The sequence below is a fragment of the Spinacia oleracea genome, chromosome 2, assembly GCF_020520425.1.
Source record: "Spinacia oleracea cultivar Varoflay chromosome 2, BTI_SOV_V1, whole genome shotgun sequence".
Classification (NCBI taxonomy): Eukaryota; Viridiplantae; Streptophyta; class Magnoliopsida; order Caryophyllales; family Amaranthaceae; genus Spinacia; species Spinacia oleracea.
This window is the reverse complement of record NC_079488.1, coordinates 67,577,473-67,649,561: the sequence shown is the minus strand read 5'-3', so window position 1 is coordinate 67,649,561 and position 72,089 is coordinate 67,577,473. Positions and strand designations below refer to the sequence as shown.

General features: G+C 36.8%; 5 protein-coding genes and 1 long non-coding RNA gene across 6 annotated transcripts; 3 read left to right on the top strand and 3 right to left on the bottom strand.

Annotated features, from left to right (window-relative positions):
* Positions 1–17,397: 17,397 nt before the first annotated feature.
* Positions 17,398–19,374, bottom strand: LOC110774917 (class V chitinase). Its single transcript, XM_021979518.2, has 2 exons — positions 18,191–19,374; positions 17,398–17,682 (listed from the first exon to the last, which is right to left on the bottom strand). The coding sequence occupies exons 1-2, from the start codon at positions 19,281–19,283 to the stop codon at positions 17,660–17,662; spliced, it is 1,116 nt and encodes a 371-aa protein (XP_021835210.1). The 5' UTR covers positions 19,284–19,374; the 3' UTR covers positions 17,398–17,659.
* A 3,475-nt stretch (positions 19,375–22,849) lies between these two features.
* LOC110774918 (uncharacterized) lies at positions 22,850–27,985 on the top strand. The gene is made up of 4 exons (XM_021979520.2): positions 22,850–23,304; positions 23,604–25,812; positions 25,900–26,248; positions 26,341–27,985. Exons 2-4 carry the CDS (start codon positions 23,605–23,607, stop codon positions 26,988–26,990), a joined length of 3,207 nt encoding a protein of 1,068 aa, XP_021835212.2. The 5' UTR covers positions 22,850–23,304; position 23,604; the 3' UTR covers positions 26,991–27,985.
* Positions 27,986–28,680: 695 nt separating this feature from the next.
* Positions 28,681–30,815, bottom strand: LOC110774920 (class V chitinase). The gene is made up of 2 exons (XM_021979521.2): positions 29,689–30,815; positions 28,681–29,091 (listed from the first exon to the last, which is right to left on the bottom strand). Exons 1-2 carry the CDS (start codon positions 30,809–30,811, stop codon positions 29,069–29,071), a joined length of 1,146 nt encoding a protein of 381 aa, XP_021835213.2. The 5' UTR covers positions 30,812–30,815; the 3' UTR covers positions 28,681–29,068.
* A 1,124-nt stretch (positions 30,816–31,939) lies between these two features.
* LOC110774916 (derlin-1) lies at positions 31,940–39,483 on the bottom strand. The gene is made up of 7 exons (XM_021979517.2): positions 39,243–39,483; positions 37,052–37,187; positions 36,167–36,240; positions 35,087–35,180; positions 33,611–33,739; positions 33,344–33,504; positions 31,940–32,453 (listed from the first exon to the last, which is right to left on the bottom strand). The coding sequence occupies exons 1-7, from the start codon at positions 39,257–39,259 to the stop codon at positions 32,324–32,326; spliced, it is 741 nt and encodes a 246-aa protein (XP_021835209.1). The 5' UTR covers positions 39,260–39,483; the 3' UTR covers positions 31,940–32,323.
* A 14,842-nt stretch (positions 39,484–54,325) lies between these two features.
* On the top strand, positions 54,326–56,559 carry LOC130466977 (uncharacterized). The gene is made up of 3 exons (XR_008927134.1): positions 54,326–55,231; positions 55,655–55,721; positions 56,377–56,559. It is a non-coding gene; the product is annotated as an uncharacterized lncRNA (long non-coding RNA).
* A 479-nt stretch (positions 56,560–57,038) lies between these two features.
* Positions 57,039–59,585, top strand: LOC130467495 (uncharacterized). Its single transcript, XM_056836012.1, has one exon. The coding sequence runs from the start codon at positions 57,039–57,041 to the stop codon at positions 59,583–59,585; it is 2,547 nt and encodes an 848-aa protein (XP_056691990.1).
* The last annotated feature ends 12,504 nt before the right edge of the window (positions 59,586–72,089 follow it).

The following is a 72,089-nucleotide window of genomic DNA, read 5'->3' as shown; positions in this document are numbered from 1 at the left end:
AATTCCTTGCAAATTTGTAATATTTAACCATGTTTATGCAATTTAGATTATGAAAATAATAAGAGGCTCGTGATACCACTGATAGGTTATGATACATATGACAAAACATAAATCATGCGGAAAAACCATAAAGCCAGGAAAGCATATTATTTACACATAATCATTTAGCATAGTTTAGGTGCATACACTTTGTTGCGTGCCCTCCCTAGCTGCGCCCGAACCGAACAAGAACAAGTCTTTAGGACTCCAAGTGTCGTACCTCCGTGGATAGTCCACAGCACGTCCAGATCCGCCTTAAGCTTGACCAACTAGAATCGCCCTTAAGGTAGTATAGATTTTCGGCTGGTTAGGGGCAAGAGAGTGGCTGATTTTTCTTCAAAATCTTACCTTTATAATACTTCAATTGTGTCTCTAAATAATGACCTTAGGCACTTATTTATAGAGGTATGGAAAGGGAACTGGAATCCTACTAGGATACGAATTAATTAAACTAGAATCCTATTAGAACTCTAATTAATTAATTTATCCTTTTAGGATTAGGAATTTAATCATATATCAAATCTTAATAGTTTTAGGATTCGTGTATGAACACAAACACACACACGCACGGCAGCCCACGAGGGGCGCCTATGCACGCGCGGCCTGCGAGCTCGCAGCCCATGCCACGAGGCCCACACGCTGTTGTGGCCTTGGCGCGCGCTGGGCCTGCCTTGTGGTGGGCCTGGGCGCTGCCTTGGCTTGGGGCGTTTGTGGCGCGCTGGCTTGCTGGGCGATGGCCCGGCTTCGTGTTGGGCCTTCGTCCGGCAGGCCTCGTCCGATGCTTATTCGTACGAAGCGCTTCCGATTAAATTCTCGATTTCGGAATTTATTTCCGATACGAACAATATTTAATATTTCCGATTCCGGAATTAATTTCCGTTTCGAACAAATATTTAATATTTCCGTTTCCGGAATTATTTTCCGATTCCGATAATATTTCCGATTCTGACAATATTTCCGTTTCCGGCAATATTTTCGATTCCGGCAATATTTCCATTTCCATCAATATTTTCCGATACGTACCATGTTTCCGTTTCCGGCAACATCTACGATTTGGATAATATTTATATTTCCGATACGATCTCTATTTCCGTTTCCGGCAATATCATCGTTTCCGGAGTATTCATTTCTTGCTTGTGACGATCTCAGCTCCCACTGAAACCAAGATCCGTCAATTCCGAATATCCAAAGATGGAGTATTTAATGTCATTAAATACTTGATCCGTTTACGTACTATTTTGTGTGACCCTACGGATTCAGTCAAGAGTAAGCTGTGGATTAATATCATTAATTCCACTTGAACTGAAGCGGCCTCTAGCTAGGCATTCAGCTCACTTGATCTCACTGAATTATTAACTTGTTAATTAATACTGAACCGCATTTATTAGACTTAACATTGAATGCATACTTGGACCAAGGGCATTATTTCCTTCAGAACGGGGCGCTTGTGTGCGCACAGTAGGCATAAGCGGGACCGTCGACGAGAGTGTACCTGTTTTGAGGGACTTTGATGGGTCTTGGAAAGCTTAAAAGCATGCGACAACATAATATCTATAAAGGCTAGCAACAACACATGAATTAAGCAAATGCAACTTCTGATGAGAGGTATTGGTTCATACCCCTCATAGAGGTTTATTTTGAATTAGCTAAAACTTGCCAGTGAACACTGGAATTACAGTAACATAATAATTCTCCCTAAAGCCTAGAAATCTATTAGAAAGATCCTAGAAAGCAATACAAAGGAGAAATACAAGTAAAGGAAGGTTGGATTCTAACATCCTCCCCCACTTAAGTTGTCGACGACCTCGTCGACTTACAAGAATTACAATGGATAAAAGAAAAAGCTCATATTCTAAACTCTGTAGTCTTTGCTGCGCCGTTGGTTGATGGCGGTTGCTGGAGTTTTCCTTGATCTTCTTGTCTCTTGGTAGCTTGTTTTTTCTCTGTTGGAGTCTTGTTGTCTTGGGTTTAATGCTTCTTGTGAATCCAAGTCTTCCTTGATTCTTGTTTCTTTCTTAAAGCAGCTTGCCCCGAACTAGCATCTTGATTCTTCTATTTGCTGCGAGGTTGTGTCTGAGATGTCTCCTTTCTGTGTGGCTCCTTCACTCCCTTTGGTGGGTATCTGGTGCGAGTTTGCTTCTGGGATGTCGCCTTCTTCTGGGGCTTCATCACTCGCATTGCCGATAGGTGTCGGACTTCTTCTTCTTCTTCTTCTTCTTCTTCTTCTTCTTCTTCTTCTTCTTCTTCTTCTTCTTCTTCTTCTTCTTCTTCTTCTTCTTCTTCTTCTTCTTCTTCTTCTTCTTCTTCTTCTTCTTCTTCTTCTTCTTCTTCTTCTTCTTCTTCTTCTTCTTGAGGTATCATTCTCATGGCGCCCATTCTGTAGATGGAACCCATTATCAGAGGCTGCACATCTTCTTCTTCTTCGGGCTTGCCTGTTTCATTGACGGTCATGGCCGACAGTCTCTTTTGGAGGTTGTCAATCTCCCCTTTGTGTTTGCACTCCCACCATTTGTGTTGGCCTAGACATAGCAAGCAATTAATCCTACTGATGTTTCCCGAGGGCGTGCCGACTTTGGATTCTCTTGTTGATTGGGATGGCGACGACCATGATTTATGAGAGTCGTCTCCCCCACTTGTTGGCTTGAATCCCCCGACTGAGTTGGACGGCACCTTCGAGCCACTTGTTGCGCTCTTAGGTGAGTTTGGAGTCGGGCCCTCCAAACTTGTAGACGTCCCCCTTGGTCCTTCTTCTGAGCGATGGACCCTTCCAGCAGAGTAGTCCATTAATCGCTCTGCAGCAGTTATAGCGGCCGAAGGGTGTCAACCTTCGCCCTCAATACTTCACGCTGCCCCCATTCTTGTAGCCAGTGAACAAAGTGAAGGAAATAATGCCCTTGGTCCAAGTATGCATTCTATGTTAAGTCTAATAAATGCGGTTCAGTATTAATTAACAAGTTAATAATTCAGTGAGATCAAGTGAGCTGAATGCCTAGCTAGAGGCCGCTTCAGTTCAAGTGGAATTAATGATATTAATCCACAGCTTACTCTTGACTGAACCCGTAGGGTCACACAAATAGTACGTAAACGGATCAAGTATTTAATGGCATTAAATACTCCATCTATGAATATTCGGAACCGACGGATCTTGGTTTCAGTGGGAGCTGAGATCGTCACAGGCAAGAAATGAATACTCCGGAAACGATGATATTACCGGAAACGGAAATATGGATCGTATCGGAAATATAAATATTATCCAAGTCGTAGATGTTGCCGGAAACGGAAACATGGTACGTATTGGAAAATATTATCGGAAATGGAAATATTGCCAGAATCGGAAATATTGCCGGAAACGGAAATATTGTCAGAATCGGAAATATTACCGGAATCGGAAAATAATTCCGGAAACGGAAATATTAAATATTTGTTCGAAACGGAAATTAATTCCGGAATCGGAAATATTAAATATTGTTCGTATCGGAAATGAATTCCGGAATCGGAAAATTTAATCGGAAGCGCATCGTACGAATAAGCATCGGACGAGGCCTGCCGGACGAGGCCCAGCACGAAGCCAGGCCATCGCCCAGCAAGCCAAGCGCGCCGCACAAACAGCCTCGCCAGGCCCAGCGCAAGGCCAGGCCCAGCAGGCTGCGCAGCGCGCGCGGGCGCTGCGTGGGCTGCTGCTCGCGCGCACTCATGGGGGCCCATCGTGGCTGCCGTGCGTGTGTGTGCAAGTGTTTGTGTTCGTGCACGTTTCCTAAAACATGCAGAGTTCGGTTAATGATTAAATTCCTAATTCTATTTGATAAATTAATTAAATTAGAGTTCTTGTAGGATTCTAGGTTTAATTAATTTGTATCTGAGTAGGATTTCGATTCCCTTTCCATACCCCTATAAATATGAGGCTAGGGCTCACAATTTATAACGAGTTTCAAAGTATTCAAAGTGAGTTTTTGAGAGAAAAATTCAGCCACACATCTTGCTCAAAAGTGCCGAAAATTCTAGTACCTTAAGGGCGATTCTAGTTGGTCAATCTTAAGGCGGATCCGGACGTGCTGTGGACTATCTACGGAGGGACGACACTTGGAGTCCTAAAGACTTGTTCTTGTTCGGTTCGGGCGCAGCTAGGGAGGGCACGCAACAAAGAGTATGCATCTAAATTATGCTATATGATTATGTGTAAATAATATGTTGTCCTGGGTTAATGGTTGTTTCCGCATGATCTATGTAATGTCATATGTATCATAACCTAACAGTGGTATCACGAGCCCCTTATTATTTTCATAATCTAAATTGCATGAACATGGTTAAATATTACAAATTTGCAAGAATTAAAAGGGGTGATTAATTTTCGTAATTGTTAATTAATTGCAAATTGCGTTTATTTAATTATACATACGCAGTTTTTCGGCAGTTTCTTCGTTACTCATCCGAATTGAGTGATTTTTGTGTCAATTCCGCATGTAAAAGGCATTCTAAAATTTTGACAAAAATATTATTTTTCTGCCGAACCCAGAATTCTCAAATTCGAAGCCTAACTATGACTTTTCGAAGGTTTTAGTTTTTCGAATGCAAAATTTCGTAAATTTAAGATGTTAAATTAAATATTTGCGATTCTTGTTGATAAATCTTGAATTTTTGATTGACCTACTGCATATGTTTAACAAGTTTGAATGCCTAGTCTTGTTAATTATGCAATCTAATTTGTAATTATGATTAATTTGTTGAAAATTAGAATAATTTAGAATTAATTTGATTTTCATAATTAATTGTAATTTAATTAGAAACCTATGATTAAAAACCACCATAAAAATTGTAAATTTATGATAAATTTTAAATTTTTATGACCTAGACTTGAATCCATAAAATTCGGAAATCAATTGGATAATAAATTTTCGATTTTTTCGCCCTAAAATTATGAAATTAATATTATTTATTAATTTGTCATTAATTTTAAATATAAATTTTAAATTTTTATGCGATTCGTTCATAAAACTTGCACGCACGAAGCAATGGACGCTTCGTGTTACCCTTAAGGGGTGTTGTATAATGCGGGCATGCGACGACGAGCAAGGGAGCTCGTCGCCCGTGCGGCACGAATGCAATGAGCAAGGGCGTAGTGCACGAGCACAAGGCAGCAGCCCTGCCTTGTGTCGTGTGCCACGAGCAATGGACGAATGGGCATGGGCGAAGGGCGAGCCAAGGCAGTCGCGTGTGGGCAGCAAGCGAGCTGCGCCACAACGCGCGCTGCCTCGCACAAGAGCGCGCAGCCTCGCGCGCAGCGAGCGCAAGCTCGCGTGCCACGAGCGCTGCGCCCAGCATTGCTCGCGCGCCCAGCGAGCGATGGCTCGCGCGCCCAGCGAGCAATGTCGCGCGCCCAGCGAGCGATGGCTCGCGCGCCCAGCGAGCGATGTCGCGCGCCCAGCGAGCGATGTCGCGCGCGCACTGCGAGCGATAGCTCGCGTGCGATGAGCGCTGGCGCGCGCAGCGAGCACCAATGCGTGCGGAGGCTTGCGATGGGGATGCAGCAGCTATGCGACGAGCGCATGGGCTGCGCGCACATGGCCAGCAATGGCTGTGTGCGTGCGGCCCATGGGCGTGCAATGCGTAGGGTGTTTGCGTTACGATTAGATCGTTTTGAATGTTTAATTTGAAAATTTCAGTTCACGTAATTTTAATTAATTTTAAAATTAATAATTTAAATTATTTTCTTGGATTTTAATTTTGAATATTGTAATTATAATAAATTTTATTTATTCTAATTATTTTACTAAAATTAAAATCATGAATTAATTTAAATACGACTGAAATTAAATTAAACTTTTTGGATTCAATTATAAATTTATATGAGCTTTAAATTTTAATTAAATTTGTATGTTTCCGGTTAGACTAGAAATACATTTTTATGTTTAAAATTAGTAAAGCATATGAATTTATTGGTTTAAGTGGGAGCGTATTTTAGTCATAAACTCTTGATTAGGTCTACAAATCCTTAAGGTTAAAACAACTTGATTAGAATTAATAAGGACTGAATAATTGGTAGATTATTGGTGCCCTTGATTAATTGCTGCAAATATTTACGTGATGCATAATGTGTTTTACTAACCAGCTATGTGGGCCATTCATGATAATGAATGGGTGAATGGTATATATTGTATATGTACTGTTTTGCAGGTTATGAAGTGACTAGTATGGCCCAAATAGGATAGAAAATATGGTCTGCGTACCATTAATTTGAATGTAATTGGTCTAAAGTACCAAAGTTATTTTTTCAATTCAAATATGGTCTGCGTACCATCAAATAGTTGTAATTAGTTATAGCTTATCCTATTTGAAGAAAATGGTGCCTCCCACGGAGATTTTCAAGACGGACTTTGAAGTTAAAGCTTCAAGATGAAGTCGGGCCATACTAGATCACATTTATCTTATGCATGCTTTAAGTTATTTATTGCTTTAAATATGTCTTAATTATGCATAAAATTGTGGCTTGATTATGTTGCATGATTAAGGATTTTAGTTCACTTAAAATCTAACCAACATAGTAAGAGCCTTAAGTTCCAAACTTAAAAATTGAGTTAAAAGGTGCCATGCCAAAATATACACTTGCTTGGATATCTTTTACATCAATCTAGTAATAGTTTTCGCTCAGCGAGGTGTTACTTATTGGTCCTAAAGGGGCAAGGTACACAAATAATTGTGAGTACATGTTAGTTTTGGTGAAACTCAACGATATAAGTAAGGAGTCCTTTTATGTCGTGGAAAAATCGATAGGTTTACCTAATAAGTTCTTAGACGTACCTATCAACCAAGAGTAGTTTTTAGACTATTAGCAAAAGGCTTTTGCTTACCTAAAATGTTTTAGAATTGAGTCGACAAACTGTGCTTAATTCTTCAATGGTTTTAGGATCTTGGAATCATTTTATTCACACCTGCCGGAACAATAAAATCGAATAAAATGCTAATAACTTGTTTGAATTGCATGGTTGCTTTAATTTCAAGTTATTATTCATGATAAATGTTTAGACTTTGCATGCTTCAATGTATGTTTTAATTATTGTTTATAATTAAATATCTTGCACTGCAATAAATCCTTTTAGAAAGGTAACAGTAAATTTCCTCGATTGGTAGTGAATCCAAGAACGATTCACGAAAAAGAGAGAAAGTGAGCAATTTAAAATGTACGTTTCTTATATCGACTTTTATGGTTGTTTTCGAATATCAAATTCGAATGGCAAACCAATTGGTGCTTGTGAATTCAAAATACACTGTAGTTTTGAGATCATAAAGCATTGAGCTTAAACGCTCAGCTTTACCAATGGTTAACAACCTAATATCTTTGTCCATTTAATTCTCGAATGAGTCTAGTCCCTAGACATTCGAATAGATCGATGCTTAGAGAACTTTAGAAGCTTCTGGTAAGATCATCTAGTTGAAACTTAATATTCAACATAAATTAAATGTTAAGAACCTTGTTGGGGTGACATTGGACATGTCTAACAAGTATAAAAGTCAACACTAAAGAATTCAATTTTTAAGACTATAAGAAAGGGTACAAGAAATAGGAAACAAGGAACAAATGAAAGGAATTTACGATTCCGTTTCTACCTATAAGTTTATGTTTAAAGAGAAGTGACCTAGCAATCAAACTTCCTTGGTATCATATACCACTTGAGGTTCTTACTTCGGTAATAACTCAAATAATGGAAGCTAGGCTACACTAATGGCCTACAAGTGGGAAATGAAGCATGGCAATGCTACATTAGTTGTAGGGTCATCTAGTTTGTTTTAAGTCCCTTCAAGGCTGGAACTAAATGGCTATTTTGTTCCATAATCAGCATACCTAAATTTCTGCTTCAAACACAGAAAGACTCACATTCAAGAAAAACAAAAGCAATGTTTGTTTGTTTATTTGAATGAAATGGTCAATTACAGGTTGAGTCAATATGCTTGATTAAAACAAACAACGCTTTAAAGAACTTTACTAGGTTCAAATCAACTTCTTGATTTGAGTTCCACTAATCTTTGGCATTGTTGCTTAGACCATATCAACAAGTTAACATTCAAAAGCTCTATTTTGATGGACTTTTGAAAGTTGGTTGATTTCTAGATCAACTTAAGACAAGCTAGTCTTACTTGTTGAAAGTAACAAAGAATATGAACTATTGTTAGAACGCCTAGACGATAGAGTTCAAAGCTAAAGAAAGGTTTTATGACTTTATTATTTCACATGGATTTGAGTGAATATAGGTTTATTTACTCAAATGTAATATAAGTTGAATCTGTTTGGCTAGTTCAAAGATTCAGAAGTATAAAATCCACTTGGCAAGAAATCATAAAGATCTAGGTTAGATCATGTTGATGATTACTTGAGACCAAATATGATCATCAATGATTGTGTGTTGTAATTTCACAATCTAGGTCCATAAGATATGGCATATCTTAGTTGGAATAATCGAAGTCAATTAGTACTTGATTCGATCAATGATGGATCATAAAGACTTTTCCTATAATTTCTAAAACAAAATGCTCAACTACCACCAAACTAAACCAAATTCGTCAAAGCTATTGAAAAGTAATTTCAGAATATCTTTTCATAATATATCTAAAGAGTTCTTAAACTCAGTGGGAGCTTAGTGTTTGTTATTCAACAAACTAAGGTCCAAGTATAGATATATGTTTCATTGTGATTTATTCAAATGAGACACAAGGGTATTGTTTCTACCACGAATTTTTGAGAACATAATGTTTGTTTGCTCGAAATAATGTCCTTTTGGAGATTCGTTTCCAAAATGACAAGTGGGAGAAAATAGACCTCGAAAGTCTTCGAGGCGAACAACAAACATAAACGGACATTCCGGAGGCTTTTCGAAGTTCTTCAGAAAATCCGAACTTATTCTTTAAGGACTTTAGAAGTGGCTTTAAAGAATAGACATCTCTTAGAAGACTTTACAAGTGCTTCAAGGAGAACAGAATATTCAAAGGACTTTCAAGTGGCTATTGATATTCTATTGTTTGATGTTCTATACCCAAGTAGGCATAGAATTCAAGTCACTGAAACTATGAGATCCTTCTATTAGATAGTGAAGAAACATAGAGATCAGGTAAATGAAACTATGAGATTCTTCTATTAAATAGTGAAGAAACCTACAACTTGCAGTCAAACTGTTATCATGTAGATTAATGAGTTTGTGACTTGTAAGAAAGCTATGACGAAACCCAGATTCCCTAAAATGGTTAGAGGCCATATATAGACTAAATGTTTTAAATGGTTAGAGGCCATAAAACATACTCAATGTTTTGATGACAAAATTGAAATTTTGTTGATTTGCAAGAATAGTTTCACACCTATTGGTTGCAAGTTTGTTTTAAGGATAAAAACCATCAAACATGGAATTGTGTTCACACACAAAGCTAGATTAGTTGCTAAAGGTTACAAGCAAATTCATGGTATGGATTGTGTTGAAACCTCATGCAAAATCGTAATGCTTAAGTCTATAATTCAAGCAATGATTGCATATTGGTACATATGGCAATTGGATGACAAAACGTATTCCTCAATCAAATGTTGGAATATAATATGTACATGGTATGTCATAGAATTTGTGGATCCAAATAAATGCTTAAAAAGGAAAGCTAGCTTATAAAATCTAAGTACAGATATAAGCAAGCAATTGGGAATTGGAACTGTATTTTAAGTGAAGCTAATAAGCATTTTAGTTTCATAAAATATACATGATTCTTATAGATATATAAGAAGTTTAGTGGGAGTACATAAAAACTTAATTGGTCCTATGTGTATCACACACATATCTCTCTATTGTAAAATAACATTCAAATGCTAATGACTTAGATTTGAGATTATTCATCAATGATGGACCATGGCAAAACTTAGTACATACTGGGTATTAAGATCTATTTACAAAGATCTTATGATATTGTTTTGGATTAAGTAATGGCATTTACTAAATCAAACACGAAAGTCTCCATTGGAGATATTCAACCCATGTGAATAAATCTAAGTAAAGGATGTTTGAACTATGTATAAGCATTTACTAAGTTAAACATCAAAGAGTCTAAATGAGATTCTTAACCTATATTATATGTCAAAGAATTTAGCTGAATTTAGTATCTACTGAAACGAGATAAGCTAAAGTTACATGAATAGAATTCAATTGGGAATTATTCTGCAAAAGAATTTATCATGTATGATATAATATGAGGATCGCCAAAAACGTATCGTATGACTTTAGGCATGACGAACATATACCAATCTCTATTGATCTAAGTGAAGATCAACTAGATTGAGATCAAGAATACTTATGGTACTTGAAAAGGTACATAGGAATAGTTCTTGATTCAAGGAAATAAAGATATGCTAAATATTGATGCTACACGCATAAACACTGGCAAAGGATCAAGCAAGACCCTTTGGAGTTAACCATTGATAAGGACGAGCTATAGAGCATCGTGTTTTGAAATGGCAACATGGGTTGGAGACCATGAGTTGTTGCGTGGGAAATTAAAATATTAATTTCTATGTTCTAAGATACAGCTGGAAAGTCTTCCACATGTCTGTGAACTGCTTGGATAAGTAAATCCAAACAAAGCATCACTAGCAACCTAAACAGTTGAAGTAAAAGTACTTATTGCCTAAGAAGCAATAAAACAGAGTTGTTTATATTAATGAGTTCTTCATTGAACTTTGGTGATCACATGTCTGCTAACTTGATGGCTCTTCATTGCAAAATGCGTAGAACCACTATCGAAGTAAGAAAGACTAGATCACATAATAAACAAACTCAAAAGATCTTATCATCATATCTCAAAGAACATTCGATGAAAAGGATGTTAAGATTGACAAAGCATGATAACTAAACCTATGCAACAAGTGAGAAGCAACACTCACGTTGTAGCACTGGAAATCAAGCATAGCTTTGAATTTCATGAAATGTTTTAAAGATGGGTTAGAGGCCCATGGTTGTAAAACATTGGGGTTGAACATTTATCATATATGAAATGAATTTTCATATTCCATTTAATCTTGGTTTAGTATTAAATGATGAGTCCCTTCAATTTGACGATATATTCAAGATAGACTGTCAGGACCAGTCCTGTGACTAAGAAATGTCTATCAAGTGAACTTGAATGTCAAAGGTTGAAAATGGTCCCTAGTCGGAGTTTTCTATAAAATTGGACGCATAGAAAATGTTAGACGATTAGAATGCAAGATGACTAGTAGTTCTGTTTCTTGAACTATGTGGACATGGCAATGTCATAATCATTTGCATAGATACTTACTTTGGGAAGACTAGTATCGGACAAGACCTATGAAACTTTACTGTAAGAGATGAAAATCTGTCATAAGTAAATTTCATTAAATTATTAGACACTAAATCCTCAATACCTGAGTGATTTGAGATTACTTGTTTGAGAACTGGTTGCTTTGACGTTGACCAACCGTCGCACCGTAAAAGGAGGCTATAAAGGCAACGCTCAGGTAATCACCTATCAAACGAAGTCTAATCTCAAGAACGCAAGATTGGGATTGTCCTCCCATAAATCGGGATGAGATGCTTAAAAGTTGTACAAGGCCACTCGGAGAGCTAGAAACTGTGAAATGCATGGCCGTGCTCGGATGAATCATAGGCTATGATTATCTGTTTATTTGATCAGTTGAACTCTGAAACCGAGGAACACCTCTGGACGTAATAAGGATGACAACTCTTACCTTATGTTCAAAAGCAAGCATCGAGCGACAAAGGAATTAGGAAATGCACACTTGTCCCTAAGGACAAGTGGGAGACTGAAGGAAATAATGCCCTTGGTCCAAATATGCATTCTATGTTAAGTCTAATAAATGCAGTTCGGTATTAATTAACAAGTTAATCATTCAGTGAGATCAAGTGAGCTGAATGCCTAGCTAGAGGCCGCTTCAGTTCAAGTGGAATTAATGATATTAATCCACAGCTTACTCTTGACTGAACCCGTAGGGTCACATAAATAGTACGTAAACGGATCAAGTATTTAATGGCATTAAATACTCCATCTATGAATATTCGGAACCGACGGATCTTGGTTTCAGTGGGAGCTGAGATCGTCACAGGCAAGAAATGAATACTCCGGAAACGATGATATTACCGGAAACGGAAATATGGATCGTATCGGAAATATAAATATTATCCAAGTCGTAGATGTTGCCGGAAACGGAAACATGGTACGTATTGGAAAATATTATCGGAAATGGAAATATTGCCAGAATCGGAAATATTGCCGGAAACGGAAATATTGTCAGAATCGGAAATATTACCGGAATCGGAAAATAATTCCGGAAACGGAAATATTAAATATTTGTTCGAAACGGAAATTAATTCCGGAATCGGAAATATTAAATATTGTTCGTATCGGAAATGAATTCCGGAATCGGAAAATTTAATCGGAAGCGCATCGTACGAATAAGCATCGGACGAGGCCTGCCGGACGAGGCCCAGCACGAAGCCAGGCCATCGCCCAGCAAGCCAAGCGCGCCGCACAAACAGCCTCGCCAGGCCCAGCGCAAGGCCAGGCCCAGCAGGCTGCGCAGCGCGCACAGCGCGCACAGCACGCGCAGCGCGCAGCGCGCGCGGGCGCTGCGTGGGCTGCTGCTCGCGCGCACGCATGGGGGCCCATCGTGGCTGCCGTGCGTGTGTGTGCAAGTGTTTGTGTTCGTGCACGTTTCCTAAAACATGCAGAGTTCGGTTAATGATTAAATTCCTAATTCTATTTGATAAATTAATTAAATTAGAGTTCTTGTAGGATTCTAGGTTTAATTAATTTGTATCTGAGTAGGATTTCGATTCCCTTTCCATACCCCTATAAATATGAGGCTAGGGCTCACAATTTATAACGAGTTTCAAAGTATTCAAAGTGAGTTTTTGAGAGAAAAATTCAGCCACACATCTTGCTCAAAAGTGCCGAAAATTCTAGTACCTTAAGGGCGATTCTAGTTGGTCAATCTTAAGGCGGATCCGGACGTGCTGTGGACTATCTACGGAGGGACGACACTTGGAGTCCTAAAGACTTGTTCTTGTTCGGTTCGGGCGCAGCTAGGGAGGGCACGCAACAAAGAGTATGCATCTAAATTATGCTATATGATTATGTATAAATAATATGTTGTCCTGGGTTAATGGTTGTTTCCGCATGATCTATGTAATGTCATATGTATCATAACCTAACACAAAGTTGAACAACCGATCCTTTTCATTCATGTCACGGATGTCCAACATGCAAGCCGAGTATTCTTTCACATAGTCGTGTATGGAGCCCTTGTGGCGGATCTCCTGCAGCTTCATTCTTGAAAAAAACTCGGGGTAGAACTGATCTTTGAGTTCCTTCTTGAACTCTTCCCTAGTATCTATGTTGATCTTCCCACCTTCGATGTCGGCGTGCTTTGTGCGCCACCATAGCTTTGCATCATCCGACAAGTGCATGGTCGCACTATCAACTTTTAGATCGTTGCTCAGCTGACAAATCCTAAAGTACTGCTCCATGTCGAAGAGGAAGTTATCAACTTCCTTCGAGTCTCTAGCCCCACTGTAGTCTCGAAGCTTTGGAGGTTTGATCTTCATCGCACCACCTCCACTCGAGTCAGTTCTTGCAGCGCGCTGCGCGCATCAGTGTCGCGCATTTGTCTTGGGCATCTTCAGCTTGCTTCTGGACAAAGTTGAGTTGTTCCTGAAGCGCTTCTTTCTCTTGCATGAGCTCATCGACCGCACCGAGTCTTTCTATCTCTTTGGCCTGGCCAATCACAACTTCCTCGAGTCGAGTCCAGCTCTCTGACTTGCCTTCCAACCAGGTTAGTCTTTCTTCGATTGTTTCCATCTCAGTTTGCTTCTTGGTTCTCTCGATGCCTAGGTTTGAACCTTGGCTCTGATACCAACTGTCACGGTCTGAATGTTTTGACACCGATCCGTGCGGCGCCCTCTTGCCTATTGGCGGCAAGGAGGCAAGCCTTGTGCGGAATGAGTGTCTTGTGACTCGTAGGGGCACGATTAAGCGTCTGATTCTGAAAGGGAACTCTAGCCTATTGGCGACAAGAGCGAGGGTCGAGGGTCAAACGGAGCGTTTGTGTGCGCACAGCAGGCACAAGCGGGACCGTCGACGAGAGTGTATCTGTTTTGAGGGACTTTGATCGGTCTTGGAAAGCTTAAAAACATGCGACACCACAATATCTATAAAAGCTAGCAACAACACATGAATTAAGCAAAGGCAACTTCTGATGAGAGGTATTGGTTCATACCCCTCATAGAGGTTTATTTTGAATTAACTAAAACTTGCCAGTGAACACTGGAATTACAGTAACATAATAGTTCTCCCTAAAGCCTAGAAAACTATTAGAAAGATCCTAGAAAGCAATACAAAGGAGAAATACAAGTAAAGGAAGGTTGGATTCTAACACTAAGGCGAACAAAAAGAGACAATAGTACTACCTCTAATTGGTATCATAGTGTCCTTTTTTTACGGGTTATCAATCCGTAGGTATTTGAGAATAATTCATGCATATATTACACATTGAAGTACTATTTGGGTCGCTAATTAACCTACTTGAATAGGGTTGAACGTTTATAGACCGTCTATGATAAGGTAATATTATCTTCTCGTTTCTGAAAATGTTTTACACTTACTATTTGCATGGATTTCAATGCAATACTTGAGATCAATATATCCATTTATATTCCGCATGAGAAAAAAATCATAAAAAGTTGATATTTTGAATATGCATATTTAGACGGATCTAATAAGATCTCACAATACTGGTTTTATGTAAATAATAGCTTACATTTACGGTCAAGATTTTCATACTTTATACACGCAATCCAAAATATAAAGAACTTTCAAAGCGGAAGTAGTATGTTTCACTGACTTTTAATGAGTAACTAGATTTGATCTTGTGCATGCACGGATATTCTAAAATTATTCTACTAATTTTTTATTTGGCTGAAATATTAGAGTATGCAATTTATATCCTATGGGGTGTTATATATTTTATATGCTTGTTAATTGACCAAATATTCGATATACTAATAGGAGGATTTGACCAAAATATTGAGTAAATTATTTTCCTTTATTAATATAATAATTTGACTAAAATATTACCAAAAACTATTTTTAACAAATTATTACGGAGTTTGTGACATATATTATTTTTAAATCGCGCGTTAAATTAAACAATTTTTTTTCCATATACAAACCGTAAAAAAAAAAACTAGTAGAGATATTTTAGGAAAAAAATTTAGAGGGATAATTTGCACCAGGAGATGATATGTGCCATACCTGGTGTCTATTTTATTACTATAATGTAATAGATAGATAGATATATATATATTTATTGTTGATAGTTCAGTAGGAACACTTGACAAGAGGGGGGGTGAATTGTTTCTTGGGAACTTGAGTAAGTTTCTTGCGGAATTTAAATAATAAAGAGACTGAGAACAATGAGCGAAGAAAGATATAAAACGGAGGAACCTTCTTGACCCTAATCAAGAAGAACCTCACTACTCTTTTGTATTAATGCAATAACTCTATTACAAATACACTCTTTAACTCGAGTTCCTCTCGAACACGAGTTCCCCACAGCAATCCCCTTCGATTACTGTGCTACTCTTTCTCTCTCTGACTTAACTCTAAGTCGCTCCTTTTCTCTTTGACTTAACTCTAAGTCACTGTTTCTCTCTTTGACTAAACTCTTAGTCGCTCTTTCTCTCTTTGACTTAACTCTAAGTCACTCAAGGATCACTCAATCCTTAAACCCAAAATACAATATGATAGATAGATTCTAGTACGTAATGAAGCTTATAATAATAAGGAACTCAAGGAGAACTCTATTTTGCCAACTGATTCTTTTAAAACGTTTAAGCTCTTTAAGATAGATTTTGTAGAAATCAGTTGTGTTTTGAAAAGCCAAAACTCTTCTCCTTTTATAGGAGAGTTTTACCTAAGGTTGGGTACCCATGTTCTCCTCAACTACCCACTAACAGTTACTGCTCAGTAACATGGGCATAGTTGGAGAGAAACAGGGAGACCAAATCAAAACACTAAATGCACGTTTAAACAGAAATACGTGGGAGAGTTTTAAGGATCATGGAAAATCTTTTGCTTGAGAAACAAGGAGAATGAAAACAGAATCCTATGTTTACATTTATTAATTAAATTCATTTTATTTATTAACAAAGATTTTCCAACTTAAAACTCTTTTATAATTACAGTTAATATATTTCAATTTAAAACGTACCAAAATACTTAGGTTCCTTTCGTTCCAAATTACGTATAAACAATATTAAATACTTACATAAATCCTAAACATAAACTCATATGTTGTAGTCTTCATGTTGCACCTTTAGAAGCTTCACTCGAAGTCTTCCCAATTTGTTCCTTCTCTGGAACATCGAGGATCCACATAATATATGAGGATCTCGCCTTAGGAACTCGCCTAAGGATCTCGCCTTTGTAAACTTGCTTAATGATTATATCTTCAATGTAGTGTCTGACATGGATCAATTACTTGCTTATATTCCACGTTGCTTAGTTTATCCAACTCAGGATCTCCTTAACTTAGCATTATCCCTCTAAGGATCTCGGAACCTATTATGCAACATAACTTAACCAATTGTCAGGAGTTTGCTTTGTCATCATCAAAACTTTAGGGTCAACAATATTCCCCCTTTTTGGTGATGACAACAAAAGCAAACTTTCACTAAATGCAATAATAATCAATTAGCATAAATATAAAGCAATAAATTAAATAAAGTATTTTTATAAAAATTAATCTAAATTTCCTAAATGAAATTAAGGAAAATTGAAATTAATTTTAATAAACGAAAATAAAATTAAAAACGAGAAATAAAATTTTATAAACTTACATCGAGAAGAGAGTAGTGAGACGGACTTAAAGTGATCAATTTAAGTTAAGTTTGCATTTATTAAAATTAAAATAAACACGATATTGATTAGCTATTCACTAAAATTAGAACCTCAAATAGGTTCAAAGTTTACTACTTCCTTACATCATAAACTTTTAAAGATCAATCAAGAAGCAAATATTAACTTTTGATAATCGACTTAAAAAAGTGTGTATGAAAAGTCTAGACAAGTTCCTAGGAAAAAACCTCACTACATTTTATACGTACACTTTCAGTCTTCTGGTACGTACATAGTCAACACTTTCAACAATGACTCCGAATTTTCAATGTCACAATTTATATATCACTTGCGTGTCACACTTTTCTAATGATGATATTAATGTAAATTGAAATATGAAAAGAAAACGATTGACCAAATACAAATATCTATCAATAGAAAACCGTAAACACACAAGTAATACAAAAATTGAAGAACAGAATCGCAACTAACTTGTTATTACTTCAGCGACCGTACATAATTTACAACACATTACATTTATTTGTGTGTCCCATGTGACTATGTGAGTATATCTCACATCTTATTCGACAAATATATATGCCCCTAACTCTCGGTATCATACCAAGTAAGGTTAATTTCTGTTTTCTTAAACAACACGAACTGATTTATGTATAACACAAACTGATCGATGTGATGCGGCCTTTCGCGCGCGCTGGTTCTCCATCGATGCCTATGCTCCCCATGTTTGCGAAGCTGCAATGTCAAACAAACATTAATTATAAATTTTGCCAGTAACTAACTACTTTCTATCAATTACGACTACTCAAATACTAAACTGATAGAGTATAAAACTAATATTTGGACTTCAATCATAAGTTTAAGCTTTTAGTTGAGTTGGTCATTTGTCAAAAACATCAATTTCTACTTTTTCTCTTATGTTAATTTACATTTTGTAACATTTATATATCTAATTATACACCAGCAAATAATATAAAATTTTGATATTAATAAAGTACTTATTGAAACGAATCAAACAAAATCCACGTAAATATGTATTTTCTTATGTATTGAAAATAATGTAGAATATGTTCTTCAATTATAAATAGTGTCTAAATTCTAACTTAAAACATCATAGGGAGGAATGGTAATGGTTTCAACTAAAAAAAAAAGTAGTTTTGCAAAAATTGGTAAATTAAACATAACTGTTGTACTCCTATATTTAATGCGGAATTGGTTAAATAAGTTTGACCGTGAAACATACCTTGTCTAGAAAGAGCCCAATTCTGGTCTTGGCCGAGACTCCAAGCGAAATAGCCGAGCAACGAAGCGGTACTCTTAGCATAAGCAACCTTAGTAGCTATAGTCTGTGTATCATCATAAGCGATCCAAGTCGATCCAGAGTAACAATAGTTAGTAACATAATTATTATCATACCTAACCGTTGCACCTCTTTGACTAATGAAGTCCTTAATCTGCTTATAGCTAGGTGTTCCACCACCAACACTAGTGTCTCCGCCGGTAGACGGAGCTAAAATACCATTACTGTTCGGGTTCGAGAGCCGCCATGCGTACCCGTAAAACGGGAACCCAAGGACTAGCTTCTTAGCTGGCACGCCGGCGTTAATCCAAGCAGTGATCCCACCACTTCCGCTAGCGGCGGTGCTGGATGGGTTGCGGAGTGAGGCATGAGGTTGAGTGACAAACGGCTGAGGTGACCAAGCGGGGGCAACAAAGTCGTAAGCCATGACATTCACCCAATCTAGACTGTCGGCTATGGCTTGTGCAGGGAATGTAGCTGCTGCATTTGCTCGTGGTGAGTAATGAAGTGCTGCGGTTAAGATCAATTGTGGCCTGCCTGTGCTGGATGCCTTAGCCCTTACGGCGGCTCTCCATTCTCGAAGGAGGACTGCCAAGTTGTTCATCTCATCGACGGTGGATTGTTGTTCCCAGTCTAAGTCGAGACCGTCGTAACCATTAGCTAAAGCGACGTTTATTGAGGAGTCGATAAAGGTCTTTCGAGAAGTAGGGTTCCTAGCCATGTTGTTGTAATCGGAAGATTGTGCGTTACCTCCTCCTATGGATAAGAGGGCTTTCACCGCCGAGTTCTTTCCTCGGACGGTTCGAGGGAACGAGGCGCATTCTGAAGGAACAATAAGTTGGTTAGTTTGAAGGTTAAGGTTGGCAAAGGCGCAGAAGAGATGAGTGAAAAGAGTTGAGTCGATGTCTGAGGATGCTAGACCATTGTCTGGAAACCAATAGCCACCCTTAACCGCACTCGAAACTTGGAAGTTTTGAAGTGAAATGAAAAGAATTATGAAGGAAATGGTGCTTTTAAGAGAAGGATAGAAAGCCATTGAGATTAGCTTGGTTGAGTTTGGAGGATATGATGGAGTTGGAGTAGTATATATAATTAACTTGGTGGGTGAAGTATGCAACTGACGCAAGTGTCTAATAATAGCAAGCATGTGGGAAGAATATAGAGGGATAAATTATGAGATAAAGATGTTTGACATTTCCACAAACGTATATGAATGCATATAAGCAACCATGTTAGACTTGTTCAACGTCTTTCAATATATGCCGAATAAACAACTTAGGATATACTACGTACGTATGTAGTTGGGAAAATAAGTTTGGATATGTGGGATATCTTTTGTTAACGTCTATGTATTAGTGTATGCTGTGTAACCAACACGTTGCATGAATCATTAATAATGAGTCATCTCATATCGCACATGAAGTATATATTGTGTATGTATGTATGTATGAATAGAAGACCGAATGAAATTTAATTTATTACTCTGTACTAGTTATATAAACTACCAGCACATAGGCCTGCAGTTTTGCACTCTTAAAACAAAGTACTCAGTATAAATATGCGGGATATCTTTTGTACACGTATATGTATGACATGTAAGTAAACACGATACGAATCATCAATAGTGTGTCATCTCACGATCTCACATATATAGTGTATGTACCATTATCGGATCGAATGAATCAGTAATTTATTACTCCGTATTACGTACACTAACAGCACATGGCCTGCACCCTCTAAGCAAAGTATTACGTAGTAAATTGCAGCGGCCTGTTTCGATAAGGAACGAAAGAACTTGAAAATTGGGGTTTAAATAAGATGGCATTTGCTCCACGTATATGCATGAATCATCAATTGTGCGTCAGCTCACTTATTGTGTATCGTTCACTAATAAAGGTTTGTTTGATTTAGTGCATTTAATTTAATTAGAAATAGGAGTAAGCCATATTGCTAAAGTATTGGATAATTAAGAGAGAAGTATGATTGTGATGGAGGGTGATGCACAAGACTGTGATCCGAGCTGAGCTTTGCATGGAGCAATGTAGGTGAGATGACACCCAACTGATCGTAGAAGATGTATTATCTCTTAAAAACAGTACGTTTTCAGTCCTTGTCTTTAATTTCTTGTTTTGTTACTCCCGCTTTGCTAAATATGCGGTGACTAGTTATTGTACATTTGTACGTGATTAGAGAGTGATGGATAGCTTAGTTGGTTAGAGCTTCCATCCCGATTTCAGTCTTTCAGGTGATATATCCTATTATCGATTCTCATCCCCGCCGCCCTTGTGGCTCATTTGCAACAAAAAAAAAAAATTGTACCTGTTTACATTTGGCTAGGTGTATGAAGGCCAATAGGCCATTCTTGAATCTCTGATGCATGCAATCGTTTCGTATCTTCCGGCTATTATATTTAATAAATTAGCCTATCTTTTTCCTAAAAAAAAGAGTGAGAGAATGATAACTCATTTTGAGCTTGTGGAGATTGGTCAAAAGATACACCAGTAAGAGAAATGAGAATAGGCCAGGTTTATGGGAATATTTTGGACAATGATAGAGTGACTCTAAGAGTAGGTAACCCTTTTAATATTGAATTTTGATTGGTTACAAATGCATTGAAACTTTACATACAACACATTCTCTCTCCAATTAATTGTGCTTATATATAAATTTATGTTATATGTATCTTAGGGGTTACCAACCCTTAGGGTCAACCAAACATTTTCCGAATATTTTATTTATAAGGTGATGAAATATATGAATGACTTGGATAATCGGATGGAAGATTTTTTTTTTTTTTTTAAATACATTAACGTTTTGTAAGTAATTCACTTGATTTTGGATTTGTAGTTGAGTACCCGAGTGTACTACAAGAAATTCATGTACATAGACCTAGTGTGTGTGAATTTTGGACAATGACCATGAATTTCTTGTAGTACACTCGGGTAATTTGTCATATTCTTTGACTAATTTAAGCCTCCATAATTTGTCATGTTTTTTGGCTAATTTAAGCCCCCATAACACAGTACTCCGTAATAAGGACTAATTCATACTCCCTCCGTTCTTAAATAAGTGTCACTTTTTCATTTTCGGCGTCCCCTTATAAGTGTCACTTTTTCTATTTTTGAACATATACTTTTCTCACTTTTCCATACACTTTTCACACTTTTCCATACATTTTTCCCACTTTTCTATAAATTATTATTACTTTTATTTACACATTCTACACTTTTCCACTTTTCAATCACCACATCCACTTTTATTTGTACTTTATCAATAAATAATTATCTACTTTTTCCTTTCCCAAAACAAAAACATTCTCAATCATTAACTCTTACACACTTTACAATTTTCTTAAGCACCGTGCCGAGGCCCAAAGGTGACACTTATTTAGAAACGGAGGGAGTAACATGTATGAGGATTATAATAACCAGTCACGCCAGCTAAAGTCGTTCAAAGAGGTATGAATCAAACTTACATTGAGCTATTTCTAAATGACAGAGGGAGTAGTCAAGTTTTAAAAGCCTTACTAGCTTTATATTTTAATATGACCTTTATTTTGCTTGTACAAAATAGGTATATTTTTCAATATGCGCCAAAAACATAGTTCTAAGTTTCTAATTAACAAATGACTTAAGTGCCACACTAAACAAAATAAAAGAAAAAAAAAATCATATATGAGTCGAGATTAATTGTTCCACATGGAAAAAAAGGAAGAATGATGACTAACATTTACTACCTTCATTTTCAAATGGTCTTCACACTTTTCGTTTTTGACAGTTTCACAAAGTTCCTTTGCTTTATTTTTATTTATTGTGGACATGATAATTAGTTACTTTATTCTTCTTACCCCCACAATATTTACAAATTCTCATTTACTTTCTCTTACTTTATTCATTTTTTTCTTCCACCCACCAACCTTTTTACACATTTCTCTTACTTTATCCATACTTAATTATATTCATTCAACTTTTCATTTTTTGTATTAATATTTATGCAAATAGTAACCATAAAAATATTTATAATACGGAGGTAGTATGGAGTAAGATTGATAAGCTACTCCACCTATTATCAATAGTTTAAGAATATCAGGCTTGTACGTGGTTAGACTCTCCTCCGACATTGAGCTCGACTTCGTATTTTTTAAATCATCGACAATGTTATCTGTAATTTTCGAATCCATTGATCAACGTACGATGATTTAATATTACGTACTCGTATATAGACCTGGCAAAACTGATCCGATCCGAATGACCCGATCCGAATGATCTGATCCTTTACCCGAAATGATGACCCAAAATCAACCCGAAATCTAAATTTGCCCAAACCGAAACCGAAACCGATCTAAAATTGATTTAACCAGAAATGACCCGATACTCGAATCGCCAAGAACCGAATTAAGTCGAATTGATCTTCATCTGAAACCGAAGTAACCAGAACCGAAAATAATTGTATAATTTGAATCAACCCCAAACCGATCCGAACCGAAGATCCGAAACCAATCTGAACCGAAGAAAAACTCAAATTTAGCAATACTCCAAACTAAATAACGCAAGTTTTTAATCTTTTATTATTATTATTATTATTACGGTTTTTTCATGAAATGCCCCTGAGGTTTGCAATAATGCACCAAATACACCTGCGCGTTTCAAAATTCATAAAATACCCCTAAAGTTCCGTACTGTTCATTAAATGCTCCTGGATTTAACGGACGTTAGCTTGCCGTTAGTGACGTTTTACCAATTTGCCCTTAATTGTTGTTTGGCGCGATTTAGGTAACAATTGTGACTGAAATTCCAAAAAAAAAAAAACTTCTCAACTTCTCTTCTTTCTCTCTCCTTTCCCCTGTTCTTCAACCCTCATCAATTCTACTGTAACTGACAAAATTCTGGGTAGATCTTCAAGAATTTAGTGAAATTTGTTGCGTTCTCTTTTGGCGAGTTCGTGGGTGTTCGTTTGGTGAATTCGCGACAAAAAGGGGGCAACTTGGAGGCGATTTAGAGCTTCGGGTGCAGTGGACGAACAAGGGCCCTTTTCCTAGTTGGATTATCTACTTCAAGGTAATAATTCCTTCTTCGCTGATTTATTTTGCTTGTAAAGTACAATTTTTTTCGCGAAATTGATTAGGGTTAGGGTTTTGCGAAATTGTCAGTGATTTTTTGAAATTGTCAGTTGAGATTAATTGATTGGTTAGAAGTTAGTTATTCCTTGGATTTGTTGTGAATAATTGTTTGGTTAGTTGTAAGTTGTGATTGTGACCTATTGAATTTCATTGTGATCATGATTGTGGTTGTTTATTGATGAATTGTTGTTGGTTGAATCGAAATTCATGTTTTTTTTCCTTAAATTTTCCCTTTAGGATGACTGCAATGTGGTTGTTATTGCATCATGGATCACATAGCTTTGATGTGAGAGTTACAGACATGGAAAAGTATCGTCTTTTGAGGTTGTTTTTGGATATTTTTGAGGAATCTGTTAGGCAGGATGTGTTTTTACCTAGTACATTTGCCCTGTTTATTGAGTCTCCCTGTGGTAGAGTTGAGTTGGTAGATGATAAGACAATGAAGCTAATGTGGGGATGGAATTGGGGTAAGGACACTGCTGAAATATGGGTTGAGGGTACAGACAAACCAGGAGTGGTGTTTAGAAATGCTGTTGCCACAATTGAGCATCATAGGAAGGAGAGTGAGAGAAAGCTCAAAGAGAGACAAGATGAACTTCTTAGGGCTCAAAGAAAGGAGGAAGAGGAAATGAGGAAAAAACAGGAGAGAGAGGACATTTTAAGGGAACTTCAAGAACAAATGGAGTACACAATAGCTGTGGAGGTGCCTGTGGTTGATTGTGAGGACTTAAGCACTGAGTGTGTGAGGATTATAAGCAAGGATGGTGCTGATGAGGTGTTTCCAGGAGCCTCTCAACCACAACCCACACAAGAATCTTCACCCTCCAAAAAACCTACTTCTCCTAAACCAAAACAAAAGGCCAAAGTCAAGCCAACTACTCCAAAAGCTCCTAAGGTTCCTAAAGCCAAGAAACTGACCCCTAAGAGGAGACCCACCCCAACTCAAAAACAGGCCACACCAAAGGCAAAAAAACCCACCCCAACAACAAAAAAGCCCACCTCAACACCACAGCAACCCACCCCAACTCCAGAACAATCAATCCCACCAGCACAGCAACCCACCCCAACAACACAGCAGCCCATCCCACCACCACAACAACCCAACCCATCACCACAAACACACCCCACCCATTCCCCACCACCACAGAACACCCAAAATGATCAACCACCCCATTCCCCACCACCACAGAACACCCAAAATGATCAGCCACCCCATTCAACACCAACACAGAATCAGTCTGAAGCTGTTAAAAGGAAGGGGGCCAGAACTAGACCTACAGGGTTCAGGGTGAACAAAGTGACTGCCAAGAAAGCTGGAACTTGGGTATCCAAAGGGAAGGGCATAGGTAGGAAGGGTACAGGGAGGTCAAAGAGTGCAAGGGTGTTCACTGATATTGAGGATATAGGTTCAGAAGAGGAGAGTGAGGATTCAGATTGGGAGGAATCTGAACCAGACTCTGAACTAGAGGAGGATAAACTTGATGATTGGGTTGACTCTGATGTGGAGGCTGAGGTGATAACAGATGATGTGCCTGACTTATTGTTTGAGGAATGTTTGGATGGTTCTAGTAAGATGGATAAGGCCTACAAGAATGGAAAGATATGGACTCATCAACCATATGGGTCCATCAAATTAGAACCTTGGTTGATCTTTCCAGACAAGTCCACTTTCCTAGATGTTTTGAGGAGTTTTTGCATACAAGAGGGGTTTGGACTAAGTGTTGAGAGGGCTGACAGTAAGAGGTACACTGCAGTGTGTGCAATAGAAACTTGTGACTGGAGGATACATGCAAGTAAGATGTTTGACAGTGTCAGTTGGGCTATTAAGGGGATCAGTGGGTGCCACAAAACTTGTGGGAGATTGGAGGAGAACCCTGTGGTGACCTCTGAGTGGCTATGTAAGAACATGATGAGTCTAATTGAGGCCAACACTGAAATTCCTGTTGAGACATTGAGAAGGTATGCACAGGAGACATTTCAATTGAGGGTTAAAAAGAGATTGTTGTACAAAGTAAGGAGTATGGCAGTAGAGAAGATACATGGTGGTTGGGCTGAGGCTTATGAGTTGCTTCCTGGGTATGCTGAGATGATTAAACAGACAAACCCAGGAAGTTATGCACTGATTTCATGGGGTGCTACAAGTGGGGATGTGAACCCCAAGTTCAGAGCTTGTTTCTTCTCCTTTGCTGCTCAAGTCAAGGGTTTTTTGAGGGGGTGCAGGCCTATAATTGGAATAGATGGGGCTCATCTAAGTGGGTTTTACAAGGGAATCCTACTCACAGCTGTTGGCATTGATGGGAACAATGAAATATTTGTTCTGGCTTATAGGATAGTGGACACTGAGAGCTGTGATAGTTGGACACATTTCATGAGATGCTTGAGGCAGATGTTTGAGCAAGAGGGTTGCAACAAAGATGATTGGACCTTCATCAGTGACAGGATGAAGGTATATGTTTATTTTGCTCCTTTTTTGTTTCAATTTTATAATATTGCAACAGATATGATTGGCCTAAAATGAACATATCCTGTGTAGGGAGTTGACTTGGCAGTGAGAGATACTTTTCCTAGAGCTACTAGGAGAGTTTGCTGCCAACACTTGTACATGAATTGCAAAAACAATGGATTTAGTGGATCTGCTTTCTTCAAACTGTTTTGGATAGCTGCAAATGCACACAATGAGTATGTGTATGGTAAAGCATTAGAGAAGATCACTGCTCATGATCCAAATGCTGCTGCATACTTGGACACATGCCAGGAGCAGTGGTCCAGGCATATGTTTGACCCTGCTGTTTGTTGTGATCACAACACAACAAACTTTGTGGAGTCATTCAATGCATGCACAAAACCATACAGAGACATGCCTGTATTCTCATTGTTGGAAGGTATAGCTCACCACTTCATGTTCTGTTCCTTTATTTTGTGATGTTTGTGATGTTCTGTGTATAATGTTGTATGTTGTTGTGTTGTTGTACAGCAATCAGAAAGTGGTGTATGGAGAGGGTTGGGGCAAGATTTGACATGGCAATTGATATGGAGGATGGTCAGTTGACTGAGTATGCCAAGAAAGAGGTGGATGAAAGAACAGGAGAGTCTAGGTTCTGCTATGCTACAGCCTGTGGTGGGGGGGAATTTGAGGTCAGAGATGCACATGTGAACTTCCCCATCAGGTTATCAACTAGAAGCTGTGGGTGTGGGAAGTGGCAAATTTCTGGAATCCCCTGCAAGCATGCACTCAGGGTGATTTATGACCAAAGGCTGAACCCCATTGATTTTGTCTCCCCATTCTTCAAGTCTGCTGCATACAAGCTTACATATGCAGACCACATTCACCCCATGTCAGACCCAACACAGTGGCCTAACTTTTCTCTCCCTACCATTCAGCCTCCAGTCATCAAAAGACAAGCTGGCAGACCTGCTAAGAAGAGAAAGAGAGGACCAAATGAACCCAGGAAGGGGAAGAGAAACAGCAATGTGAAATGTGGAAAGTGCAGGGAGTTTGGTCATAACTCAAGGACATGTAAGAATGGAGGACCAAGCACTGGACCAAGCACTTCAGCAGCAGCAGGAGCAAGTACATCACAAGGGGGTTCAAGGGGGAGGAAAAGAGCAAACACAGCAACTTAACCATGCACAAAGTTAAAAGTTAGTCAGTTTTTGGTGAATTGTAGGTGCACAAAGTTAAAATAGCTTAGGCAATTTACAATTAGTATCACTTTTTGGAAAGAACACAATTGCTTAGACAAGATGTTTTTGTGCAGTTTCAGTGGCATTTGTCCACTTAGAAATCAGTTTTTGTAAAGCTCATATGCTTAAACAAGTGATGTTCTTGCTTGAAATTTGTTACAACTCTACTTCATTGCTATCCAAATTAGAAATGCAAACATTATTACACCAATTTTTATTGCAAACTTGAATTGTTGTTTCTGTTGTTTCAGTTTCTTCTTCAATAGCTTCAACTCTTCATGCATTCCCCTGCTTCCTTCTTGCATTCCCCTGTTTTCTTCTTGCATTCCCCTGTTTTCATCAGCTCTGTTTCCCTTGCTTTGAGCTTCATCAAATGTCTGCTCAACAAAACCTTTGCACCACTTGAAATTATCACAAGAATCACACTTGTAGTAAAGCTTTTGCGGATTTTTAGCCGTTTCCGAGCTCCTAATTGCAAATCTTCTCCCACAATTGCAGTTTTTATTTGGAACTCTTAGGTATGACAAACTTGGGATGGAAGAGGATCCGGTTTTTGAATTAGAACTCATGGCTATTTAGGAAATAGAGGGCTAAACATGGAGCAAGTCAAGTGAACAACAGCCTTACTTATAGGCAGCATGAACATAACGGCTATATTGAATTAAAACTAGTCGTTGGATTCAAATTATGAAGTTTGGGTATTTGGTGCAAAGAACTTTACAAATAGGTGTATACTATGCAAAACCTTTATATTTAGGTGCATTTTATGAATTTTAAACATGACTTAACGGAGGACTAACGGAAAGTCATAATAGGGGTATTTGGTGAACAGTTTTGAGTAAATAGGGGTATTTTATGAATTTTGAAACGCGCAGGTGTATTTGGTGCATTATTGCAAACCTCAGGGGCATTTCATGAAAAAACCGTTATTATTATTATTATTATTATTATTTATTATTATCATCATCATCATCATTATTATTATTATTATAATCATCATTAATAACCACATATTATCTATGAAATGATCCGGTAGTTTGTTCACAAATACTAGTTACTTTATTAAATCATGATAATCTTTTATTAATCACTAATATTGTTAAATTTGTCCGTATTTCATGTTTCGTCTTCTCGACCATACATTTGTAGAAGTAACACTAGATACACCTAAATTATCACTTGTAACAATGTGAAAATGTAACTCGTATCGTTTACTAAAATTCGCATACATTAAACCAGTAATCTCGAACCATATATATACGTTTATCCCTTAATTATAAGTAAGAAATATTGCATATAATATTAAAAATAATTGAATATTTTATGAATGATGACCAAATTTAAAGCCAAATTGTCAGATCAAAACTTGAAACATGAAAAGTCTGATCCAACCCGAAAATATCCGAACAAATCCGAAAGAAATCGATCTGATATGATCTGATCCGAAATGACCCGAACCGATAATGACCCGATCCGATATTGACCCGAAATCTTGACTCAAATGCGACCCGATCCGACCATTAAAAAACCGAATTAAACCCGTAACCCGATTACATCCGACCCATGCCCGAACCCGACCCGAAGTGAAAGTGACCCTAAATGACCCGATCCGAATTGACTCAAATCCAAATCCGATCCAAACGCTCGTATACATAAATAAGTAAACCTAATACAAGAGGACCTACGGTGGCCAATAAGTCAATGTAAATACGAAATACTTATATGAAGTATTAGTTCTATATACATTGTGTATCTATAAGACAATAGTCGTACATAATAACATTTCTATAAATACTCTGTATCAAACAAAGCTTTTATTAAAATTACAAAATACTCCCCTATCATTTTAGAGTATAGTACGTGAATTAATGACACGTACTTTTGTTACACTTCAATCGGACTACCTTCAAAGAAAAGGAAGTATACGGAGAGCAATTTATTTTGTGTATACTGACGTTGAAAATGATACGGAGTATGTATATTTGATGAGGCACCTTCCCGTGCTAGTTCTCCGTTACCTAAGCTCCCCATCTTTGTGAAGCTACAATATTCATAAACAATAACATAAGATTAATCCAATCTACTAATCACATAAATCCCGAAATACAAAGTATAATGCTTATACATAGACCTGGCAAATGGGGTCCACTAGTTCGGTTTTGGGTCGAATCAATTCGGTATCGGGCTATTGGTCAATTTGGCTCACTTCTATTTTGGATCGAGTGCGGGTTTGGGTATGGTCCGTTTAGGTATCGGTGTAATTCGTTTTACGTTTTATGCATGGTCAGATTGGGTATGGTTTGGTCCACATCAGATCGAATTTTCCGGATTAATTCGGGTTATATCTTTTTATTATTGTTCAGGTCAATTCGATTTGGTTCTATTCGGATATCGTATCATATCGGATCAAGTCAATTTGGTTCTGTTTAGGTTTCAGTTTTGATAATTTTCGGGTTCCAAGTTCGGGTTAACTTTAGATCCTCTTTTAGTGTCAAAATTTGTATCATCTCGGATTATCGTAAAACCGTCTTAGTATAGTAGCTAGGTATAGTTATAGAGTTATACATAACCCTTATAGTTACGTTAAGCAAAACTCGAAACAAAAGAGGTAAAGCATAAATAAAGGAATTGGACATACCTAGTGTAGAAAGAGCCCAATTATCTTGGTCTTGATCAATTCTCCAAGCGAAATACCCAAGCAAGCCAGTAGTCTTAGCATAATCAACCTTACGAGAAATACTGTCGGTGTCGTCATAAGCAACCCAAGTGGTCCCAGACGAGAAATAATTAGTAACGTAAGTGTCATCGTACGTGTTTTGAGGGATTAAGCTCTTAATTTGCTTATAGGTAGGCGTTTCCTCATTCCCAAACGGGTCAAAACTAACGTCTTGTCCATTCGTAGCCACGACTGGTGCCAATATACCATTGTTGTTTGCATCCGCCAGTTTCCACGCATGGCCGTAGTAAGGTACCCCGAGAACGAGCTTATTCGCAGGCACCCCCGCGTTGATCCAAGCACTAATCCCGCTACTCCCGCTCGGGTTCCCGCTCGTTGGATCGTTAAGCGATGCATGAGGTCGAGCAAGGATCGGGTCCGGGCCTGGCCAACCGGGTGCCCAAAAATCGTAAGCCATGACATTGACCCAATCTAGGTTGTCGGATATGGCCTGTGCAGGGAATGTAACTGCTTGACTTACTATTGGTGAGTAATGAAGGGCCGCGGTTAAGATCAAACTTTGACCATTACTATTTATGGCGGCTCTCCATTCATTCAGGAGGGTTGCCATGTTGTTCATCTCATCAGGCTGGGTTTGTTGTTCCCAGTCTAAGTCGAGGCCGTCATAGCCATTAGATATAGCAAGGCTTATCGAGGAGTCGATAAAGGCCTTTCTGGAGCTAGGTTGGCTAGCCATGGTGTTGAAATCTGTTGATGGTACGGTCCCTCCGCCGATGGAAAGGATGGCTTTCACGGCCGAGTTCTTTCCTCGGATTGCCTGAGGGAAGGTGTCGCATCCTGAAGGAACTGTGATTTGGTTGGTTTGTTTGTCGAAGTTGGCAAAGGCGCAAAAGAGATGGGTGAAAAGGGTGGAGTCAATGTCTGAGGCCTCCATGCCATTGTCTGGAGTCCAATACCCACCCTTAACTGCACTCGAAAATTCGAAATGTAGTAGTGAAATTAAGACAATCAAGGAAATGCTGCTCTTAAAAGAAGCCATTGATATATAATGGTGGGTTAATTTTGAGTTAATATGATTGATCATTAGCTAGTACAAGTATTTATAACTTTGTAATATGAAGAATAGAATATGTGCTCAAAGACTAATTAATCAAGATTGGTCATGAAATTCAACTTGGTTGATTGTGGACCGTATGATAAGATCATAAGACCTTGACTATTCCACATACGAAATTAAGAGACTGCGTATCGTTTGAGAATTTGAAAAGTCAAGTATGCCAAACTCATTACGCATTTCACATTTCAACTATTTTTTCTGTTGGGAAATTAATTAATGACGATGTAATAACACTACTTAGGACTTCTTTTCCATTCTTTATCCGTGTTAAGCTTTGTTATGTCATTTCCACTTATTTCATAAAAAATAAGTTTAAATAAGTTTAGGAAAAATAACGTTTGACAAAATAATAAAAAAAAAAAATTAGGGATGGCCAAATAATAAATTATGTTAAGTTCTAATAAGTCCATACAAGATAAATTCAGAAAAGTAATATATGAATAAACTCGATTCTCCAATCAACAGCGAAAAATAACACAACATATACCTATGTTGTTGTTTGGTGAATAGCCATGAATTGTCTTGCCCATGATAGTGAGAAATAATAAACAATAGAAGAGTGAAAAACTTGAATGTACTCCTAAAAACTACGGGTGAAAAATAGTTTATGTAACTCCTAAAAATTACGAATGGAGTATTATTATACAAAATAATCCAAAATGGAGTGTTTTTCAATGATCGACTTTGAACTTTACTTCACATGTTGATTATTATTTGTAGGTTAACATTTCTGCCAACTAGAGATGCCTTTGGGTTACATGATGAGTGTAAAGTCAAGTCAAGAAAAGGACATTGCCCATATAAGTAATTAGGTTTTGATGAATAAGTCAAAATAATCCAAATAATCCTAACTTCTTGATAACTACATGTTCGAAATAATCTTTAAAAGACGGAGGTAATAGTAATTACCTCTACCAGCAAGTGATAAACTTCTACCCTTTAGTTCTATCTTCAACTTCTTCAACTAATATGCAAAACCATTTTGGTATTTCAATCATCTTCTTAGTGAGAAATGGAGCAGCTGTCCGAATTTCATTGGTTTTCTTAAGTGCATAATTAACACTAATCACCTGCAGCAGTGAAAAGTAATCGATATGCTCAAATCAGCTCGGCCGTGTAAAACTATAATTGAGAACATAAAAGTATAATCGCATGACAAATCAAAGCCTCAAAGGAAGGAGGAGCTTGACATTTAATCTTCCCCTACAACTTTCTATGAAATACCAAATACATTCATCATATAATATTCTGTTAGCTTGATCAACTGTACTAGATCAAATTTGAGTTCAGAACCAGTCTGTCAGCAGAGGCTACATATTAAGACAGATGACGTTCACTTCCCTCCCAGGATTGTTTAAAGCGATACCATTTAACAGATTTGCTTTAGAAATTGCTGAATTACTTGGAATGTAACTATTGTTTCTCATCTGGGCAAAGTTTTGAATGGTATTGCATCGGATCATTTCTGCAAGCCCGTGTTCAGTCACTAAGACGATAAGCTCTCCCTCTGAAAACTCCATCATTTCTCTCAGGCTGAGCAGGGGGTGCACCTGCTGCTGGACGGGAGGGTGCTGGGGCTCCAAGTCTCCACCTTCTCACGATCTTATGTCTGTAACGAAAGGCGGTTAAGGATATTTTCTTTAAAGAAAAAACTAATGCAGTAGGGCCTTCTGTCATTAGGTGAGGCTCTTTCACCATGAGATCTGGATACTTGCAAAAGATGTTATATTCATTCATCACTAAAAACTTCATAAAAGTTTAACAAAATATGTAAAAAGTTAATCCTTATTAGTCTACAAAAACGTGCCCATGACGCCTAAAAGTTACTCAAACCTCTGAAGAGTTCCCTATTTAGAACTTGGTGATATTTTACATCTCTAAATCTAGGTCACACCATAAGACACTTTCAAGATTATCTCACGCGTCTTATGGTTACTGAACAACCAGCAAAGATACTGGTGAATTAGCATGCACTATGGTTACAGAGCATGCTTATATAGCTGCAAAAAGCCTCAGTTTGGTGTCCATTAATAAGAAATCTTGGTTGGCTAGAAAGTCCATTTGGATATAGCAAGTTCAAATATCAGCAAAGAAGACAAATCACAAATCTATGCGGAAGAATATTCTTAAAGGACTTGTTCCTATGACCACCACTTACCTACCATACCCTACTATCTACAACAGGAACCAAAGAAAGAAAAAACAAGAGTGGCCGGTTGCTCTTTCATAGCTTTCTAGTTAAGACTAAAATTCAGCTTCACCAATTGCATGTTGGTTCAGTGGTGATTGGGGCTGAACTTGGTAGGGAGAACTGTCCGTTTGATCCCCCACAATAACAATTGGGAGGGGACTGGAACCTATCCACCCAGAACTCACCCCGAATCCGGATTAGCCCTAAATGTGAACCGGATTGTAACACCCAAAAAAATAAATTCAGCTTCAGCTAGATACAAAATGCAATACAACTTGAATTCTAAATAAGGTTAAGGGAAAGGATACACCCATGCAGGAGTCTTCAGAATCATCTTTCCACCAGCAAGAGGGTGAAGTACAGTCAAGAAATAAAACAGATGTCCAGCAATAATTCCAAGAAGGTCTGGCCATATAGATGAACCAAAAATAACATCTAACGCCAGCATCGCCCAAGGCAAGTAAAATGACTGCAGGTCAAGACAGATATCAATATATGCAAATATTTAACTTGCACAGCTGTGAAGTTCGAGAAAATAGAAATAAGGACATAACACCAGTACATTTTCAACTTACCTTTAGAGTGACAAGGCCATACAAGTTGATATTGGCGTTCGGAATTTCTCTGCTCCATACATAAAGAAGCATGAAGACAAGGGATATTCCACCAAATGGTAAATCAAAGAAAGGGATGGCATATAATACCTGAGAATCATTAAGACGAAATCAGTTGAAACAAAAGGCTGACGGGAGAACAAAGAAAAGGACACAATTGGTCTCAAGAGGAATGGAGGGAGCTGGAAATCGCATTAAGACATTAGCAAAAAGGACTATGATCATCTGCAATGGGGGCCTCAAGTAGGGGCTCAAAAGAAGAGAGAGTATTGCTAAATATCAGCCCCCCATTGGATGAGTTATCAAAAATGGCAACAATCGTCATTTTTGATAACTTTTCTCAAAAGGTTTTTTTTCTTCATATAGGAAAGTTTTGTCCATGTCCATTTCCGATGGAGCCAATGATTCATTTGTTCTTTTGGCTGTGGGATGTAATGGACTAAATCAAAATAGCTCTTAAAACCTATTCGCTTCCTTTCCATGAAGTAGAAGATGGTCGTCCCGTTGTCGACCCGTTATCGCTTCTGGGTCAATTGTAAACAACCTCTCTGCAATTGCAGGGGTAAGGTTGCGTACGTCCGACCCCCCTTACCCCGCTTCTTGCGGGAGCCTCTTTGAGACAATGGGGTAATGATAATGATGAATGAATGACCTTGAAGGTTGACGGGATTCCATTTTATTTCATTCCACTCCCTAACATCTCACATATCGAAAATATATCCCAAATGCTTAACAGTGTGTTTGGATAGTAAAGTGGAAGGGAAAAGAAGGGAGAGGAAATAAGAGGTCCATTTCCCTCCAAATCTTTCCAATTCTAAAAGGGTGATGTTTATTAAAGAGGGAGGGAAATTGATCCCTCACTCTCCCTCCCCTTCCTTCCCCGAACCGTGTATCCAAACAAGGGATCTTGTTCCCCTCCCTTTCTTTTCTCTTCGTTTTCTTATCCAAACTAAGTGTAAATGACGTTAAATTCGGTTAACTATTGGTCCAAATTAACACTTGATATTTCAACAAAGGAGAAATAGCGTCAATCACTCCCTAAACAATGGGGACTTAACATGTCTTCATATTTGTATTAATATTTAAATTGGAGTATTGATTAACTAAATTTGATGTCTATTGAGGAAAGGAGGGTAAATGACAGGGGATAGGAATAAAATCCCTCAAACTTCAAGGTAACAAAATCCATCAACCTGAGAAACTCTAATATCTATTTTCAGATGTGTTAATGCTCATTTTATCTTGCATCTACAACAGCAACTCTTATTTCTATTTTTAAATGGCTACCTCTGTGTAACTCAGAAGGAAAAGTCCAAGAAAAACCATAAATGTGGGCGCTATTAATCATAGTAACCCCAGCACACTTCTTTTTAATGAAAACAAGATAACAGACATGCCAATAGAGCAGAGAATTGACACATGCAATGATTCTTTTACCAACAAACTGAATGCTCCAAATATCATCATCCACAAGAAGTCTGCTGTCCGCCTCTGGAATGGTCCCTGCTCCAATTGAACTCCATATCTTGCTCTGTTACATCAAGAATTTTTATAAAAGACAAAAGGAGTCAATACATCAGGCCACAGAAAACCAAGCTTTTTTTAACTATAGAAGGAAACGGAATATTGAATATGAGAGTGTTCAAAGAGAACTCTGTACCTTGCTCTAACATCTAAGAAGGTGATTATCATGAAAAATGAGAGAAAACAAAGAAAAGCATAAAACTAACAGAGATGATAATTGATAAAGGCACTGTAATTACTCCACCATATGATTTTGGAGGAGGAAATAGACCAAGAATAACAATGCAAAGAAAGTTCATGGGCCTCTGTATATGCAATGCAAAAATCATAGACACAAACACACAAACTACATACTTTCAACATATTCATAATTTCATTATGCATCAGAGTTTTTTGGGGGAAATAACACTTCTATATCTAGACAATAATGAAATCAATCAAAGAGCCCTGTTTTCAGGGGCTCATAAAGACATAAACAGCCTCTCTAGTCCAAAAAAGGAAAGACGGAAAATATGTCATGCCGTTCATGTCATCCACCTCGTGGTATCTAGCTATTTGCAGTTCTGCGCGGCTGGACTCCATATGAGCATCCTCTCAACTTCTCAAGTCATCCAAAATGTTGATACCACATATCAAGGAAAAAGAATAATCAGAACTAGTGACTGTCGAAATGCGTGCAATCAGAAGGATGGTGTTCAGGAGTTGTTGAATATGATAGAATCTGGAGAAGAAGCCCACTCAATAACTGGGTACCGTTTTTATTTGTAACATTCACAAATTTGTAACGATACCAGGTCTTTATGCATAAAATGACATGGGTAATCAAAACTAGCACCTGAGGGAGTTTCCCATTCCCATGCTTTTATGGTAACTTTCCAATCGCTGATAATAACCCCCAACCAAAAACAAGGGACAAATCATCCAAATGAAAAGAACAAACAAAGAGAAAAGCAGTAATTCCGCTTCAAATTTATGATCAGGCAAACTACTCACATCATCAGCAGGCGAATTCCAAAGTTGATAGAAAAACCACCAAGGAAAAAGAAGTTTGTAAAAAGCCGCCACACCTGGTAACCAATGCACAAGTGTTAAAAAAGGTATTAGTTAGAGGTAAACAATCAGGTAAGACCAACCAGAAATGAGGTATGATGGGACCAGTGACTCATAAATAAGTTGCTTACGACTTTGTGAGTAAGAAAATAATTGGAAAAACCTTGAAAAGGGAATTATAGACAAAAAAAGAAGGTATAATGAAGTAAACTTTTGATCTGTACACCAGTAAACGGAATTAAATCAGTCTAGGAAAGCTGTCTTAACAACTTCTCCCTTAACATATGTCAATGTGCTAGAAACTAAACTTTCCTTGGTTATAACCTTACTAGGAAAATATGAGTATCTAATTACCCAAACAACAGTTCAATTCTAGTGAAGTTCCCCCAATCTTCCTTCCGGACCCAATCCCTCCTCATCACGCCTCAAGTACCCTTCTCCCACATATCATCTTCCCCTTCCCTTGATGGTAGTCAGATCCCCACTTACCAGTTATCAGAGCAAGGCCACATATGCTACCCTTTTTCAGCTGTCTAAAACTAAGACAACCTTACCAAGCCTCTCCCAGTGCCATTTCATTTGGGTAAAAAACCCATATCAACCAAGGTACCCCAAATTGTAATGAACTTTTTATAGCAAAGTTTGGGGTTACAAATTTGATAAGAGGGGTCGGGAGCAACAATTTGTGAAGACAACTTAGACAAGACAATTTATATGAAATACTCCATATTAATGAAACACAATATAGAATTGAGCGTTTAACAGGCATATGTTAGACCGATAGAGATTTATATGCTGTACAAAATGACAGGGTAATGTGAACTGTACCTCAAAATTCTTGAACACTCTTCCATAGAGCAATGCAATATAGTAAGGATTGAGTACACCCAGTTGAGATGCTGTTGTGACCAGAAGACATAGGGTCCCGTAACCCTTGCTTATTGGAGGGAGTGACTGATACCACCTTAAAAAAACATACAAAGTAAGTTAGTGGGCAGAAACTACTGTAATAGGTTCTACACTTGCCAAATAGCAGGGTGACGGAAACCCACATGTTGGCTAGAAGTCAGTGCAAAACTATAAGAAAAAAGGTAAAGATCTTCAAAAAATAAATGCAAACTCAAATTCAAACCAAAAAGTCAGTAAGCTTTCTGAAGCAATAGTTTTCAACTTAAAATGGAAAAGTTTATCTTGGAAGAAATATACGTGTTAAGAGTTAAAAAAGGTAATCTTGAAGCAAAAGTTGTGCAGAGCAAACTTATTTGGGGGTTACGGGTGGGGGTGGGGGTGGGGATTGGGGAAGCATATATTACAACAATTCATGTCATGTTAATATGACATAGCTTACAAATATCACAACAAAAGACAATTCAAGAAGAAAAAGGGCCAACAGCTCCAGAAATATTAACATGATCCTTCAAACTTTAGTCAGCAAACCATTTATTAAAGGATTAAAAGTGATAGAAGTGGTACTTTCCGACTTTGTCGTAAACCACCATACAATCAAGGCCTATGTGTTTGCTTAGGCTTTAACCCTTGTTGTTTTTAGAGAAGAAAAACCAGAGCCAAATTATCATAGGAGATCTCCAAATGGCTTGAGATTGAATCAATAATATGAAGACCTTCTATTTAACTTTTCGATCATGATCTTTGTGACGTGGCTTTATAGCAAGCAACAAATCCACTTCCATGATACCTTGCACGGGAATTCTAGAATTACAAATATATTCTTTGTAAGTTGTAAGGAGCCCTAGCCATGTGATTTTTCAAGTCTAGACTCTATGGTGCCATCAACATATAATAGCTCAATGGAAAGTGTTAGGGCTTGACACTGCTAACCGTTTACTCTACCTTTCTCTTGGGAGAAAATCACTTATCATGGCTAGACATTAGTTATGAATTGAAAACAGAACAGAAGTAGTCAGAACCATAAAAATTAGGTTTTTCAAAAGACACGAGCTTCCAAACTAATGCTCCCTCTTCCACCTTATAGATCAAGGTTCAATATTCAATAGCTCAGCAATGTCAACTATAAGTCAAAAACACTCCAATTGCTGAACAAACCGGGGCCAGTCATGAGTTCCTATACAGATTGTAACCTTCCAACAAAACTTTAGGCTTTCTGTTGAAGCTCAAAAAATGCATATAGATATTCACTAATCCCTGCTACATGCATTTGATAAGTCATCATCAAATATTTTTACTAGGTTGGAGGCAAGAGAAATATAGAGAGCGCGATCAAAGTGGGTAATTTAAGAGAAGAGTGGTTCTTTTTACTATATCCTAGAGTGACAAGAATAACATTGCATATTAGGGTGGAGTTTCCAATACACCAAGCTAATTATTAACTGTTAAATTGGCGTTTCCATCATGTTTGATTGAAGATCACCCGAAGGTTTCACAAAGGGGGGAATTTGTCAAAAATATGAACAAAATCTTACTAGACAGGTTCGATTTCGATTTGATCTCAACAAAAACATGTCAGCATTCAAGTGTATAAACCAAAAACACCGAACATGAAAGAATCTTTATGCTCATACTACAAAGTTTTAAAGGTTCAAGTTCAACATTTAAGCATTTCCAACAATGTTCCCCAAAGAATTTTATCATCGGTATAACAGCTCAAAACCAATTAAATTGACCTAATTTCTACCTGAACTTGGGAATTATAATTATACCCTCCACCCGAAAATTAATAGTCACGTTAAGTCGTTAATAGAATAATAGCAGCTCCGTACGAACTAGTAATGGGAGAACTAAACCCAGAAAGGGATCATCTAAATTCTCAGTAAAACCATTGAAAATGTGATTGAACTACAGAATCAATAACATCAATTGGAATTCAATAGCATATACAATACCTTAACAAGCAATTTCATTCCAATCCCATTTCAATACAAAACCAAACATTCTCGCCCAAATAAATAAATAAAACTCAGAAATCACAATTAATCAAGATATACACCCCCTAAATAAAAGAACGAATTCAAAACAGTAAAGAATGAGAAATGAGGTATACTCTGCAGGAGAAGACATTGATGATGACCCACTTGAAACTTGTCAATTACCGCAAAAATCACAGATTCGGAAGAGTTGTGATTTGTATCTGAAGTGAGCTCAAAAAGGAAAACCGAACACTAATTATTATAATTTGAAGAAATTACGGCTTAGCGAAGAAGAAATGGTTTGCGAGAATTACAGAATTTGGTTTGATTTTTCGCACAACCGAGAAACTTCGCAGGGAAGAATAGGAAGAGTTCTTGTTAGCTGTTGACGCATTAAGTCATTGACCACGTTGGGTTGGGCCTGAACCTCGAGTTATTTTTACTTGGGCCAAAAGAACATACCTCAAGATGAGGCCTGTAGAATTGTGCGTAAATGAGTCAAATGAGGGAATTATCCAAACCATGAACTTCCTCTAAAGCCTAAAAGGGTTCTTTACAAGACCGCTATTCGCTAACTTTATAATTAGTGTTCGATGAAGTAGTGTTTATTATGGCTTTTACGAATTGGGTACTCCCTCAATCTTAAACACTTCTTCCGTTTCGTAAATATTACACCATCTTGTTTTTTACACTATTCACATTAGATCTTTGGTCATCTTTTGTGATTCATACCTAATAAAAATTATAGTCATATAAGATCTTGTTATATTTGTATCGATATAAATATATATTTTCTAAATATCAACTTTTTATAATTTTATTTATGCATAATTCGAGTTATTAAGAGTCAAAGTATGTCTTGAAAAGGCTAAAAGTCAACCATGGTGCAATATTTAAGGAACGGAGGAAGTATACGGATTTTGATAACAATTATCTCCGTTTTATATAGATCTTTACAGTTATTATTTTCGCAAATATTAAGACAAAATTAGAAGAAAAAAAATGATGAATATAATAAAATACGGATAAAGTAAGAGAAATATGTAAAAATATTGGTGGGTATCAGAAATAAAAATTAATAAGGACCTGTTTAGTTCACCTTATTTCAGAACCTTATTACTTATTTCAGATTTAATTAGATTAGACCATATCAGATCAGAAAAAATAAGTTCAGATCAGATCAGAAAAATTAAGTTCATATCAAATCAAATTACAAAAAATAAGTTCAGATCATATTATAAAAATTAAGTTCATATCAGATCAGATCAGAAAAAATAAGTTCAGACGACCAGATCAGATGGTTATTATTATTATTATTATTATTACTAGATTTTAGCCCGTGCGATGCACGGATTCTATTAAATTGTTATGTTTAAATAAAAATCCTATGTATATACCACTTTTATATATTAGATTAGATTAGTTTTTTATTTTGCATTGAATTTCATTTTAGATTTTTTTTTTATTATGAAAGTGTTTGTTTTTGGATGAAATTGTATCTGCGTAATATTAATAAATAATTAATAAAAACTATCTACGTGGCACTCGACTTTTTTAATTCAAAATTAATTTTGAAATCTTATTTTTCATTGGCCGAAACCATTAGATTTTTCTACGTGGCGCTCTAATATTGGATTAATGTTTGATTTTAAATTGAATTTTATTTAAGATTATTGTTTGATTTTGGATGAACTTTATTTTAGATTTATTTTTTAATTATTAGAGTGTTAGATTTTAGATGGAGTTGTATATATTAGTAATTGAAAGTGTTTGTTTTTGGATGAAATTGTATATGCGTAATATTAATAAATAATTAATAAAAAATATCTACGTGGCATTCGACTTTTTAATTCAAAAATAATTTTGAAGTCTTATTTTTCATTGGCTGAAACCATTAGATTTCCTACGTGGCGCTCTAATATTGGATTAATGTTTGATTTTGGATTGAATTTTATTTTAGATTAGTGTTTGATTTTGGATGAATTTTATTTTAGATTTATTTTTTAATTATAAGCGTTTGATTTTGGATGGAATTGTATATATTAGTAATTAATTATTTAATTTAAATATCTACGTGGCACCTAATTAATTATCTACGTGGCACTCGATTTTTTAAATTCAAAAATAAATTAGAAATCTTATTTTTCATTGGCCGAAACCATTAGTAATCCTAGGTGGCGCTCTAATAATTCAGCAAATATGCCTCCTTTATATATGTATATTAGATTATTATTGTTATTATTATTATTATTATTATTATTATTATTATTATTATTATTATTATTATTATTATTATTATTATTATTATTATTATTATTATTATTATTATATATTTATGTCATTGTTATTATTACTATTATTCTTTTGGAAATTGAATTTTGTACAGAGTTTCGAAATGGGAAAGGGCTCGGGGATTGGACTTGAATTTTGGATTTTGGAATATACCTTAGCAATTGGGACTTCGGCACGGACTTGCACCAAGCACCTAGCAAGGATAATAGTCTCGTCATCATCCCATTAGGGGAGACACAAATTAGGTGTCTACACCAAAACCATCGCATGAGCAGCGCCCATGGCTTGCTCGAAGCTTGATCGTGCAGTGCATCGCATCAGGCAGCGCTCGCTGGCCCGCCCCTGCGCACGCTGGGAAGTGAGGCTAGGCGCAGCGTGCACACGATCTCCCTTGCTCGGCGTGCTGCTCGCACATGCCTATTGCCTTGCGCATTGCTTCTTGTCGCCATCGCTTCACACGCACAAGCACACACAACACCAATGTCGTGCGCATCCATGCCTTCTCGCAAGCCACACAACACGGCGCACAGCACGAGCATCCATCGCTCGTAGTTGTGCGCCCAAGGCAAGCAACATCACCCTTGAAGGGCTTAGTATGGTCTTGGCCCTTGCGGCCTCGTTCGTACGTGCAAGAATTTTGAGCGATTTATAAAAATTACAAATTTTCATATTTTAAAATTATGACAAATTAATAAACTAGTTTAATTTCATAAATTTGGCAAAAAATCGATAATTTATTAATTAAAATAATTTCCGATTACATGATTTCTAGGGATTAAAATCTAGGTCATAAATTTTAAAATTTCCAAACGTTAACAAACTTTATGGTGGTTTTTAATCATAGGATCCCAACTAAATGTTCAATTAATTATGAAAATCGAAACAAATTCCAAATTATTTAGAATTCAACAAATTAATTATAATTACAAATTAGGTTGCATAATTAACAAATTTAGACCTTAAAATTGTTAAACATATGCAGTAGGTCAATTATAAATTCAAGATTAACATACAAGATTCGCAAATATTTAATTTAACATCATAAAATTACAAATTTTGCATCCGAAAAATTATAAAATCTGAAAGTCATAGTTCGACTTTGAATTTGGGAATTATGGGTTACATGTGGAATTCACTATAAAAACATAAGATTCCGACCATTATTAACAAAACTGCCGAAAATCCTGCGAACATATAATTAAATAATCGCACGAATTTGCAATTAATTACATCCACGAAATTAATCGCCCCTTTAATTCTTTGCAAATTTATAAAATTTAATCCATGTTAACTATAATTGATTATGCAATTAATTAGAGGCTCGTGATACAACTGTTAGGTTATGAATAATATATTAATGCGGGAAAACCATAAGGCCAGGAATCCAAATTAATTTCCACATGGTCCATTAGCATAATTTAGTATACATACTATGTGATGCGTGCCTTCCCTAGTTGCTCCTGAACCGAACAAGAACAAGTAAAGGACTCCAAACTTCGCCCATCCGTAGAAACTCCACAATACGTTCGAATCCGCCTTAGATTCAACCAACTAGAATATTTTCTAAGGTTTTATGCACTCAGGAAAATCAGAAATGTGATAGATAAAGTTTATGAATTATGTGCTTAATTCAATGTATTCAAAATTGTTGTATAAATTGTGATTATGAACCACGTATTTATAGAATGGAAATAGGGAATCGCAATCCTACTAGGAATCTAATAACTAAAGCTTTTAGGCTTTTAGTCAAACGCAAACTCTTTAGTTTTCTAAGAATAGTTAAACTCTAACTATGCTAGAATTTTATTAATTGTAGGATTAGGAAAACAATGGCTTGAGGCACAAGCTACTTGCCGTGCACGGGTTGGGCAGCGCTGCAGAACGCGTGGCTTGAGGCCCACGCTGCTGCTTTCAGCTTGCGCCCATGCACAGCATACATGCCCATTGTTGGGCGCTGCTTGGCGCGCGCAAGCCTGATGAGCGGTGGGCCTGGCGCTTGCGTTGGGCCTTGCGTCTCGCGGGCTTGCTCGTCGAGCAGTGGCTCGCCGTGCTTCCGATTCGTTTTCCGATTCTAACAATATTTACGTTTCCGATAATATTTCCGATTCCGACAACATTTCCGATTTCGACAATATGTCTGATTCCGATAATATTTCAGTTTCCGGCAATATTTTCGATTCTGGAAATATTTCTATTTCTGTTAATATTTTCCGATAAGAACCATATTTCCGTTTCCGGCAATATCTTCGACTTGGATAATATTAATATATTCCGTCATGAACTGTATTTCCGTTTCCGGTAATATCTTCAATTTCGGCAAATATCCTTTCTTTGCCCTTTGATGATTTTAGCTCCCACTAGAACCAAGATCCATCATTTCTGAATGACCATAAATAGAGTACTTTAATGAATATTATATTCACTTAAATACTTGATCCTTTCATGCACTATTTGTGTGAATAATTGTGGTATTAATAATAATTCCACTTGAACTGAAGCAGTCTCTAACCAGGCATTCAGATCACTTGACCTCACTGAATAATTAACTTGTTTAATTAATACTGAACCGCATTTATTAGACTTAGCATTAAATGCAAACTTAGACCAAGATCATTATTTCCTTCAAATCGATCTATCCAGATCAGATTCGTCCAGAGCCGATCTGTCCATATCAGATCAGATCAGATCGTGTCTAGATCCGAACCGATTTGTACAGATCATGTCCATATAAGAACCAATCTATCCAAATCAACACCAATACGTCCATATATATCATTATCAATCTATCTAGTTCAAATCTTATTAGATCAGAATCGATTAATAGAGATCTGTCCAGATCAAACCCCGTTCATGTCCTGATCAGAACCGATTTGTATAGATCATGTCCGTATCAGAACCAATCTATCCAGATGAGAACCGATACGCCCGGATCATGTCTACACTAGAACCGATATGTATAAATCATGTCCAAATCTGAAGCAATGTGTCCAAATTACTCATACTTCCAGATCATAACTGATACGTCAAGATCATGTCTAGATTAGAACCGATCTATATGAATCATGTCTAGATCTGAACCAATGTGTCCAAATTACCATACTTCTAGATCAGAACCGGTATGTCCAAATAATGTCAAAGTCTTAACCATTATGTACATATCAGAACCGGTATGTCCGGATCATGTCCAACTTAGAACCGATCTGTCCAAATCATGTCCAAATCATTATATCATGTCAAGCCTAGCTATCTAATGTGTAGAATAGTTAAATAATGGCTAAAATCAAATAAATAATGTGTAATGTATAATAACAATATTATAAATTTGAATAAAATTGATTTTACATGTAATTCATTAAATATTATTAATTGTAGATTTTATTTATGAAAAATCAGTTCAGATCAGATTAGAAAAAATAAGTTCAGATCATATAAGATCAGATCCGATCAGATCATATTAGGAAAAATAAGGTAAAATAAACGAGACCTTATAAAACGGACTAAAACAGAAAGTGTAAAGATCATTTAAAATAGATGTAGTATCTGACAAAACTTTATAATTAGTGTTTGATGAAGCAATGTGTAAAAGCTTTTACGGATTTAGGTGTTCTCTCGATCCCAAAATATATGGGAAATTTTGATAACTATCAGACAGCTTTATAATTAGTGTTCGATGAAGTAGTGCGTAAAAGCTTTGATAGCTATCAATAAACATAGTATACTTGGTACAATTACTAACAATAATTGTACCAAGTAAAGTTTGACCTGCTGATAAAGATTTGGTCTCATAACCTCAAGATTATGGTACCAGTGTTGTAGGGTCCTTCATCTTACCTCCTTAAAAAAAAAAAAAAAAAAAAAAAAAAAAAAAACTAACTAACAACAATCGAAACACTGCATGAACGCTTAGCGTGCTAACTACTAAAATAAAAACTTTTGTTTATTTACGGGACAATACAAAATTCGACAACTTTAAACTTTTGTAATTTTACGGGACAATACAAAAATCGATACCTTTAAAGAATCCCTATTTTTGTTTCTATTGATGTTATCAATCCTACAATTATTTTTACTAGGTAATAAGAATGGACCTTACGGAACCAACATCTATCACAGGTTAACCAGTTCAGTTACGCAGATTTTCGTACAAGTCACTTCCAAGCATTTCGTTGTAATGGGGCTCGACAAGAAGGTGAGTTCCCCACCAACTTCATCAACTTATGTTGAATTTTTTAGACGCGATACTTTGATTTATATGTTACTACTCTGTAGAAAGGATAGTGATGTAAATGAGATTTAAACTAATTAACTACACAACTAGATAGATTTGAGATTAACAAAGGCATAAATATACTTTGATTTACAAGCTACTACTCTGTGTAAAGGATAGTGATATAGACAGATTAAACTCATAAATTACACAAAGAACACTCATTAGATATAAGTTGACAAAGGCATGCATGATGAATATACAAAACGTGAAATTTACTTACTTTGCGGGACTCTACTTAACCATTTGACTTTAATTTTGTCTCCATAAAAACAATTAACATGGTTTAATCTCTACGTAATTACATCATCTATGATGTCATTCACACATCATAATACATAAATGTATAATTCATCCTAAGTCAAATGTCCCCGCAAACACAAAAGAATTAACCCCTAACTATCTAGTCTTGGACTCTTGGATGACTAAGGATAAAGCAATACACTTGGTATGTGGTAATGTTTTCCTCGATTTGGGGAGCATGATAACTTTTTCATTATTACTTTCAAATATTATCCAAACATGTTGTCTTTCAATTCAAATCGTACGAGATAACAAGGAAAAAGAATATAAGATCACATTATATATTATGGAATTTCTTTGAAATTTGTACATCAATTTGATTTTTTTTTTTTTTTTTTTTTTTTTTTTTAACATCAGCTGAATACAATTTGATAGTTACTCTTCGAGTTTATTTAAATCCTCATTGGAATTAATGTATATTGGTATTGTAAGCCCCATACTCCGTATAATTTGTAAAGAACTTAGGTAAAAAATGTTGAGTATACCTTAACTTATCACGTTGTCAATCATCATTCTTACGGAGTAATATTCTAGTGACCTTGTAAGGCTTAAGATAAATATTTTGGACAGTTGCGAACTTTATGATTATAAAAACACAAATTCTTATTTACAAGGGTTGTACAATAATTATTGTACACCGGATTAAAAGTTAACTCAAAAGGCTTAAAAGTTATGCTTAAATAGGTAAAAGTTATATATTTTTTGGTGATAAATTTTTTCATTTTAATAAAACTTATTTCTTCAAAATCACTAATAATGTATAAAATTAATCATTTAATTCTTTAAAATGTTTATCTATCAACTTTTTTGTATTAATATAAAAGTTAATCAAAACTAGGTTAAAGTTACAAAAAAAATTGGATTAAAGTTATATTGGTGTACAATAAATTTATTGTACACCTTGTGCGCGCAAGACCTTTTGTTATAAAATAAACAAGTGGATTTTGTTCCTGTTCGGTTCACTTTATTTCTTTGTATTTCAGGAAAAATAAGTTCAGTTTAATTTTAACTGTTAGATTTCAGAGATTTATGAAATGAGTATGGACCACTTAATAAAGAGAAAAGTTAGGTCTACTTACAATCCCAATGGAGGTTCCACACTAAAATCAATAGACAATAGTGGGAGTAACTCCATAAACTTATAAGGTGGTATTTTCTCCAATGTGGGAAAAACTCACATGTGGTAAGATTGAGTCTCAACATTGACAAGAAAAAAGGGTTAACCAAATATAATTTATAAGTAAAATAAGCTTGGTAAATTCTACGGAGTATTCAGTAGTAAGTTCATGTAAGTCCAAATAAGATAAATTCGGAGAAAATAAGGGAAAATCAAACAAATAAAACACACACAAATTAGTAAAATACGTAGACCACGCGAAGAAAAAAGTGTATCGCTATTCGACGCCCGCATACGTTAAAATCGCCCGCATTTTTAACGTAAAAGTACCTTTTTACCCTTGTAAAAATGTATCCCCTCCCTGCATTTTCACCCAACGTTCACCCCTCCCAGCTCCGGCCAGCCACCATCTTCTTACCTTCCCACCATCACCATTGCTCCTCCATACCTTCATTTGGAGGTTTGAGCCACCCTTACCGTTAGTCCTTCTTCTCTTCACCCCACCATTAGCTCCTGCCGCGCGCACATCACCATAAATCCCGCAACCAATAATAGTTTTTGCCCCACCATGAAACTTTTGCTCCACCATTATTGTTGAAGAAGAGCAAGACCATAGTATTTGCAAGCCGAAGCCAACCATCGTTAAAATCACCATCACCATTAACAGAGCATTCTCATCCGCCATCATCGGAGGTTAGGAAAATCGTTTAATTTTATTTAAATGAGAAGCCGGCATCGCACACAATTTGCGCGGGCCACACGCCGGTGGCGCACAGATCTTGCGCAGGGGACAGGAAGATGGCGCGCAAGATCTGCGGGTACATCCATGTCGCTGGCGCAAATTATGTGCGCCACCGCCGCGTGGCCCGCGCAAATTGGGTGCGCTACTGGTTTTGATTTTTTTTTTTCATTCTTAATTACGTTAATTACATAGATTTGTTTGTCTTAGAAATGTTATATATTTTACATTAATTCCGTTGATATGTAAATTTGTTTCATTTAAAAATGTTAATTAATTAGTTTATAAATGAGGAAGTTTTCCTTCATTATTCCATTAGTATACTACTGTACAAGCAATACAACTGGTATTATGTTATGATTGATGCACTAATTATGCTCTAATTATGCACATTCCAAATATACAAGGATCACCAATATTGCTAACATAGCTAACGTACCTGCCTAATATACACAATATATTATTCTAACCGTTAAATTTTTTAGAAATGTTTTAGTTTTGTGGTGGCGCAAAAAAGAGCACGTCGGGATATTTTTGGGTGGTGGTGGGAGATGATGGAGTTTGGCTGGAAGTGTAGAGAAAAGGTTAGGAGAGATGAAGAGGGAGGGGTGAATTTAATTTAAAGGGCAAACACGTACTTTTATATTAGAAATGCGGGCGTTTTTAGCTAACGCGGGCGTCAAATAAAAATCCCCAAGAAAAAATTACACACGAATGTATAATGAACAAATACTCTGTATACGAGTATATCACATTACAGGTGATAAATACAGGGACGAGATTGCAAGGCAATCAATTATGTGAATAACAGAATATAACTTGGAAAGGAAAACATCAGAAAATGATAACAAAGGCGTGATAAATTGGTCAATAATCATAACACTTATAAAGACTTGAACTTCTATTACTATTCACCCAATTGTGCACTTATCAATATGCCCCCATTTTGTGCCTTAATTTTGTTTTTGTCTTATTCTTATCAATAGTTTGGGGACAATTATACCCTTGGTCATATACCTACCATGTGTCTCCTTTTTTCTTTTTCGTTTTTTTCTTCTATTTTGCCTTTTCTTTCTTCCTTTTGTTGGGAACCCAATAACCCATTTCACCGAATTTTTCGCGTCACTCTTTCTAACCTAGCTTTCCTCCGCCCTCTTCCTGTCTCTCCTATCAATGTTATTTGTGGAATGTTACAATATGAATGGCACAAATATTGTAAACTTATGTATGATTTCATATTATTAATTACATGCATTTCGAACTCTAACATTTTTTTCTAGCCTTTAATATAAATTTGTAAAAGTTAGTCTTTTACGTAAAATTTCTGCAAACTAAATTTATATACCTTGGGGGATCGTGCGCGCTAGCGCACGGTCCAACAACTAGTTAGTTAAATTTGTCAAATATTCCCTCCGTATTTATTTAAGAGATACATTTGGCCGGACACGCGTATTAAGAAAAAGAATTGAATGAAATAGAGTAATAAAACAAGTGGGGTTGAGTAGATATTTTAATAAGAAAAACAAGTGGAGACCATGTCATTTTAGGGAGTGGGGGGTGGAGATGGGGTGTAGATATATTATTTAATTAGATAGTAGAGTTGATAAGTTACTAAAAATGACAAGTGTATCTCTTAAATAAATACGGTCGGAAAATACAAGTGTATTCCTTAAATAAATATGGAGGGAGTAATCAATAATTTTTGGTTAATAATTTGGTTTGTTAGTTTGACCCTGCCATAAAAAGTGGTGCCAGACTTGATTTCACGTAATTAATAAAGCGGAATTTTTTCGTACGGAGGCCCCATTGTGGTCCATTTTACTGGGGCCCGTGCGGGGCCCAGCCTACTTAATTTGGTGAGCACAGTTGGGCCCTATAGGCCCAATTTCTTACTCTCCAGGGGTGACATTGCATGATCCAGCTAGGATGTGACAACCTCGCTGAGGTGGTCAAATTACAAGTTGGATTGGTAAAAGAGGCAATTAGACATACAAAGATTGCAAGACAGAACCATATCTCTTTTTCTTGACGTTTTTCAATGGTTTAGTTAAATTGGTATGATTAAGATAATGACTACGGAGTTTACATTAAATACCCATTTTCTCAGAATACTTCCATCGTGTATTTGAGTGTATTTAGACTATTGGAGGTAGGTGACTAAAAATTTGGAACTTTGTTAGTATATTGCACCGATTGTATTTTCAATACCTTAAAAATAGGAAAAATACGAGTAAACTACTCAAAATGTTATGTATCGCAGGTTGTAACATACCTCTATCTTATCATACAAGTTAAAAAATACATATAAATGTTGGCGTATTAATTGAATGCATTTGCATTCAGTAAGATGTTGAATTTTCAAACTTTGGTCCCTCACAACATTTTGTGCCAAGATCCGCAACTGATATCCACTATATCGTTATACAATACTCGTGTGAACCAATCTCAATCTATTACTAAATATGGATGATTTACTAATTACGATATGGGCTAAAATTGATCGACACAAATTGGACTAAATTGTAACATTGATATTTGAATTGCAATTCATGGACTACAGACAATGGTATACAATGAGCATACTATCAATTAATCCTACTCTATTCCTTTGTCTTCTTTTGATTTTAAAGAGCTAATCGTATCCTACTCAATTATTATTATTATTATTATTATTATTATTATTATTATTATTATTATTATTATTATGGGAAAACACCAAAACGTTACAAGCTTAACAAGCTACAAAGATCAAATGAACTACAAGAAGTTGGAGGGGAGCCGAGATACAATCTGGGCCCCCACTCCTCTAGCTATGGCGAACCCGATCCTGCTGAAAATGTGGGCAGCTGCCCGCGCCCCAATGTCTTGAGTCCTGGAGTACGTCTGGACCCGCTTCAGCAAAGAAACAGCCCCTTTCTCTAATTCCCCAAAAGAAGAGAAGGAAAAAGGAAAGAAACCGTAACCCAAAGCCCTACAACGTGCCCCATACTTATCCTGCTTCCGCTGCGCTGCAACCGCCACAACCCGACCCGGAACGAAGCCTGACAACCCAGATTGCGTCATAGGGGAAGACCCAGTCAAGTCAACACACACATCTAGACCGCCATCCCATGAGTAAAGCAATATATCTGCAGGACGAAGAGCTCCATCACTCTCACTAGTCAATTAATCCACCTTTTTCTACCTTTTTCATACTATCAATTAATCCACCTAGAGATGACCAGACTCAAAAATAAATAGGCAATTGAAAAAATAAGTTATTATCCAAATATATAAGGTCTAGATTCTAATTATGATGTAGGCGAAATTTTATCGACACAAACTGAAACTAAATTGAAACATTGATATTCGAAAAGTACTTTAGTTTGTCTTCTTTTAATGTTAATAGAGTCGAGCCAGTCATGTCTGCAATATTATTATTTTTCTAAAATATTTTATCAACGTAAATATGACCGGATCGAAAATTATAAATGGGCAACCAACCAAATAAGTTTTTATCCAAATATATAAGGCCCAAATTCACCCATATCAAACTCAATTATATTACATACATTCCTAACGACCGTTTGATGGCTCTAGTTGGTTCAAATTTAATTGCAAGTTGTACATGCGAATTATAAAATATCTACTCTTTTTAGTATGAATGCCCTTATGAGTTATGCCTAATGTAACTAGTCTTATATGCACGTGATGCGTGCGAAATTATATAAAAAAACTTAAAAATTTATTATTACAACTAATCAACAAATATTAGGCAAGAAAATATTCACAAAGTTCATATTTAAAAACATCAACGTCATACTATAAGTCAATTTCACAATATAAGTTCATATTTAACTAAATCACAACGATTGCATCAATCAAAAAATCTATGTACGTAAGAAATGTAAATAATAATACAAAGTAATAAACATTTTACATTAGTCATTGAAACTGATTTTTGGCAGATTGGTCCTCGAAGAAAACGTGTATGCATCGCGCAATTATCCCGAATTATCCCATCAAAATTTGATCTCCTTGACGGAGTCTCCCCTGGAGGTTGTAGGCAGAAGCTAGCCTGCATCATTGGCTTCATGTACCTGATCAAATCAATTTAAGTATCATTCATTCCCCAGCATATTACTTCGCATTCGGAACAAAGCAACAACAGTTAAGCATTATAGTCTACACTAAGGAGATAGGAGGTGGAACAGTTCTCCGTAAAAACGTATCTCGAATACTAATTGAAAACAATAGCATTGAGAATAATCAAAATACACGAACAATCAACAAACAACAATATAAAATTCCAACCTATCCAAACAACTTTTTCCTTAATCAGTAGGATTCAACTACTCAAGTAGTGAGTGGCTGAAGGAGGCATTAAGAACTTTTCCCCGGGACAATGGAAAGCACTACAATGCGACCTTTATATTTGATTAATTTTCTGGGTTTTATATTTAATCAAATAACCAACAAAGAAACAGAGAAAGGCCTTAGGGGAAATTTCCGTGTTCCTTATCCCTCACATTCCCAATTTCTCAATTTTCCCCCAGCCTGCTTCCATTCTCTCCTCAATATTTTCTTCGCAGATAATCTGAGTAATCTAATTTGCTTAATTTGCAGCTACTCTGCTAGTTGTTGCCTGGTAAAAAAGTTCAATTACTGATATTTTTTTTGTCTTATCACAACTTCAAAATGGGGTAAGTGGATTTCTCTCCTTCGTTAATTGCTCTCCTTTTTGTCTTATTTTTTTGTCTTATACACTTTTATTTCGTTAATTGCTCTCCTTCTACGTGCTTGTCTTATACTGGAAAATGAAACCAAATTGCTCAATTTAATTCAGAAAATGTAGCCGAAAAATTAACGAAATTGAATCGATTGCAGCTATTGAAATTGTGAATATAAAAATTAACAAACGGTTACCTGAATAGAAGGAGAAACAAAGAGTAGATCTTTCCCCTTCCCATTTTTATATTTCTCAATTTTTCAACCTATATGAATGCAAAATCAATAGCCTACGACGACCTGGGAACAAAGAAAACGAATTTATACATGATACAAAGGCTCAAACTAACAAAAAATGATGTTACGATCAAATCCCCGATTTAATGTATACATGAATTCAAGTTTGCAGCCATATTTTACCATCAAATTCATGAGCTTTTCTATACGGCGACCTGGTAACAACAGTAAAACATGGTATAAGCCATTATATAAGCCATGATACAAAAGTTTCAAGCCTGGATTAGATTTTATCGTCGTATACATGATACAAAGGCTCAAACTAACAAAAACAAACAAACGAATTCTAAGGTAAATCTTCAATACATTAAATTTCACAAACATAATCATAAAATTTGAATTTTTCTAGTTTATTGGAATTAGAAGAATAAGTTAAGAGTGAAGGTAAAATAAGATTAGATGCAGTGAACATAGTAGACGCGCTCTAAAGTACTGAACTCCATTGATATCTCTGATTTTTTTTTTGTCAGTTTAAATAGACAACAAAAATACAAATTTCTTTACTTCTTCAATTTATTTGATCAATCTTAGAGAGAGAAAGGGGGGAAAGAGAGAGAGAAAATAAAGAAGAAAGAGAAAGAGGAAGAAAGAGAGATAATGTAATGGAAATGAGTAGTAATTAGCTCTAACACTATAGTCCATAAAGACTATGGTCGGTTGGGAAAGGATCAAGCAAAGTGGGAGGGAGTCGTAGAATTGAGCTTATTGTTCAGATAAGGGAATTTGATAGCTAGCCACTTCAAGTGCATGTTTCAGCATATACTAAAGAACTTGAATTCATGGAGTAAACAGAAAAAGGTAAAAAACGGACGTACCGGTATACCAAAGGCCCAAGATTTAGCAGTAGCAGCTACTGCCTTATTCGAACCATCCATCCCTCGACCATCCTCACTATATACTCCAAGGAAGTATGCACTAAGAAACCACCCTACATCATAACACACATTACTGACAATAATTCAACTAATTTAGATAAGTACTCCTCAAAATCATTACCCAAAGAGCCTCACACAGGTGTTCTGTACAATGAGTTACCTGGGTATACATTTGTCACCAAAGTCATTGGTTTCTCGGTGTATGATGCCGCGGGCTCAAGTGGAGGAAGGAGGTAGGAAATGCTTAATATCACCTTAGTAGTGAATGGCTACTGCAATGAAGTTGGATCATTCAAAGGCCCACTGGTTCTCTGTAATACCCCATATTTTAAAACATATTTATTAATAACAATTAGTCTTAATTCGAAATTTTGAAATTCTTTTTATAAAACGAGTGAAATAAATTTCGTTTATATTTATTCTTTCGGTTATTATTATATTAATAAAACGTTTTGGATTACGTTATAATTTATCGATTTACTAAGCTATTGTTTTAATCGATTTTAATATTTTATAAGTTATATTAATTTATATTCATTATTGATATTATGATTAATTATTTTTAAAGCTATATCTATTTATGAAATTATGATTTTAAAACTTAATTCGTGGTAATTTGATACGAGCAATTATTTTTCTAAAACTTGTTCTAATTAATTGGGTCAATTGTTTCAACATTACATAGTCAAGCCCAAACAAATAAGTCATTCAAGCCCATCAAAATGCCATCCTAAATCAGAATTTTAAACCCAAAAGAAAAAGGGAAACAAAAATCTCAACACCACCATCATCAAACATCACGCATCATCATCTTCTTCACCATCATCACCATGTTCATCATCATACATCCATGGAAGCTTCTTGCAAGTTGCAAATCCACTGCTCATCTTCTTCTACGTGTAACCCATCAATCCAAACACCATCACCAACCTTCTCCTCCACAAGAATCACCACCCAAATCATCCAATCAAATTTGATTTTCAATCTGATTTCTCACACCATTTCACCTATAAATAGAGCAAGAATTTACTCAATTCAATTCACAAATCGATTGCAAACCCATCCTCAAAATTTCAGCAAGTTTAAATTCAAGAAAATTCATTTAAAAATCAAATTAAAAACTCCCTGCTTTTACAACCACCGACCACCGCCGGCCACCTGAAGGTGGCCTCGCGCCGGCGTCTAGCCACCTCGCCGCCCTCCTGCTCGCCGTCCTCCCTCCTCTTCCCGTCGCCCACTCCTCCCTCTGTCTTCGTTCCTCTTTCGCGGCCCCCTTCTCTCCCCTCCCTTCTCGCTGCAGCCCACCGGAAACCACCACCACCAAAAACCCGCGGCCACCTCCCTCCTTGCCACCTGCAAAACCGACGCCACCCCAGCCCAAGCTGCGCACCAACCTCACGCAACTCCCCCTTCCCCTCCTCCTTTCCTCGTGCCTTTTCTCTGTAAACAAGACCAACATATGGTCTTTAAAAACAAAATAGTAAATTTAAAGGACCCAAGTTCATATTCCCTTGACCCATTAAAGAGTAAGTTGGCCCATTCTCATTTTCTAAAGCCTTATTTATTTATTGCTATATTTTTGCTATTCTATTTTTATTTTCGTTTTCGTTTCTATTTAGATTATAACGTTTTAATTATTTTTCTGTGTTTTGAAGTTACTTTAATTATTTAATAAAGTCGTTGTTATTGAAATATAAATTTTAACGATATTATTATTATTATTATTATTATTGTTATTATTATTATTATTATTATTATTATTATTATTATTATTATTAAGAATATAACGTTTATTAATTTATAACTTTGAAAATTAAGAATATAAAAGTACTTCTATTAATTATTTTATAATTAACGTTTTTCGAAAAGTTAAAAAGATAATTTTATTTTATAAGTCGTTTTATTAATTCAATCGAGTTACTAATATTAATTATTTAATAAACAAGAAGAGGTCCTTGGAGCTCAAGAAGAACGGCTCATCGAAAGTAAGGAAAACGAGTGCTAATAGAGGTTGAGGTAACATCTATTGCTAACACCCACAATCCCCTTCGCAAATACGTTTATGGAAATGATTTATGAATTTGAGAAATGCTTTATGATTTACAACCATGTTTAAGATGATTCTTGTTTGGATTGTGGGATTCTCTTTTGATTTCAATAATGATTTTATGAAAGTATTAATGATTTCAATGAGCTATACGAAGCATGATTTATGATTACGAAATGATATTCTGTCAACGCATGAATAAGAAACGAAACATGATAATGAAAAGCGAAAGACAAGGTTCTGGCAGTATTTGATCTGTTCTGTTCTGATTCTGATTCTGATTCTGATTATGGTTGTGCACGTACCCTCGTACCTCGCTACCCCATAATGGGTAACGTCTGTTTCTGTCTGATTATGATGGTACGATCTGGTGGGAGACGTCCTACATTCTGTTCATACTCGCCAGTAACCATGAATGAATGTTTTTAATAATATAATGGAAAACTATTATATTTCATCTTATTGTTTATCTTGAATTGCAAAAGATTTTATGAAATGATTTGCAAAAAGGTTTTACAATATTCTACTCTCCTTCTGTTTGCATATAAAATGAATTGAAATGAATTTACGTTGTTAGGGTAGTTGTTAGTGGGCCTCGGCTCATGATATTGCTTTTGGTTTTAGGTACCGAAGAGGACAACGGGATGGATTAGTGGTGAGGACGTATCCGTTAAAGCAAGGTTATTTAAGTTGAATAAATAAACTTAGTAGTTAATTATGTACTAAAACTCTAGCTTTAATTCTAAGAATTATTACGGTTTGTATTATGACAATTTAGTTAATATCACGAGTCTTTTGTTTCATTAATATTAGTTTACTTTAATATTGAATTATGCGCCTTGTATCTCTCAATAGAGAGGTACGGCATGTGACGCACCGACTAAATTAGGATTCCGCTGCTAATTATAGATTAATTAACTTAATAAAATTGATTAGAAGTCGGGGCGTTACAGATTGGTATCAAGAGCAAAGGTTCTGAGACCGAAAAATGAAGCCTTGTGGGCTTTATGCCAATAAATGCACTTTAGGAATAAAATGAACTAAAATAGGTGATAGTGAAGAAATTAGAACAATTGAAGAATTTGAGGATTAAGATTGAAGATTGAGTTCTAATTGAAATTAGGATTTTTAACTAAACTTTTAAATGAGCGTGAGTGATAGGAACGGGGAAATGGGAACGTTTTTCTTAAATATTTTGTGATAGATTGCACATGAGGTTGCAAGTAATTATGTATTTATGAATGTCAAGTACGTAATTTCTTATATGAAGTACTTACATGTAGAGTATGGCTTTAATCGGAAATGACGCCGATAACAATGAACTCAATGACGGTAATGGAAACCGTGGACCTGAAATGACTCTTGAAGAAATAAGGGCAAGGCTTGATGAACTAAGGAACGATCCCATCTTTGGAGACGCCCAAGTCGAAAATAATAACAATAATCAAATGGAATTTTTAAAATTAATGATGATGGAAATTATACAAGGGAATCGCCAAAAGACAAGAACTGAAGAAGAAGAATGCTCCAACATGTTCAAGAAGTTTGCCTCCCATAAGCCACCTACTTATGATGGAAAACCGGACCCAACGGAGTTTGAGGAATGGCTTAGCGATATGGAGAAGTTGTTCGACGCTACTCAATGTCCGGATAAGAATAAGGTGAACTTTGCCGTATGTTATCTAAAAGGGCAAGCCGATCTTTGGTGGAAGAGCGCAAAAGGAATGCAAAATGATCCTGAATTTGGTTGGGGTAAGCTCAAGATAGCCATGCGAAACCAATTTTACCCACAATCTCTGCAATTGCAAATGAAATCGGATTTCGTCCATCTTAAGCAACGACAAATGTCAGTCTTGGAGTATGCGGTGAAATTCAACGAGCTTTCCCGTTTTGCCCCAGATATGGTCTCCACCGATAGGCAAAAGATGAACCGCTTTGAAGGTGGATTAAACCTCGATCTCCGCGAGCGCCTATCTTCTTACCTGAGCAACTCTTATCAAGAGTTGTATGATAGAGCTATCAACGTGGAGAGAATGATGAAACTGCGAGAAGAAATAATTGGAAATGCAAAGAGAAAAGGAAACACTCATGGAGGAAATTCAAGCCATGGGTCCTACAAGAAACCAAATGTTGGGAACTATGGAGGAAATAATCAACACTCTAACAGGCCTCAAGTGTGCAACAAATGCGGGAAACGTGGTCATATTGAAAGGAATTGTCGAGTTGGTACTGGACAATGCTACAGATGTGGGAGCAAGGAACACCAAGTTAAGGATTGCCCCCGACCAGCACCCCAATACCCAAACGACAACAGGAATGGAGAAAATGGCCCCAATCACGGAAACGGTGGTAATGGAAACTTCAACCGTTATCCTCCGCGCAAACCTCCGCAAAATGGAAGGGTGTTTGTGATGCAGAAAGATGAAGTTGATGGAAATAATGATGTCATTACTGGTACTTTCCTTATCCATTCTAATCCCGCCTATGTTCTTTTTGATTCGGGAGCTACACATTCATTTATTTCTTCATCATTTGCTAAACGCCTAAAATTGAAACCATGTTCTGAATTTTCTAGCATGTCTGTGACCATACCTTCGGGAAAATCTTTGGCTTGTGATGTCATGTATAAGGATTGTCCAATCACTATAGGAAGATGTGAATTCCCGAGTAACCTAGTCCAATTCGAACTAACTGACTTTGATGTGATTTTGGGAATGGATTGGTTGTCAAAGTATCATGGTGACATAAGTTACCTTCACCATAGAGTAACCCTTAGAGGGTTAGATGGGAAAAAGGTGTCATACCGAAATAGGGTAGGTAAACCAAAAGTTAAGGTAATCTCTACCATGAAAGCCCTGAAGCTACTTAAAACAGGTTGTTATGGATATCTTTGCAATGTCTTGGAGAGTAAAGAACCGAACTTGTTTGACATACCCGTAGTATGTGATTACCCTGACGTATTCCCAGAAGAAATACCTGGCATGCCCCCACAAAGAGAAATAGATTTTAACATTGACCTAATTCCAGGATCTGCCCCTGTCTCTAAAGCACCTTATAGAATGGCACCCGCAGAATTACAAGAGTTAAAGAAACAATTAGATGAACTGTTGGAAAAAGGGTATATTCGACCTAGTGTTTCACCTTGGGGAGCACCCGTCTTGTTTGTAAGGAAAAAGGATGGAAGTTTGAGGCTATGTATTGACTATCGAGAGTTAAATAAGATCACCATCAAGAATCGATATCCCTTACCTCGTATTGATGATTTGTTCGACCAACTTCGAGGAGCAACCACTTTTTCAAAGATAGATTTGAGATCGGGATATCACCAACTTCGAATAAAACCCGAAGACATTCATATAACCGCCTTTAGAACCCGATATGGACATTATGAGTTTGTAGTCATGCCTTTTGGATTAACTAATGCCCCTGCTGTCTTCATGGACCTAATGAACCGAGTTTTCAAACCTTACCTGGACCAATTTGTCGTAGTCTTCATTGATGACATCTTGATATACTCCAAAAGTCCAAAGGAACACGAAGAACACTTGAGAAAAGTCCTTGAAGTTTTAAGAGAGAATCAATTATATGCCAAGTTACAAAAGTGTGAATTTTGGTTAAAAGAGGTAGCGTTCTTAGGTCATATCATATGTGCTGAAGGAGTTTCGGTGGACCCTCAAAAAGTAAAAGCAATTGTTGAGTGGCCTAGACCTACAAATGTTCCCGAAGTAAGGAGTTTTATGGGTTTAGCTGGTTATTATAGAAGGTTCGTACAAGACTTCTCGAGAATAACTCAACCAATCACCCGACTTGTGAAGAAAACCACTAAGTTTTAGTGGACCGAACAATGCGAGTCAGCCTTTCAAGAACTCAAGAAACGTCTTACTACCGCACCCGTCCTTACTCTTCCTTCAGGCACCGAAGGCCTTGTTGTATATAGTGATGTCTCCAAACTTGGATTAGGATGTGTTTTGATGCAACATGGGAAGGTCATTGCTTATGCTTCTCGCCAACTTAAGGTTCACGAACAAAATTATCCAACCCATGACTTAGAGCTTACAGCTGTAGTATTTGCACTCAAAATCTGGAGACATTATTTGTATGGTGTCTCATGCCAAATCTTCACCGACCATAAAAGCCTTAAATATATTTTCACTCAAAAAGAACTCAACCTAAGGCAACGAAGGTGGTTAGAACTTCTCAAAGACTACGATCTTGAAATATTGTATCATCCTGGAAAAGCCAACGTCGTGGCCGATGCCTTAAGTCGAAAACCGCGTGTCAACTCAATTTTAGAGCTTCCCGATACCATATCTAAAGACTTAAGAAGAATGGAAGTGGAGTTAATCCGAAAGGAAGGAAGTGCATGCTTGAACATGATGGAAGTAAGGCCAACCTTGTTGGACGAGATAAAGGAAGCTCAAATTGGAGACTTGGAGTTGGAGAAAATAAGGAACGATGTAGAGAAAGGAAAGTCACCTGGATTTGTCATCCAAGAAGATGGTACCTTAAGGTTTCAAGGACGACTATGCATTCCAAGGAATGAAGTTTTGAAGCGGAGAGTTTTAGAAGAAGCTCATAACACTCCATATTCTGTTCACCCCGGAGGAAGTAAATTATACAAGGATTTGAAGTCAACATTCTGGTGGAGTAATATGAAGCAAGAAACTGCAGATTTCGTTGCAAAATGTTTAACATGTCAGAGGATCAAAATAGAGCATCAAAGACCAGCAGGATTATTGCAACCCTTGAACGTGCCAGAATGGAAATGGGACGCAATATCAATGGATTTTATCTCAGGATTGCCCCCATCCACAAAAGGAATGAATAGTATTTGGGTCATTGTGGATCGATTAACAAAATCAGCGCATTTCTTAGCCGTTAAGACGAACTGGAAGTTAGATCAACTGGCAGAACTATATGTGAACACTATAGTACGCTTGCATGGTGTGACTAGCTCGATTGTTTCTGATCGCGATTCAAGATTTCAAGCTAAGTTTTGGAAAGAATTACAACATGCCCTTGGAACAAGGCTTGACTTTAGTACTGCATTCCATCCAACAACTGACGGTCAAACAGAAAGGACCAATCAAATTTTGGAAGACATGCTCAGGGCGTGTGTTTTGTATTTCCAAGGAAGTTGGGAAAAGTTTCTTCCAATGATATAGTTTTCGTATAACAACAGCTACTAAGCAACTATTGGAATGGCCCCATACGAAGCAATTTACGGGAGAAAGTGTAGAACACCTTTGTGTTGGAGTGATATTGATGAGGCCCGTATCATAGGACCTGACTTGATTCAAGAAGCGACTGATAAGATTCGATTGATTCAGTCGAGAATGAAAACAGCACAAAGCAGACAAAAGAGTTATGCTGATCGACGAAGAAGACCATTAGAATTTGTTGTTGGTGACCATGTGTTTTTGAAAATATCGCCTACCAAGGGAGTAATGCGGTTTGGTCAGTCAGGAAAGTTATGTCCAAGGTACATTGGGCCATACGAGATCTTGCATAGGGTCAACGAGGTAGCTTATCGACTCGCCTTACCGACAGACCTAGATAAAGTACATAATGTATTCCACGTGTCGATGTTACGAAAGTATGTACCCGACCCAAGTCATGTGATTAGACATGAACCTCTGCGACTGCGAAACGATTTGAGTTATGAGGAGAAACCGATTGAGATACTCGATCATAGGGAAAAACAACTTCGAAACAAAGTAATTCGTATGGTTAAGGTATTATGGGCTAATCATACTTCTTCTGAGGCCACTTGGGAAGTCGAAGACCAAATGAAATCAAAATACCCTCACCTTTTCTCATGAATGATAGGTATAATAAGCATTAATGTATGAACGACCTTGATTGAATATACTAAATTGTTTGTGCTTATATATTGAAAATGAATATTTTGGAAGTATAACTAATCTGGTGCACCGTTATTGATGCAAATTCTTCTGAGCTCCAAGTTTCGAGGACGAAATTTTTCTAAGGGGGTAAGGATGTAATACCCCATATTTTAAAACATATTTATTAATAACAATTAGTCTTAATTCGAAATTTTGAAATTCTTTTTATAAAACGAGTGAAATAAATTTCGTTTATATTTATTCTTTCGGTTATTATTATATTATTAAAACGTTTTGGATTACGTTATAATTTATCGATTTACTAAGCTATTGTTTTAATCGATTTTAATATTTTATAAATTATATTAATTTATATTCATTATTGATATTATGATTAATTATTTTTAAAGCTATATCTATTTATGAAATTATGATTTTAAAACTTAATTCGTGGTAATTTGATACGAGCAATTAATTTTCTAAAACTTGTTCTAATTAATTGGGTCAATTGTTTCAACATTACATAGTCAAGCCCAAACAAATAAGTCATTCAAGCCCATCAAAATGCCATCCTAAATCAGAATTTTAAACCCAAAAGAAAAAGGGAAACAAAAATCTCAACACCACCATCATCAAACATCACGCATCATCATCTTCTTCACCATCATCACCATGTTCATCATCATACATCCATGGAAGCTTCTTGCAAGTTGCAAATCCACTGCTCATCTTCTTCTACGTGTAACCCATCAATCCAAACACCATCACCAACCTTCTCCTCCACAAGAATCACCACCCAAATCATCCAATCAAATTTGATTTTCAATCTGATTTCTCACACCATTTCACCTATAAATAGAGCAAGAATTTACTCAATTCAATTCACAAATCGATTGCAAACCCATCCTCAAAATTTCAGCAAGTTTAAATTCAAGAAAATTCATTTAAAAATCAAATTAAAAACTCCCTGCTTTTACAACCACCGACCACCGCCGGCCACCTGAAGGCGGCCTCGCGCCGGCGTCTAGCCACCTCGCCGCCCTCCTGCTCGCCTTCCTCCCTCCTCTTCCCGTCGCCCACTCCTCCCTCTATCTTCGTTCCTCTTTCGCGGCCCCCATCTCTCCCCTCCCTTCTCGCTGCAGCCCACCGGAAACCACCACCACCAAAAACCCGCGGCCACCTCCCTCCTTGCCACCTGCAAAACCGACGCCACCCCAGCCCAAGCTGCGCATCAACCTCACGCAACTCCCCCTTCCCCTCCTCCTTTCCTCGTGCCTTTTCTCTGTAAACAAGACCAACATATGGTCTTTAAAAACAAAATAGTAAATTTAAAGGACCCAACTTCATATTCCCTTGACCCATTAAAGAGTAAGTTGGCCCATTCTCATTTTCTAAAGCCTTATTTATTTATTGCTATATTTTTGCTATTCTATTTTTATTTTCGTTTTCGTTTCTATTTAGATTATAACGTTTTAATTATTTTTCTGTGTTTTGAAGTTACTTTAATTATTTAATAAAGTCGTTGTTATTGAAATATAAATTTTAACGATATTATTATTATTATTATTATTATTATTATTATTATTATTATTATTATTATTAAGAATATAACGTTTATTAATTTATAACTTTGAAAATTAAGAATATAAAAGTACTTCTATTAATTATTTTATAATTAACGTTTTTCGAAAAGTTAAAAAGATAATTTTATTTTATAAGTCGTTTTATTAATTCAATCGAGTTACTAATATTAATTGTTTAATAAACAAGAAGAGGTCCTTGGAGCTCAAGAAGAACGGCTCATCGAAAGTAAGGAAAACGAGTGCTAATAGAGGTTGAGGTAACATCTATTGCTAACACCCACAATCCCCTTCGCAAATACGTTTATGGAAATGATTTATGAATTTGAGAAATGCTTTATGATTTACAACCATGTTTAAGATGATTCTTGTTTGGATTGTGGGATTCTCTTTTGATTTCAATAATGATTTTATGAAAGTATTAATGATTTCAATGAGCTATACGAAGCATGATTTATGATTACGAAATGATATTCTGTCAACGCATGAATAAGAAACGAAACATGATAATGAAAAGCGAAAGACAAGGTTCTCGCAGTATTTGATCTGTTCTGTTCTGATTCTGATTCTGATTCTGATTATGGTCGTGCACGTACCCTCGTACCCCGCTACCCCATAATGGGTAACGTCTGTTTCTGTCTGATTATGATGGTACGATCTGGTGGGAGACGTCCTACATTCTGTTCATACTCGCCAGTAACCATGAATGAATGTTTTTAATAATATAATGGAAAACTATTATATTTCATCTTATTGTTTATCTTGAATTGCAAAAGATTTTATGAAATGATTTGCAAAAAGGTTTTACAATATTCTACTCTCCTTCTGTTTGCATATAAAATGAATTGAAATGAATTTACGTTGTTAGGGTAGTTGTTAGTGGGCCTCGGCTCATGATATTGCTTTTGGTTTTAGGTACCGAAGAGGACAACGGGATGGATTAGTGGTGAGGACGTATCCGTTAAAGCAAGGTTATTTAAGTTGAATAAATAAAATTAGTAGTTAATTATGTACTAAAACTCTAGCTTTAATTCTAAGAATTATTACGGTTTGTATTATGACAATTTAGTTAATATCACGAGTCTTTTGTTTCATTAATATTAGTTTACTTTAATATTGAATTATGCGCCTTGTATCTCTCAATAGAGAGGTACGACATGTGACGCACCGACTAAATTAGGATCCCGCTGCTAATTATAGATTAATTAACTTAATAAAATTGATTAGAAGTCGGGGCGTTACATTCTCCTCCCTAATCTCCGCCTCCTCTTCCTTGGTGAAGTCGTTCTTCATATGGAAGATCTTCCTGATCTCCTCCGGGGTTTTTCCTTTGATCATACCGGGCACGGTTTGGCAGGTTAAGTCCAGCAGACACTTGATGTCCAGGTAATTAGCAGCCAAGATCAGGTCGAACAGGGTATTCTAGTCAAATTAAATCGTCAGAAATTAGGGTCAAATCAAATCAATAGAATGAAATGCAAAGATTTCTACTAAAATTCAAACGAACGCATTGTAATAAACTTGACACCAGATTATAATTACTGATCAAAAACACAAAAACAAACATGCCTAGATTCAATTTCAACGTAAAATGCTAAAAAGATCAACTAACAATGCAGACAGAACATTCATTTCAAGCAACACTCCATCCAGACAGAACATCCATTTCAAACAACTCCATCCATCCATCAGGACCGTCCCTGAGCCAACAACTCTAAACATAACCCTAATCAATCTTATGAGAATCATATCGAAAAGGATAATATGAATTTGCATAGGAACAATTCAAAAATCATTCAAAACCAATTCATCAATCAACTAAGAACACAATGCGATTGGCAATGGAATTAACACGAAAGATGTTCAGACTTTTCAAATTAAAATGAAAAAGAACCTGAAAAAAGAATCGTAATTCTCCCAAGGGGAGCAGCTGTGTTCTTAGCAAAAAGCGCCAGCAGCGCCGCCGACGATCAATTCTCTGACATAAATTGGCAATGAATCAACAAACGTTGAATCGTTACCCACAATTAAACCTGCAACATTCAACGAAGATGACGAACCCATCTCAAAATCTGACCCAAAACCCACTTCAAGTCGCATTCAAATTTCGCCAAAATTAACAAATCGAATTGGGGATTTCCCAAAATAGAGAAATTGGGGATGAACAAATATTAGGTCTCGAATGTTTTTTGTAGAAATCTTTGCATTTCATTGGTAGAATTTTTTTAATTAGATCTCGAATTTAACAGAAATTTGGTAGAAACGAACTAATTCAAACTCATGATTCTTCAGCTAAAGACAGAGAGAGGGAGAAAACGCAGAAAAAATACCTTCACCGCTGCTTTAGGACATGATTTGGTGACGGACGAGGCGAGGAAGGCAACCCTAGAAACGACGGCGAGGAAGGCAACCCTAGAAACGACGGCGAGGAAGGCAACCTTAGAAACGACGGCGAGAAAGGTAACCCTAGAAATGGCGGCGATTTGGTGAGGGAAAAGTGAGGAGAGACCGAGAGAGAAGAGTGAGAGGGGGAGAGAGGATACAAATCGCGATTGGGACGATAGGCTCAACAACCGGCGAGAGAGTGAACGGCTGGTTTGTTTGTGAGTCAAAAGCAGGGGTGTTTTAGTCATTTCTAAGGGGGACACGAAAAGTGTTCTTACTGAAAAGCCCTCAAGACATGAACTCGAGGGCATCACTCCCCAGTTCCTCCAAGGTAGAGAAAGCAAAAGCGATAAAACCATATCCGTTACCTATGCACTTCGCTTCATATTTCTTCTCCTTCCTGGCAACAGCATTAGCGACAGCAACCCCAGGAGCAAATCAACTCCTGGCCCGGTGAAGGGAGAGATACCTGTGACATCTAAGCATACATTTTTCCCTTTGTCCCAAGAGTAGACAAGAAGGTCTGCAGGACGGAGATATCTCCCTTCCTCAAACAGAAATCCCAAAGGCACCTCCTTTTGCACAACAACCCCAACCTGCGAACAAATATCCCCTAACACATCTCGAACCAAGTTATGGCGGAATTTCAGGCCAACATCATTACCACAATGCACTGCGTGATCCCCGAAACGATCAATGATTTTCGAAGAGCGGCAAGGACAAATAAAGTCAGGAGGGAACATAGGAATCGCAAGGCGATAACACAAAACACACCTGAATTGTCTTGGGTGCATCGTCTGCCCTAACCCCTCAATTGGGAGGGCTCTCAAGAAGTCTAAGGAGTGTGCCGCTCGATTGCTAATTAGTATAGCCTTTTCTCTGGAACTCGGGTTGTGCTGTCCCATCATCTTCTTCTCTACCATATCAAAGTACACTGTAGCCAACTTTTTCATAAACGGGGGGACTGATATCACACGACAGAGATCGAGAGGATCGAAATGACACAAATCCCGAAAGCTATTTAAAGCTAAATCACAAGCAAGGCCCAAAACAGAGTCACCACCATGCCCAAGCAGTCTGTTCTGGAGACCAAGAGACTGGAGACGCGAGGCAACAAACGCATATGCGGAAGAATCCTGCGCGGTGTAGACCCCGAAACCACCCAACCGAAAAGCTAGAGTGGCACACCGCCACTGCCAATCTCCAAAGCCCGCACCACCATCCACAATAATATCCTGAAGAACCCTCCTTAAGGCGAGATCAAAGGAAATTGGAGCAGACCCGAGCATATGCGGCGGACAAGTCCGTAAAGAGAAGTACAAACGACTAACTCCCACACAACACCGCAGAAGAAGGAGCTCCGATTGAGGATCATTAAGCTCAGCCACGGCCTCCATCAAACCCACAGTCTTAGCGACCCTTTCCTCTATCAAGCGGCTGCAAAATTCAGCATTCAAGCTAACTGGCCCACCCAGAAGCTTGACTCCATCCCTAGGGCGGGCAATACTAGGAGAGAAAAGTGTGGAATCATAGCTCCTCGGATAAGGAGTAGGCCAAAAGATTATTATTATTATTATTATTATTATTATTATTGTTATTATTATTATTATTATTATTATTATTATTATTATTATTATTATTATTATTTCAGTTATTATTTTATAATAAAGAGGAGTATTATGAGTTATTTCCGCTGCATTAGTTGAGCTAGTTAGCTTTTAACATAATCATGTGGCAGTAATACTCCTAAATTTTCTCAAGGTTGGTTTTATATAATTAAATGTTGGTTTTTAAAAAGAGATCGAGAAATTTGGGGTGTTACATGTCCTGTGTCCTGACACTCGTCGTTGACTTCGATCAGGTTATTATTGTCGTTTCTTAGGAGACTATCTTATTTCTTGGTCTTATAAACGCCATCCTACTCTTTCTAGATCAATTGCAGAGAAAAAAATATCGAGGTGTTGTGAATTTCATCGCAAAAGCTTGGTGGCTACGTAATCTTCTCCCAGAGTTTCATTTCCCTCTTCGACATGCCACCATAGTTTATTGTGATCATGACAATGTTATTTATTTATCCAGCAACCTCGTGAAGGAAATAATTGCCTTGGTCCAAGTATGCATTTAATGATAAGTCTAATAAATGCGGTTCAGTATTAATTATACAAGTTAATAATTCATTGAGATCAAGTGAACAGTATGCCTAGCTAGAGGCCGCTTCAGTTCAAGTCGATTAATGATATTAATCCACAGCTTACTCTTGACTGAACCCGTAGGGTCACACAAATAGTGCGTAAACGGATCAAGTATTTAATGGCATTAAATACTCTATCTAATCAATATTCGAAATCGACGGATCTTGGTTTCAGTGGGAGCTGAGATCGTCAAAGGCAAGTAATTAATACTCCGGAAACGATGATATTACCGGAAACGGAAATATGGATCGTATTGGAAATATAAATATTATCCAAGTCCTAGATGTTGCCGGAAACGGAAACATGGTACGTATCGGAAAATATTATCGAAAATGGAAATATTGCCTGAATCAGAAATATTGCCGGAAACGGAAATATTGTCAGAATCGGAAATATTATCGGGATCGGAAAATAATTCCGGAAACGGAAATATTAAATATTTGTTCGAGACGGAAATTAATTCCGGAATCGGAAGTGTTAAATATTGTTCGTATCGGAAATGAATTCCGGAATCAGGAAATTAATCGGAAGCGCGTCGTATGAATTAGCATCGGACGAGCTTGCTAGATGAAGGCCCAGCACGAAGCCAGGCCCACGTCCAGCAAGGGAAACGCGCGCCACAACATACCAGCCCAAGGCTGCGCCAGGCCCACCGCAAGGCAGGCCCAGAGCGCGCCCAAGGCTGCGGCAGGGTGTGGGCTTCGTGGCAGTGGGCTGCAAGTGCTCATGGGCTGCACGCGCGCGCATGGCGCCCCTCGTGGGCTGCTGTGCGTGCGTGTGTGTTTGTGTTCACATACGAAACCTAAAGCGTGTAGGATTCGATTGATGATTAAATTCCTAATCCTAAAAGATAAATTAATTAAATAAAGAGTTCTACTAGGATTCTAATTTAATTAATTCGTATCCTAGTAGGATTCGATTACTTATTCCATGTCCTATAAATATGAGTTCAGGGCTCATAATTTATAACGAGTTTTGAAGTATTCAAAGGTAAGAATTTGAGCAAAAATTCAGTCATACACTGCCCACAAATAGCCGAATATTTTTAGTACCTTAAGGGCGATTCTAGTTGGTCAATTTTGAGGCGGATCCGGACGTGCTGTGGACTTTCTACGGAGGGATGACACTTGGAGTCCTAAAGACTTGTTCTTGTTCGTTCGGGCGCAGCAAGGGAGGGCACGCTACAAAGAGTATGCATCCTAATTATGCTAATTGTTATGTGGCAATTAATTTGGAATCCTGGCATTTATGGTTATTTCTGCATGATTTATATTCGTTTATATGTATCATAACCTAACAGTGGTATCAGAGCCTCTAATAAATTCCATAATAATTGCTTAACATGGTTAAATTTTATAAATTTGCAAAGAATTAGAAGGGGTGATTAATTTTCGTAATTGTTAATTAATTGCAAATTGCGTTTATTTAATTATATGTACGCAGTTTTTCGGTAGTTTCTTCATTACTCAACTATTTAATTATATGGCCGAACCCAGAATTCCCAAATTCGAAGCCTAACTATGACTTTTCAGAGGTTTTAGTTTTTCGAACGCAAAAGTTTGTAATTTTAAGATGTTAAATTGAATATTTGCGGTTCTTGTTGTTAAATCTTGATTTTTTTTTTATTGACCTACTGTATATGTTTAAAAAATTTGAATTCCTAAGCTTGTTAATTATACAACCTAATTTTTAATTGTAATTAATTTGTTGAAATTCGAATAATTTAGAATTTGATTTGATTTTCATAATTAATTGACGATTTAATTAGATAACTATGATTAAAAACCACCATAAAAATTGTTAATTTATGATAAATTTTAAATTTTTATGACCTGGATTTGAATCCATGATAATCGGAAAATAATTGATTAATGAATTTTCGATTTTTCGCCCTAAAAGTATGAAATTAATATGATTTATTAATTTGTCATTAATTTTTAAAATAAAAGTTTTAATTTTTATGCAATTCGCTCATAAAACTTGCACGCACAAAGCGATGGACGCTACGTGTTACCCTTAAAGGGTGTCGTATAGTGCGGGCATGCGACGACGAGCAAGGGAGCTCGTCGCCCATGCGGTACAATGTAGCGAGCATAGGCCATGGCACACGAGCACAAGGCAGCACGCTGCCCTTGTGTCGAGTGCTGTGTGCAGCATGGGCGAAGGGGCAAGGGCGAGGGCGAGGGGCGTTGGCGCAAGCCAAGGGTGCAGTCGCGTGTGGGCAGCAAGCGAGCTGCGCCACAGCGCGCGCTGCCGTGCCCAGCGAAGCAAGCAGACGCGACGAGTGAGCGGGCTGCACGCAACGTGGCCTGGGCTTGCTGCGTTGCGTGTGGCCTGCTCGCGTGGTGCTGTACGATCAGTCGAGGGGCGATGCTGCCTCGTGCACTCGACGGGGCTTGGGCGCAAGCCCAAGTGCCTCGTCTTGTTACGATTGATGCGTTTTAATTTTAATTTTAAATTTCAGTTCGGAAACGTTTTTTAATTAATTTTAAAATTCGCAATTTAAATTGTTTTCTCGGAATTTAATTTTGAATAATCTAATTATTATTAATTTTATTTGTACTAATTATTTTACTAAAATTAAAACCTTGAATTAATTTAAATTCATTTTAATTCAACTGAAAATAAATTAAATGGATTCAATTATAAATTTATATGAGCTTTAAATTTTAATTAAATTTGTATGTTTCCGGTTAGACTAGGAAATGCATTTTTATGTTTAAAATTAATAAAGCATGTGAATTTATTGGTTTAAGTGGGAGCATTTTAGTCATAAACTCTTGATTAGGTCTACATTCCTTTAAGGTTAAACAACTTGATTAGAATTAATAAGGACTGAATAATTGGTAGATTATTGGTACCCTTGATTAATTGCTGCAAATATTTATGTGATGCATAATATGTTCTACTAACCAGCTATGTGGGCCATTCATGATAATGAATGGGTGAATGGTATATATTGTATATGTACTGTTTTGCAGGTTATTGAAAAGTGACTAGTATGGCCCAAATAGGATAGTAAATATGGTCTGCGTACCATTAGTTTGAATGTAATATTGGTCTAAATTACCAAATTTTATTGCTTTTAAATATGGTCTGCGTACCATCAAATAGTTGTAATTAGTTTAATTATAGCTTATCCTATTTGAAGAAAATGGCGCCTCCCATGGTGAAATTCAAGATGGAGTTTCCAATCCATTTTCAAGACGGACTTTGAAGTTGATGCTTCAAGATGAAGTCGGGCCATACTAAATCACATTTATATCTTATGGATGTTTTAAGTTATTTATTGCTTTAAATATGTCTTAATTATGCATGAGATTATGGCTTGATTATGTTGCATGAATAAGGATTTTAGTTCACTTAAAATCTAACCAACATAGTAAGAGCCTTAAGTTCCAAACTTTAAAATTGAGTTAAAAGGTCCCATGCCAAAATAACACTTACTTGGATAACCTTTACATCAATCTTAGTAATAGTTTTACGCCATAGCGAGGTGTTACTTATTGATTCTAAAGGGGTAAGGTACACAAATAATTGTGAGTACATGTTAGTTTTGGTGAAACTCAACGATATAAGTAAGGAGTCCTTTTATGTCGTGGGAAATGCGATAGGTTTACCTAATAAGTTCTTAGACATACCTATCAACCAAGAGTAGTTTCTAGACTATTAGCAAAGGCTTTGCTTACCTAAAATATTTTAGAATTGAGTCTAAATACATAATGTGCTTAATTCTTCAATGATTTAAGGATCTTGGAATCATTTTATTCACACCTGCCGGAACAATAAATTCGAATAAAATGCCAATGACTTGTTTAAACTGCATGATTGCTTTAATTTTCAAGTTATTACTCATGATAAATGTTTAGACTTTGCATGCTTCAATGTATGTTTTAATTATTGTTTATAATTAAATATCTTGCACTGAAGTAAATCCTTTTAGAAAGGTAACAGTAAATTTCCTCGATTGGTAGTGAATCCAAGAACGATTCACGCAAATGAGAGAAAATGAGCAATTTAAAAATGTACGTTTCTTTTAGCGACTTTTATGGTTGTTTTCGAGTATCAAAGTCGAATGGCAAACCGATTGGTGCTTGTGAATTCAAAATACACTGTAGTTTTGAGATCATAAAGCATTGAGTTTAAACGCTCAGCTTTACCAATGGTTAACAACCTAATATCTTTGTCCATTTAATTCTCGAATGAGTCTAGCCCCTAGACATTCGAATAGATCGATGCTTAGAGAACTTTAGAAGCTTCTGGTAAGATCATCTAGTTGAAGCAAAATATTCAACATAAATAAAATGGTAAGAACTTTGTTAGAGTGACATTAG

Excerpts from the sequence above, each read along its gene's own strand:
- LOC110774917 (XM_021979518.2), bottom strand. The coding sequence starts at position 19,283 with ATGGCTTTCTATCCTTCTCTTAAAAGCACCATTTCCTTCATAATTCTT. Across the intron at positions 17,683-18,190 it reads TTGGGCTCTTTCTAGACAAG|CTTCGCAAACATGGGGAGCA; the intron begins GTATGTTTCACG and ends TTGACATTGCAG.
- LOC110774918 (XM_021979520.2), top strand. The coding sequence starts at position 23,605 with ATGACTGCAATGTGGTTGTTATTGCATCATGGATCACATAGCTTTGAT. Across the intron at positions 25,813-25,899 it reads TCATCAGTGACAGGATGAAG|GGAGTTGACTTGGCAGTGAG; the intron begins GTATATGTTTAT and ends TATCCTGTGTAG. Across the intron at positions 26,249-26,340 it reads TGTATTCTCATTGTTGGAAG|CAATCAGAAAGTGGTGTATG; the intron begins GTATAGCTCACC and ends GTTGTTGTACAG.
- LOC110774920 (XM_021979521.2), bottom strand. The coding sequence starts at position 30,811 with ATGATCAATCATATTAACTCAAAATTAACCCACCATTATATATCAATG. Across the intron at positions 29,092-29,688 it reads TTGGGCTCTTTCTACACTAG|CTTCACAAAGATGGGGAGCT; the intron begins GTATGTCCAATT and ends TGAATATTGTAG.
- LOC110774916 (XM_021979517.2), bottom strand. Across the intron at positions 35,181-36,166 it reads GGAATTCGCCTGCTGATGAT|AGCAAGATATGGAGTTCAAT; the intron begins GTGAGTAGTTTG and ends TTGATGTAACAG. Across the intron at positions 33,505-33,610 it reads ATGGCCTTGTCACTCTAAAG|TCATTTTACTTGCCTTGGGC; the intron begins GTAAGTTGAAAA and ends CTTGACCTGCAG.
- LOC130467495 (XM_056836012.1), top strand. The coding sequence starts at position 57,039 with ATGGCTTTAATCGGAAATGACGCCGATAACAATGAACTCAATGACGGT.